This window comes from Bos taurus, chromosome 23 (assembly GCF_002263795.3).
Source record: "Bos taurus isolate L1 Dominette 01449 registration number 42190680 breed Hereford chromosome 23, ARS-UCD2.0, whole genome shotgun sequence".
NCBI classification, from domain to species: Eukaryota; Metazoa; Chordata; class Mammalia; order Artiodactyla; family Bovidae; genus Bos; species Bos taurus.
The window spans coordinates 29,375,168-29,447,256 of NC_037350.1; the positions used below are offsets into that span (position 1 = coordinate 29,375,168).

The 72,089-nt window shown below is 38.0% G+C and overlaps 6 protein-coding genes across 6 annotated transcripts; 2 read left to right on the plus strand and 4 right to left on the minus strand.

Annotated features, from left to right (window-relative positions):
- Nucleotides 1-2,257: 2,257 nt before the first annotated feature.
- Nucleotides 2,258-3,256, plus strand: OR5V1C (olfactory receptor family 5 subfamily V member 1C). Its single transcript, XM_002697389.3, has one exon. The coding sequence runs from the start codon at nucleotides 2,288-2,290 to the stop codon at nucleotides 3,254-3,256; it is 969 nt and encodes a 322-aa protein (XP_002697435.2). The 5' UTR covers nucleotides 2,258-2,287.
- A 9,300-nt stretch (nucleotides 3,257-12,556) lies between these two features.
- Nucleotides 12,557-13,668, plus strand: OR5V1 (olfactory receptor family 5 subfamily V member 1). The gene has a single exon (XM_002697390.3). The coding sequence runs from the start codon at nucleotides 12,557-12,559 to the stop codon at nucleotides 13,508-13,510; it is 954 nt and encodes a 317-aa protein (XP_002697436.1). The 3' UTR covers nucleotides 13,511-13,668.
- An 18,895-nt stretch (nucleotides 13,669-32,563) lies between these two features.
- Nucleotides 32,564-33,578, minus strand: OR14J12 (olfactory receptor family 14 subfamily J member 12). Its single transcript, XM_002697391.7, has one exon. It carries the CDS (start codon nucleotides 33,524-33,526, stop codon nucleotides 32,564-32,566), a length of 963 nt encoding a protein of 320 aa, XP_002697437.2. The 5' UTR covers nucleotides 33,527-33,578.
- A 4,549-nt stretch (nucleotides 33,579-38,127) lies between these two features.
- Nucleotides 38,128-39,093, minus strand: OR14J1 (olfactory receptor family 14 subfamily J member 1). The gene has a single exon (NM_001389861.1). It carries the CDS (start codon nucleotides 39,091-39,093, stop codon nucleotides 38,128-38,130), a length of 966 nt encoding a protein of 321 aa, NP_001376790.1.
- A 10,355-nt stretch (nucleotides 39,094-49,448) lies between these two features.
- On the minus strand, nucleotides 49,449-50,393 carry OR2B4 (olfactory receptor family 2 subfamily B member 4). Its single transcript, NM_001390254.1, has one exon. It carries the CDS (start codon nucleotides 50,391-50,393, stop codon nucleotides 49,449-49,451), a length of 945 nt encoding a protein of 314 aa, NP_001377183.1.
- A 16,992-nt stretch (nucleotides 50,394-67,385) lies between these two features.
- OR2G1 (olfactory receptor family 2 subfamily G member 1) lies at nucleotides 67,386-68,327 on the minus strand. Its single transcript, NM_001390422.1, has one exon. The coding sequence runs from the start codon at nucleotides 68,325-68,327 to the stop codon at nucleotides 67,386-67,388; it is 942 nt and encodes a 313-aa protein (NP_001377351.1).
- Nucleotides 68,328-72,089: the final 3,762 nt, after the last annotated feature.

The window sequence follows — 72,089 nt, forward strand, 5'->3', positions numbered from 1 at the left end:
GGGGGTGTCATCAAAAGCACAAGTGAGAAGGTTGGCTTGTGCTTTTGGGAGGTGGGAGTGGGGTTCAGGATGGGGAACACATGTACACTCATGGCTGATTCATGTCAATGTATGCCAAAAACCACTACAATATTTAAAAAAAAAAAACACAGGTGGGGGTGAGGGGGAGCTCAAAAGGGAGGAGATATATGTATACCTATGGCTGATTCATGTTGTTGTACAGCAGAAAGTGACACAACATTGTAAAGAAATTATCCTCCAATCAAAACTGAATTTTTAAAAAAGCACAGACAGTCACTCTCTAGTAATATAGACACAGATGGGAAAGCAGACTTGTACATAGAAGCAAACACATGTGATGCTGAGTCTGGAAGTTCTTTTCAATTGCTTCAAATTTCTCATAGACAAGAAAGCAAGATTAGCATTTGAGAATAAATATAGAGAAAAAGCATAGCTGGAGGTTTGAAATGGTTATCCAGGAGTGTGTGAGAGTGAATGGACTTGAGAGCTGTAAATAAGTCCTTGAATACAGTCTAACTTGATCAAACAGTAGTTGAATTCAGCTATAGTGCGGCTATAGATTCAAGCATTTAGCAAAAATTAACAATAGTATTCTGTGAACGTCAATTCAACAAAGAAGTCTCTCACATCATTGCTGAATTCTATTAGTGTTTGATATGTTTGTCTATGTTAATAAGTAAGATGAAAGTGAATCAAGGAAGTTATATGTCTGAATTTCTCTCATTTGTCAGTGACATTAGTTTTACTAAAAGTACAAAACTTTTTGAATGCTGGAAGAAACGTTCCTCCACTTTTTGTGTTATTTACAGTATAATGGCTACAAACATGACACAGTTTTAAGTTTAAACTGCATCACCAACAGGGCTTCCCCAGTGGCTCAGAGAGTAAAGACTCTGCCTTTAACACAGGAGACCCGGATCCGCTTCCTGGGTCAGGAAGCTCCCATAGAGAAGAGAATGGCAACCCACCCTGTATTCTTGCCTGGAGAATCCCTTGGACAGAGGAACCTGGTCAGGCTACAGTCCATGGGGTCACAAAGAGCTGGACATGACCGAGCGACTAAGCAGGCAGACATCATTAACATATTCCCACCACTTTCTTAAGCCTAGACAATCAACAAAACCATGAATCAATCTCATAGTTTGTAGAATTACCAGCTCCTTGGCATAAATACTTCCACTGTGACTAGTTGCAAGCTATCGATATGATTCACTGAACATGAGTTTGGGAATAAAAGATCAGTAGCAAGCCATTTTATGGCATCTCCATCATACACATACAATAAAAGCAATAATCTCTAAAGTAAAGATAAGAGGAACATGTAGAATGATGAGGGAGTGATGTCTTGTGTAAGTTACCTCTGTTTTTAATATAATTTACTCAATTGGAAGTTTATGTAATTTCATTTTAAATAATGCTTGTGCTTAATATCTTGCCTACAAAATTTCTGGACATTAACAACAAGCTTTTTTGAACCAGTAATAGCTAGCTCTAGTGCACCTTTGCTGTAGTGATTCCTAGTGGCATAAAGTATAGGATAAACTTTGTACAGTAAATGATAAATAAAATATTAATTCATTCTCCCTTTATAAAGAGTTTTTTTTGTTTGTTTGTTTAGAAAGGCTTTCAACAGGCAGAACTTATTTTTATTAGCTGAATGCCCAAGTCTGAGCATCTTGAACTGTAAGATCTATACGGTAAGATTAATTGTGAATTTCCTCTGTATTTTATGGAACTGCCCTCCCCCTCAAATATATTATCAACCCGTGGTACCACTATGTCTTTTTCCGCTCTCCTAATTCTCTAAGCGTGACCAACTGACTCTACATTCAATCCACAAATGTCAGCCTCCAGAAGTGTGCAAGGCAGCACAGTTTTTTGTTTAATTAATTTTTATTGGAGTATAGTTGCTTTACAATCAGGGCAGCATAGTTGACTGACCCACTGACAATTGTCTTCAATGAGCTTCCAAATTGCTGCAGCCCAGGAAGACAGAGTAGATGGGCCTTTTCTTCCTTTAGTGCACGTGTTTTACTTGAAAATTCAAAACTGTCTGTAGTGTTCATTTTAAAATATTTGACCAACAGATGAAAGGCTGATAATGTTTATGCTGGGTGCTAATGCATACAGTTGATTTGCTGTGGGATTGTGCATTTTTATAGACCCATCTAATATTTTCTTGATAAATAATATCTTTTCCTCTGTGAAACTTTTATTTTCTAGTTTCGTAGCCTGTTTTTGGAGCAATACCTGACTACAGATATCTATGCTTCCTCGTTCTCAATTTCAGAAAGAAAACCAGAGCTGTATTATGAAAGGAGAAAACCAAACGGTTCTATTTGAGTTTATCATCTTGGGATTCTCCAACTTAAATGAGTTAAAATTTTTACTTTTCACTATTTTCCTGGTAGCATATATCTGTACTTTGGGAGGAAATACCTTCGTAATTTTGGTGACCATGATTGATCCACGCCTCCACACTCCCATGTATTTTTTTCTGGAAAACTTAGCTTTTCTTGACATCTGCTACACCACCACCAATGTTCCCCAGATGATGGTACATCTACTATCAGAGAGAAAATGCATTTCTTATTTGGGTTGCATAGTGCAACTTTTTGCATTTATTTTTTTTGTTGGGTCAGAGTCCCTGCTTCTGGCAGCTATGGCATATGATCGCTACATTGCAATCTGTAAGCCCTTAAGGTATTCGGTTATTATGAACAAGGTCCTGTATAGCCAGTTAGCAACCTCCTGCTGGACTGGTGGTTTCCTCAACTCAGTGGTGCACACAGTACTGACATTCCGTCTGCCCTTCTGTGGCAACAACAAGATTAATTATTTCTTCTGTGACATCCCTCCTTTGCTGATCTTGTTTTGTGGGGACACTTCTGTCAATGAGTTGGCCCTATTATCCATTGGGGTCTTCATTGGTTGGACTCCTTTTTTGTGTATCATACTTTCCTACCTTTATATTATTTCTACCATTTTAAGGATCAGGTCTTCTGAGGGGAGGCAAAAGGCCTTTTCTACCTGTGCTTCCCACTTGATCATTGTCCTTCTCTATTATGGCAGCTCCATCTTCACATATGTACGACCCATATCAGCATATTCACTGGAGAAGGACAGACTGATCTCAGTATTGTACAGTGTTGTCACCCCCATGTTAAACCCTATTATCTACTCCTTGAGGAATAAGGATATTAAAGAGGCTGCAAAAGTTGTGGGGAGAAAGTAGCAGGCTTCAAGCTCCCTCTCTTTTGCTGTGTAAACTTTTCTAAGAAAACGACGTATTACAAAACTGTCCATCTTATTATTAGAGCTGACTTTTGCAAATTACTCTCAAGCAAAATTAAAAGTCAATGCAAATTTTCACAGCCAGTGATTAGCAAACACTCTTGTTTAAAAAGTCTGTATCAGATCAGATCAGATCAGATCAGTCGCTCAGTTGTGTCTGACTCTTTGCGACCCCATGAATCGCAGCACGCCAGACCTCCCTGTCCATCACCAGCTTCTGGAGTTCACTGAGACTCACGTCCATCGAGTCAGTGATGCCATCCAGCCATCTTATCCTCTGTCATCCCCTTCTCCTCCAGCCTCCAATCCCTCCCAGCATCAGAGTCTTTTCCAATGAGTCAACTCTTTGCATGAGGTGGCCAAAGTACTGGAGTTTCAGCTTCAGCATCATTCCCTCTAAAGAAATCCCAGGGCTGATCTCCTTCAGAATGGACTGGTTGGATCTCCTTGCAGTCCAAGGGACTCTCAAGAGTCTTCTCCAACACCACAGTTCAAAAGCATCAATTCTTCGGCACTCAGCCTTCTTCACAGTCCAACTCTCCCATCCATACATGATCACAGGAAAAACCATAGCCTTGACTAGACGGACCTTTGTTGGCAAAGTAATGTCTCTGCTTTTGAATATGCTATCTAGGTTGGTCATAACTTTCCTTCCAAGGAGTAAGCGTCTTTTAATTTCATGGCTGCAGTCACCATCTGCAGTGATTTTGGAGCCCAGAAAAATAAAGTCTGACACTGTTTCCCCATCTCTTTCCCATGAAGTGATGGGACCGGATGCCATGATCTTCGTTTTCTGAATGTTGAGCTTTAAGCCAACTTTTTCACTCTCCTCTTTCACTTTCATCAAGAGGCTTTTGAGTTCCTCTTCACTTTCTGCCATAAGGGTGGTGTCATCTGCATATCTGAGGTTAATGATATTTCTCCCGGCAATCTTGATTCCAGCTTGTGTTTCTTCCAGTCCAGCGTTTCTCATGATGTACTCTGCATATAAGTTAAATAAACAGGGTGACAATATACAGCCTTGATGTACTCCTTTTCCTATTTGGAACCAGTCTGTTGTTCCATGTCCAATTCTAACTGTTCCTTCCTGACCTGCATACAAATTTCTCAAGAGGCAGATCAAGTGGTCTGTATAAAATATTGCAATTTTTTTTTCAGGGATCAGTGAACTAAAAGGACAGGAATCACAAGGCCAACACTGAACAGAGTTGAAAATAAAAAACTGTGAAAGGGACTCCTTGTGAGGATTTCTGATGATCTTAGGAAGTGTTTGAGTTTCTGAACAGCATTTTAACATTCTTGTAAGATTGGAGGGCTAAAATTGGATCTTGAGCTACCTAATTGAAATTTAGCTGGTATCCTCATTTTATCTGGCAAATTTATCAATAACTCACGTGCCTGTGCTATGCTTAGTCACTTATAGGCCTAGTGGCTATCATAGTGGACAATGTATACATAGAACAATTCTGTCTTTGCAGTTATAAACTAAGATAGGCAACTTGTTTTAAGAGATGTTGCAACCAATTGCAAAATTAAAAAGGTAGTGTGTTAATGATTCACTTATATATTGATCATTGAAACAAACTAAAAAATGTTCTATGAATAAACATGTGTATTTGATTATATGATAGATGAGGCTAGAATAAGCTTGAAAAAAAAGTTGAGTAAGAATAATCTTTTCAATAAAAAGACAAAAGGGTTTATGATTCCAGCCTTACAGTTTATACAAAAATCAGTTCTAGAATACTGCATACCTCAATGTATAAAAGAACAGTAAAGCCTTTAGAAAATGATATAGGATGTACTACCATATCACATATGAATTTGTCAGATCCAAACCAGAGAAGAGACCTGAGACTACACAGTCTCCTTGGGAACATTGCGGCCTCTGGTAGGAAGGGCAAGAGTCCCTGCACTCAAAGGCTATGGGCTAGAGAACACCAGGCCTCTTGGGTGGAGACCCTCAGTGCTTCCTGCAGCCTGTAGCCATCCAGCCCAGCCCTTTATGGCTAGGGCTGCTGCTCTGTGGTTAACGATCATGGTGGGTGGGGTTGATCCCGGTTTCCAGGGGACTGTCACTGTTGACACCATATGAGATAAGATGAATAAGTGACAAAGCCAACATTTTACATGTCAAAAGGAAATTAAAATTAAAAATATTAATATATTCCTTTCCACCCCCACCCAAGTCTCTCTTGCTTAGGGATTGATTTTTTTCCCCCCTCTCAATTTTCTTGACTAATACTAAAGCCTCCTATTATGTCTCCCCATTCTTCACCCTATTTTACTAAATCCTATACATTTTGTCTGAATAAACTCAAAGCATATATTTGTTAGAAGTTAATGAAGCAAAGAGAGAGGGAAGGTGCTTTAGATGGTTATGAGCTGTGTATTAGGAAGAAATAAATATCTCTTGTTTCACTAGGTATCAAGTAATCTGTATTTTAGACTTGTTCACGGACTTTCCTTTTTTCTTTCTGTTGACAGTAAATGCTTAGTAAATGCTTGTGATAGTCATTCATACTGTTGCATACACTGTTGCCCATTCACTTTTCATTGCTGTATGGTATTCCCTCACATGGCTAGGCCCACAAACACTTTATTCATTCAATAAACTTAACAAACATCTAAAGGTTGTGTGAAGGTATTATTTTCACAATTTCTAGGTTAATTTTTGAAGAAAAATTTAAAAGGGAGACTTGTTCAACCTGGCATTAAGACATAAACTAAGGCCTACTAATGGAAAGTCAAGTTCCTGGTCCAAAAAGAAAAATATCATGGGATAGAGGTCTTAGATACAGATCCAAGAATTTGTATGGAAACAGTATGTACTAAGTATGGTGCTACAATAAATAATGAAAATTTAGTTATAGTTTGGAAAAATCAGATTATTAAGTGAAGAAAAATAAAATTAGTTTTCTAACTTCCACTTTGTAAAAAGATGAACTTTAAGTGGATCAAGAAGCAAAATTTGAAATTTAAAAATTGTAAAGTTAATATAAAAAAGTTTCAAAGAATATATTTATGAACTAGCAGTGGGAAATTTTAAATAAATCTTAAATTGCACAGCCCATAACCTAAGAAAATATGGATTTTATCATGACAAAATGAATGACTTCTTTTCTATGGAACAATAAAAATTAATGCACAGATGAGCCCTTTCTATAAATTATTTGAAAAAGTTAAATTTATAAATGACCAATGATGTCTTAAATAAGGAATTCCTACAAATGAGGAAAAAAAACAGGAAACTTAATTAAGAATATGTGCAAAGAATAAACTAGCAGATTAGTAGGAGAGGAAACCCAAATGACTGACACACAAAAAATCTCCTCATAGTTAGGACATGTTCAAAATTGCTAGTAGTCTGAGTTATTAAAATTAGAATAATAATGAGCCACCACCTCACTCCCATCAGATTGACAAAAACTAGAAAGCTTGATAACTCCAAGCAATGTGAGGAACACTTGTATGCTTCTGTGGATGGTACAGGTATAACTGGGCTAGATGGTAGAATTTTGAAGATCAACCTTGTATAATTTAACTCTACTCTGTGGAAAGTTGGTTTCACTTTGCTCTAACTTTAATTTGCTCTAGAGAAGTCCCCTCTGATTCTGAGGTACTTCCAGGACAGGAAAGAGCTATAAAAATCTTAGCATTATCTTTAGCTTTCCAGAGTGAAAAGCTTTCCAGTGTATCATGATAGAATGGATGATGGAATTATATTCTAAAGTCATGGTGGCTTGATGAACTTAACGACTTGAATATGGCTTAAGTGCTTAACATGGGTAGGAAGGGAGAATTTTAGAAGTGGTAACAGAAGTGGTTTCCGAACATTTTTGTTCCAAACTCAGTTTCATTAAAAAAACAAAAAACAAAACAAACCTCTTGGAACCTACATATCCATACATTACACATCTTGCAGGATGTTAAAATATGTTTCCATTTTAGCTGAGACAAATATATCCAAAAGCAAGGTGCTAGGTCACTAAAGAAGTACATAGTTAGAGAATTGATTCTGTGGCTAAAGAGGATTTCTTTGGTGAGAACTGGGGTGTTAAGTAAGCCTCCCCCAGTCCCAGAAAGGTGCTTCCCCTTAACTTCAGCTGAGAGGAAAAAAGAGAACAAGTTAAAGAGCTCGATTGTACCACTGGAATTGTAGAGTTCAAGGACCAATATACGATAATGTGGTAGAGGAACAAAAAACCAGAAAACGGCTTTTCTTCTAATAATGGGCAAAGGCTGCAAGATGATTCTCATTGGTCAGTTGTGGGCCAAAAGGTAAGAGTCTACCTGGAACAGTTTTGATTTCACATGAGACTTCCAGAAGCAGAATTGCAATGGCAACAGAGGCGCTGGAAGACAAGCAGATGCTTAGGGATTGAGGCAGGAGTTGGAAGGAGCGAGTCTCTGGACCTCAGAGGTGTGTCTCTAGGGTCCTTAGAAGAGTCCACAAAACACAGGGACCTTCTGCATCCAGGGAGCATGTCCTTGCCCACTCCAGTTCCTTGCGCTGACTTTCAGGAGTTGAGGATGCTCCTGGCATTCAGGTAGAAGACCCTGTATTCAATAGCACAGACTTTCCAGGGTCAGTTAATATCTGTCACTTCCTTGTGTTCATAAAAGTTGTTCTACACTAGGGTCTACAATTTGAATTGTGATCTCTGCACTTTTGGTGTATTTTTGATCACAGGTGAGTAAGCAGTTTTTTAATTGCTTAGCTATATAGCTCTACATCTCTTGGAGATACATTTTCTATGCCTTGTTCTTTAGATGAGAGACTACGTAAGTGGGCACGTGGAGTGTAATGAGCTGTGAGATTCCAAAGGAGGGAGAAATCGAACTCTCATCCCATGCTATGAATGGCAGGCTGAGTGTGTGTGCACCGCGGAGCTGCTGCTATTTTAGGTATTTCAGCATCACTCAGAATGGCCCTCTGCTGGCTTACTGATTCTTCATTAATAAAGGACAGAAACATAGGGTCAAAGTCTGACTTACACATCAATTTCTGTTTTATTTATCATTTTACTTCAAGTTTTAAAAATACATTTGTTGAGTAAAATAAGCAGCATGGGTTAGTCTAGTAGTTGGTCTCTTACCACCTCAAAAATAGAAGGAAAGATTGAAAAAGGTGAAGGAAGAGATAAGCAGTGATGGAAAACATGGGTTAGACAATGGGATTTTAGGGTCCCTCTCTTGACAGTGCTGTTTGCATTAGAGAATTCATTTGATTCTGGTAAAGTGAAATACTATATTATGAGAACTTAACCCTTTAGCCAACATATTTGTTCCTTCTACTGAAAATATCCACAGTAGGTCACAGAGGGAAAAGACAGAAATTAAAACAAAAATACAAATAAGCATCCTTTCAAACTTAGAATTCAAATATGTATTTGTATACAGACCAGGGCAATCAATGAAGTTTATTGTTTTGATTAATATACAATACTCTCCTTCATTTTTACTTTTGCTTTTTATTTTATTTTTAAAATATTTATTTATTTGGAAGCACCAGATCTTAGTTGCAGTATACAGGATCTAGACCCCTGACCAAGTATTGAATCCAGGACCCCTGCACTGGGAGTGCAGAGTCTTAGCCACTGAACCACCCTCACCTTCATTTTTAGAAAGTCATGTTTAATTTATCTTGTTAGCTTCTTTTTTGTATCAAACTACAAAATCAATATTTCTCTGTGAATTAGAACTTGAACATTTTAAACTAAGAGATTCTCTGTATTATTATTTTAATTTTATCACACATTTCTACTAATTGACCTAAACCAAGCTCTAGAGCAGTATCCTTTAATAATACAAGCATGAACACTTAAATTAATTTACAGCAGAGCCAGGAAATTAAAAAATTATAATAAGGATCAATTTTTCAAAAATTAATTAAATACCAGATATTTAGTAACAATTATTAATAGATTTAACTATCAGGACATGGCAGGCATAGCCCATTGCCATTAACAGTCAGGAAAAAACCGATCACAGTTGGAAACAAATTGAAATAATCCAGTTATGTGAATATAAGTGGTAGTAAAAGTATTTTTAAAGAAAATTCTATTGTCAGCAATAAAGTTTAATTTTTAGCTACTCAATCAAATGTGTATTAGTCTGGGAAAGATAAAACTTGCAATTTTTACCTGATGGACACATAACTCTGCTGCTGCTGCTGCTGCTAAGTCACTTCAGTCGTGTCCGACCCTGTGCGACCCCATAGAAGGCAGCCCACTAGGCTCCCCCGTCCCTGGAATTCTCCAGGCAAGAATACTGGAGTGGGTTGCCATTTCTTTCTCCGATGCATGGAAGTGAAAAGTGAAAGTGAAGCCACTCAGTTGTGTCTGACTCCTAGCGACCCCATGGACTGCAGCCTACCAGGCTCCTCTGTCCATGGGATTTTCCAGGCAAGAGTACTGGAGTGGGGTGCCGTTGCCTTCTCCGCACATAACTCTATCAGATATTTATTTTGCTGAGACTCAGTGTTTTCATCTGGAATTCGGAATGACAACATTATTTATCTCAGAGAATTTATCTAAAGAGAAAATTAGATTCTGGGTAGAAAGTACTTAAAGGTTTTAAGTGCTTTTCTCTACCCAGCACTTACAATAATTTGTCCAACAAACACTGAATCCTACAGTAGCCAAATGGCTCTTGAATTTTCCAGAATGATGACCAGCATCAGGGGGTCTCTAATTTATTAGGATGAATCCTTAAAAGTTTGTTAAAAGATAGGACAGTTAACTCCAAGTTCAAGGAATCTAATTTAGTATGCTTATTACTGAAATTTATCATAACAAACATAAACATAATCATCCATTAATAAGTGTGGGTGTATAAACAATTGCTGTATTCATATGAATATTTGTATATCATTCAAACATCATGTTTCAGGAGAATATTTATTGCCATGAGAAATCATTATAAAATGGTGCTTAAGGAAAAAACACAGATTAAAACATGTACTTTCTGATCTCCATTTTGAATATTTCGTGCATGGAAAATTGATTAGATGAACATATACCAAACCATTAGTAGAGGTTTTCTTGGATGGAGATACTAATTTTTAATGTTTTTATTTTGTTTTTGATATTTTCTAAACATTCTAACACAAATATGTTAACTTTAATCAGAAAAAAATAGATGGTGAAAACTTTGGAAAAAATTTATCTAAAGGTGAACATTGGGCATGCTCTCTATGATATCTTTTAAAATAACTCTAAAGCACTCTACAATGTGAAAAAAAATTCTCCTTGAATTTAGATTTGTCAAGCAATTTAGGAACTAAAGAAGTCACTGGTAAAGAATGAACTGGGAATTTAAATTCAAACTATCCACAATTATCAGTGTAGTAGAGACATTAGGTCATGTTAAGCTTATGACACTTCTCTCCATTCACTTCTCTTTGGCACCAATAACTTATTAAGAAAGTCAGGAAATATCTCTGATGGAAACATCGATAACTGTTACTGAAGTGAAGTGACTAACGGTTGTTGGACTGGGCACCAAGAGTTTGTCCTTAGTCTACACAACTGAGCAGAAAAATGTCAGGAAAACTTGGAAATCTCAGAGTTAAGGGTAAGAAGATATGTGTCCGAGGAATGTGTACTAACACCCTATTACACAAAGTGCAATGTTGCCCTATGTGAACCTGTTTCAAAAAGCTATAGGAAGAGGGGAGAGTATGGGCAGTGGAGTGGGGGTGGGGAAGGAGAGGGAGAGAAAGACGGGATGAAAGAGGGAGGGAAGGAGAGGATACTTGAAAGTTTTCCTAAAACAGGCTTCAGAAAATCTATCTCTGAAGGCAAAATAAAGCATAGTTTTAAGTCAGGTTGACAAATGGAAGGAATACATGCAATCACTACCATTTTCTTGATTAACAGTCGAAATTGCTAGGTTCAGAACACATTTTTCTCAGCTTACATAGGATACACCCAAGTTAGGTAAGCAGTCTTCAGCAAAAGAATTGGTAGGGAAGATGAGACCTGCTTGCCACTCTAGGTCTCCAAAACAGGCTGGAGATACAGACTTAGACAGAACTAAATGTGATCCCTCTTTAGTTCTCACTGGCTGTGTGATCTCGAACACACTGTTTAACCTCTCTGATCTTTAAAACTTCATCTGCAAAATGAAGATGATAACACCCATTCTGAAGAGCTGTAGTGAATAGGAAAGGTCAAAAAGTATGTGCTATATCTTACCACAATGTATAACATCTAGAAAGCTACCATGTTCCCTTTAACCTAAAAATTTCTCTGTTCTTAGAAGAGGTCACAATAAACCAGGATCCATGTCTTTTACCTGTTTCTTCTGCTCTTGCAGATATGAACCACAATTTGTGTCAGGAGACCCTAACAAAGGGTGATTGACCTAACAAAGAGGTGGAAAAGCCTTTTAGTGCCTTTTATCCTTATGTCCTCTTCTGTCTCTATTCAGTTCAGTTCAGTTCAGTTGCTCAGTCATGTCCAACTCTTTGTGACCCCATGAATTGCAGCACTCCAGGCCCCCCTGTCCATCACCAACTCCCAGAGTTTACTCAGACTCACGTCCATCGAGTCAGTGATGCCATCCAGCCATCTCATCTTCTGTTGTCCCCTTCTCCTCCTGCCCCAAATCCCTCCCAGCATCAGAGTCTTTTCCAATGAGTCAACTCTTCACATGAGGTGGCCAAAGCACTGGAGTTTCAACTTTAGCATCATTCCTTCCAAAGAAATCCCAGGGCTGATCTCCTTGAGAATGGACTGGTTGGATCTCCTTGCAATCCAAGGGACCCTCAAGAGTCTTCTCCAAGTAGAACACTAGATGTACTTATAGCTGTGTCTGATGATAAGAAAGTGAAAAAGTGAAAGTGTTAGTCGCTCAGTGGTTTCCAACTGTTTGGGACCCCATGGAGCATAACCTAACAGGATCCTCTGTCCAGGGAGTTCTCCAGGCAAGAATACTGGAGTGGGTTACCATTCCCTTCTCCAGGAGAATCTTCCCGACCCAGGGATTGAACTGGGGTCTACTGCAATGCAGGCAGATTTTTTACCATTTGAGCCACCAGGAAAGCCCTGTTCAATGATACATATGAGTATGATTTGCGAAGGGATGCTGCTTCTCAAGATTGGAATCTGGTACAGATGGTGGTGATTTTTACTCATAACACTTTTCTTGTTTTGCAGATCTTTCTACTGTGCATATGATTATTTTAATCTGTGCTTCTCTTTGCCCAATTCACCAAAGAGAACCAGGCAACATCATGGAAGGAAAGAATCAAACAGCTCTGTCTGAATTTATAATTTTGGGATTCTCTGACCTAAATGAACTGCAGTTTTTGCTATTCACCATCTTCTTTCTGACTTATGTCTGTACTTTAGGAGGAAATGTATTCATTATCTTGGTGTCTGTGCTTGATCCACACCTACATACACCCATGTATCATTTTTTAGGGAATTTGGCTTTTCTTGACATCTGCTACACCACTACCAATGTTCCCCAGATGATGGTCCATCTGCTATCAGAGAAGAAGAGCATTTCCTATGGCGGATGTGTGGCTCAACTTTTTGCCTTCATTTTCTTTGTAGGATCAGAGTGTCTCCTCCTGGCAGCTATGGCATATGATCGCTACATTGCAATCTGTAAGCCCTTAAGGTATTCGGTTATTATGAACAAGGTCCTGTATAGCCGGTTAGCAGCCTCCTGCTGGACTGGTGGTTTCCTCAACTCAGTGGTGCACACAGTACTGACATTCCGTCTGCCCTTCTGTGGCAACAACAAGATTAATTATTTCTTCTGTGACATCCCTCCTTTGCTGATCTTGTCTTGCGGGGACACTTCTGTCAATGAGTTGGCCCTACTATCTATTGGCATCTTCATTGGTTGGACTCCCTTCTTGTGTATCGTCCTTTCCTACCTTTACATAATCTCCACCATCTTGAGGATCCGTTCCTCAGAGGGGAGGCAAAAGGCCTTTTCTACCTGTGCCTCTCACCTGGTCATTGTCCTGCTCTATTATGGCAGTGCCATCTTCACGTACGTGCGGCCCATCTCAACTTACTCACTGGAGAAGGACAGACTAATCTCAGTATTGTATAGCGTTGTCACCCCCATGCTAAACCCTATAATTTACACGTTGAGGAATAAGGATATTAAAGAGGCTGTGAAAGTTGTAGGGAGAAAGTGGCAGCCACCAATACTCTCTTTTGATATATAATCTTCCCTTTGTTGTGGTTTTTCAGTCACCCAGTAATGTCTGACTTTTTGCAACCCCATGGACTGTAGCATGCCAGGCCTCCCTGTCCCTCACCATTTCCCAGAGTTTGCCCAAGTTCATGTTCATTGCATCAGTGATGCCATCCAGCCATCTCATCCTCTGATACCCTCTTCTTCTGCCCTCAATCTTTCCCAACATCAGGGACTTTTCCAATGAGTCCTCTGTTTGCATCAGATGACCAAAATACTGGAGCTTCAGCTTCAGCATCAGTCCTTCAGTGAATATTCAGGGCTGATCTCTCTTAAGATTGACTGATTTGATCTCCTAGCTGTTCAAGGGACTTGCAGGAGTCTTCTCCAGCACCACAGTTTGAAGGCATCAATTCTTTGGTGTTCTGCCTTCTTTACAGTCTAGCTCTCACAACTGTATGTGACCACTGGGAAGCCATAGCCTTGACTATATGGACCTTTGTTGGCAAAGTAATATCTCTGCTTTTCAATAAACTGTCTAGGTTTTTAATCACTTTCCTGCCAAGAAGCAATTGTCTTGTGATTTCATGACTGCAGTCACCATCTGCCGTGATTTTGGAGCCCAAGAAGAGGAAATCTCCTCCTTCTTGGAGGAGAGAATGGCAAACCACCCCAGTATACTTGCTATAAGAACCTCGTGAACTGTATAAAAAAAACCTTCTCTTATCTGCAGTCAATTAACATGTTAAAAATTAACTTTTTCACCAGCCAGCTATTCCTAATGGCACTCAATTTATAAGAAACTCAGTATAGGGACAGGTACTGAACAGTTGGCACACTTAAGCCTAAGTGTACATATTTTGAGCTTTTGTTAGTTCTGAGCAAAAGAAATTGATGTTACTCTTTTGAGATATTTTCTTCTTGTTCATAATATCCACTCCTGAATTCTTCATTCCAAAGATGGTGCCCCTTCTCATGAAAAACTGGTTATAAAGTTTAAATAAACCTCTGTGTTCACATTTGCTCATCACTTAATCAGATAATATTAATGTTTTTGTGTCAGCATGTATTTCTAATCAGATACTATAAAAGTGAGAAAGATCCTAGGCTTAATCTTGGAATATATGTTCTCCTATCTCAGTTCAGTTAAGTTCAGTTGTTCAGTCGTGTCTGACTCTTTGTGACCCCATGAACTGCAGCATGCCAGGCCTCCCTGTCCATCACCAACTCCCGAAGCCTACCCAAACTCATGTCCTTTGAGTCAGTGATGCCATACAACCATCTCATCCTCGGTCGTCCCCTTTTCCTCCTGCCCCTAATCTTTTCCAGCAACAGGGTCTTTTCAAATGAGTCAGCTTTTCGCATAAGGTGGCCAAAGTATTGGATTTTCAGCTTCAGCATCAGTCCTTCCAATGAACACCCAGGACTGATGTCCTTTTGATGGACTGGTTGGATTTCCTTGCAGTCCAAGGGACTCTCAAGAGTCTTCTCCAATACCACAGTTCAAAAGCATCAATTCTGCGCTCAGCTTCCTTTATAGTCCAAATGTCACATCCATACATGACTATTGGAAAAACCATAGCCTTGACTAGATGGACCTTTGTTGACAAAGTAATGTCTCTGCTTTTTAATATGCTGTCTAAGTTGGTCATAATTTTCCTTCCAAGGAGTAGGAATCTTTTAATTTCATGGCTGCAATTACCATCTGCAGTGATTTTGGAGCCCCCAAAAATAAAGCCTGACACTGTTTCCACTGTTTCCCCAACTATTTGCCATGAAATAATGGGACTGGATGCCATGATCTTAGTTTTCTGACTGTTGAGCTTTAAGCCAACTTTTTCACTCTCCTTTTTCACTTTCATCAAGAGGCTCTTTAGTTCTTTACTTTCTGCCATAAGGGTGGTATCATCTGCAGGTTAATCATCTGAGGTTAATGATATTTCTCCTGGCAATCTTGATTCCAGCTTGTGCTTCTTCCAGCCCAGCATTTCTCACAATGTACTCTGCATATAAATTAAATAGGCAGGGTGACAATATACAGCCTTGACGTACTCCTTTTCCTATTTGGAACCAGTCTGCTGTTGCATGGCCAGTTCTAACTGTTGCTTCCTGACCTGCATATAGGTTTCTCAAGAGGCAGGTCAAGTGATCTGGCATTCCTATCTCTTTCAGATATTTCCACAGTTTATTGTGAGCCACACAGTCAAAGGCTTTGGCATAGTCAATAAAGCAGAAATAGATATTTTTCTGGAATTCTTTTGTTTTTTCCATGATCCAGTGGATGTTGGCAATTTGATCTCTGGTTCCTCTGCCTTTTCTAAAACCATATATTTCTTGAACATTTGGAAGTTCACGGTTCATGTATTGCTGAAGCCTGGCTTGGAGAATTTTGAGCATTACTTTACTAGTGTGTGAGATGAGTGCAATTGTGCAGTAGTTTGAGCATTCTTCAGCATTGCCTTTCTTTGGGATTGGAACAAAAACTGACCTTTTCCAGCCCTGTGGCCAATGATGAGTTTCCCAAATTTGCTGACATATTGAGTGCAGCACTTTCACAGCATCATCTTTTAAGATTTGAAATAGCTCAACTGGAATTACATCACCTGCACTAGCTTTGTTTGTAGTGGTGCTTCCTAAGGCCCACTTGACTTCACATTCCAGGATGTCTGGCTCTAGGTGAGTGGTCACACCATCGAGGTCATCTGGGTCATGAAGATCTTTTTTGTACAGTTCTTCTGTTCATTCTTGCCACCTCTTCTTAATATCTTCTGCTTCTGTTAGGTCCATACCATTTCTGTCCTTTATCGAGCCCATCTTTGCATGAAATGTTCCTTTGGTATCTCTAATTTTCTTGAAGAGATCTCTAGTCTTTCCCATTCTATTGTTTTCCTCTATTTCTTTATATTGATCACGTAGGAAGTCTTTCTTATCTCTCCTTGCTATTCTTTGGAACTCTGCATTCAAATGGCTATGCCTTTCCTCTTCTCCTTTGCTTTTCACTTCTCTTCTTTTCACAGCTATTTGTAAGGCCTCCTCAGACAGCCATTTTGCTCTTTTGCATTTCTTTTTCTTGGGGATGGTCTTGATCCCTGTCTCCTGTACAGTGTCACGAATCTTTGTCCATAGTTCATCAGACACTCTGTGTATCAGATCTAGTCCCTAAATCTATTTCTCACTTCCGCTGTATAATCATAAGGGACTTGATTTAGGTCATACTTGAATGGTTTAGTGGTTTTCCCCACTTTCTTCAATTTAAATCTGAATTTGGCAATAAGGAGTTCACGATCTGAGCCACAGTCAACTCCCAGTCTTATTTTTGCTGACTGTATAGAGCTTCTCCATCTTTGGCTGCAAAGAATATAATCAATCTAATTGCAATGTTGACTTCCCATCTGGTGATGTCCATGTGTAGAGTCTTCTCTTGTGCTGTTGGAAGAGGGTATTTGCTATGACCAGTGCGTTCTCTTGGCAAAACTCTATTAGCCTTTGCCCTGCTGCATTCTGTACTCCAAGGCTGAATTTGCCTGTTACTCCAGGGGTTTCCTGACTTCCTACTTTTGCATTCCAGGCCCCTATAATGAAAAGGACATTTTTTAAAGTGAAAAGGACATCTTCTATCTCAGTGTGGTCTAACTCTTTAATCTCCCTCCCTACTTCCCTTCCTTCTTTTTCTTTCCTTCTTTCTTTCTTTTATTTATCTCAATAAGCCTTTTTTAAACTTTTAAAAATCATTATTTTAAATTTTTCATTGTGGTAAGAGCACTTAACCTGAGATCTACCCTCTTCACAAATTTTTAAACACATAGTACAATTTGATATTGTCAGTTATTTTTTACAGTAACAAAGAAAGTTGGCTCATGTAATTTTGAAGTCTAGAGCGAATAGACTTCCATTATGGTTGCATGATGGCTCTGCCCCCATTTGTGATTCTCTTGGATCTGCTCCCATCCATGGAGATTCATTCTCAGGCTGCCTTCCAGAAGCATCCATGGTTGCTGGGCATACCTTCTTTTCCATGCCTTCTTTTCCAGGGATGAAGTTAGACTCCTCCCCACACTCCAATCTCACAAACGTTGTAAAAAAGGCCCTGGGTTTTGTCTGACTTGATCTTACTCAAGCCTGTTCTGCCTCTTGGAATGTCTGGTTCTAAACGGCTGTTTAAGGAGATGGAGCTGACAAGGATTTCTAAGTGACACTTGGCCCCAGGACAGACTGGAGTTAGGAGGAGTTTCTGCAAAGGTGTTGGAGGAGGTAATGGAAATGGTGAGCTAGCAGTTGACTCAAGAGCTGGACCCCAGCAATCAGAGCCTCCTCGCCTACTCCTCTGTCCTTGGATGTCAGTTCTGCTCATTGTTCCCACAGCGGGAGCCATATTTCAGGGTTGCAACCTTGAGAGAGCAATGTACTGCTGAGACATCTGGATGGTATGCATGGCTGAGCCCAGGTAAGGCCTGTATATAAACTTTAAGATTCTTAGGGTGGGTGCCAAGATCTACTCTTCTGGAAGCCACCCAGAAGAAGTCTTGTAAGTCCCCTGGTTACTTTTTAATTAGCTGCCACCTACCAATCTGGAGTGTTCTCTGTTTATGTTCTCTCCCCCTGCCCTTTATTTATAAGTAAGTTTTTATGTCACCCCAGGAACTCCTGAGTTTATGAACCAACACAAGTGCTCTCTGCTCAACTTGCTACTATCTGATTTTATCAAAGAATACAAGTAGCCTGACAACAGGACGTGGGAGCTGGGACACCTAAGCCTGAGCCCTTCAGGATTTAGTACCCTATGAGGGGTCTCTTTGAAGACCTGTGAGTGTTCCAGTGCTGAGCTTTTGAAGGTTATACTATACATCATGGTGAACAGATTGAAACGTGGCTACATGCCACAATCAATATAAATAAAACCTGGGAGTGGTATTGATAAGAAAGCAGTAGTCACTCAAAGCACTCTTATGTACCCCTGTTAGCTTGTGTAGCTGCTTTATCTGTCTGTCCTTGTAGCGCAAATAATGGCAAGGCTGCTATTCTGCTACACTGACTTCCGTTCTTTCTCTCTTAGACAAGATTTTACTGATTTTATTCTGTGATCTATTCATCTATTTAGTGCTAACACCAAGGTCTGATGCTGTAAAGAGCAATATTGCATAGGAACCTGGAATGTCAGGTCCATGAATCAAGGCAAATTGGAAGTGGTCAAACAAGAGATGGCAAGAATGAATGTCGATATTCTAGGAATTAGCAAACTGAAATGGACTGGAATGGGTGAATTTAACTCAGATGACCATTATATCTACTATAGTGGGCAGGAATCCCTTAGGAGAAATGGAGTAGCCATCATGGTCGACAAAAAAGTCCAAAATGCAGTACTTGGATTCAATCTCAAAAATGACAGAATGATCTCTGTTCATTTCCAAGGCAAACCATTCAATATCACAGTAATCCAAGCCTATGCCCCAACCAGTAACGCTGAAGAAACTGAAGTTGAATGGTTCTATGAAGACCTACAAGACCTTTTAGAACTAACACCCCAAAAAGATGTCCTTTTCATTATAGGGGACTGGAATGCAAAAGTAGGAAGTCAAGAAACACCTGGAGTAACAGGCAAATTTGGCCTTGGAATACGGAATGAAGCAGGGCAAAGACTAATAGAGTTTTGTCAAGAAAATGCACTGGTCATAACAGACACCCTCTTCCAACAACACAAGAGAAGACTCTACACATGGACATCACCAGATGGTCAACACCGAAATCAGATTGATTATATTCTTTGCAGCCAAATATGGAGAAGCTCTATACAGTCAGCAAAAACAGGAGCTGACTGTGGCTCAGACCATGAACTCCTTATTGCCAAATTCAGACTTAAATTGAAGAAAGTAGGGAAAACCATTAGTCCATTTAGGTATGACCTAAATCAAATCCCTTATACAGTGGAAGTGAGAAATAGATTTAAGGGACTAGACCTGATACACAGAGTGCCTGATGAACTATGGAATGAGGTTCGTGACATTGTACAGGAGACAGGGATCAAGACCATCCCTGTGGAAAAGAAATGCCAAAAAGCAAAATGGTTGTCTGGGGAGGCCTTACAAATAGCTGTGAAAAGAAGAGAAGCGAAAAGCAAAGGAGAAAAGGAAAGATATAAACATCTGAATGCAGAGTTCCAAAGAATAGCAAGAAGAGATAAGAAAGTCTTCTTCAGCGATCAATGCAAAGAAATAGAGGAAAACAACAGAGTGGGAAAGACAAGGGATCTCTTCAAGAAAATCAGAGATACCAAAGGAACATTTCATGCAAAGATGGGCTCAATGAAGGACAGAAATGGTATGGACCTAACAGAAGCAGAAGATATTAAGAGGAGGTGGCAAGAATACACAGAAGAACTTACAAAAAAGATCTTCAAGACCCAGATAATCACGATAATGTGATCACTGACCTAGAGCCAGATATCCTGGAATGTGAAGTCAAGTGGGCCTTAGAAAGCATCACTATGAACAAAGCTAGTGGAGGTGATGGAATTCCAGTTGAGCTATTCCAAATCCTGAAAGATGATGCTGAGAAAGTGCTGCACTCAATATGCCAGCAAATTTGGAAAACTCAGCAGTGGCCACAGGACTGGAAAAGGTCAGTTTTCATTCCAATCCCAAAGAAAGGCAATGCCAAAGAATGCTCAAACTACCACACAATTGTACTCATCTCACACACTAGTAAAGTAATGCTTAAAATTCTCCAAGCCAGGCTTCAGCAATACGTGAACCGTGAACTTCCAGATGTTCAAGCTGGTTTTAGAAAAGGCAGAGGAACCAGAGATCAAATTACCAACATCCGCTGGATCATGGAGAAAGCAAGAGAGTTCCAGAAAAACATCTATTTCTGCTTTATTGACTATGCCAAAGCCTTTGACTGTGTGGATCACAGTAAACTGTGGAAAATACTTCAAGAGATGGAAATACCAGACCACCTGACCTGCCTTTTGAGAAATTTGTATGCAGGTCAGGAAGCAACAGTTAGAACTGGACATGGAACAACAGACTGGTTCCAAATAGGAAAAGGAGTACGTCAAGGCTGTATATTGTCACCCTGCTTATTTAACTTCTATGCAGAGTACATCATGAGAAACACTGGGCTGGAAGAAGCACAAGCTGGAATCAAGATTGCCAGGAGAAATATCAATAACCTCAGATATGCAGATGACACCACCTTTATTTATGGCAGAAAGTGAAGAGGAACTAAAAAGCCTCTTGATGAAAGTGAAAGTGGAGAGTGAAAAAGTTGGCTTAAAGCTCAACATTCAGAAAACGAAGAACATGGCATCTGGTCCCATCACTTCATGGGAAATAGATGGGCAAACAGTGGAAACAGTGTCAGACTTTATTTTTTGGGCTCCAAAATCACTGCAGATGGTAACTGCAGCCATGAAATTAAAAGACACTTACTCCTTGGAAGGAAAGTTATGACCAACCTAGATAGCATATTCAAAAGCAGAGACATTACTTTGCCAACAAAGGTCTGTCTAGTTAAGGCTATGGTTTTTCCTTGGTCATGTATGGATGTGAGAGTTGGACTGTGAAGAAGGCTGAGCGCTGAAGAACTAAGGCCTTTGAACTGTGGTGTTGGAGAAGACTCTTGAGAGTCCCTTGGACTGCAAGGAGATCCAACCAGTCCATTCTGAAGGAGATCAGCCCTGGGATTTCTTTGGAAGGAATGATGCTAAAGCTGAAACTTCAGTACTTTGGCCACCTCATGCGAAGAGTTGAGTCATTGGAAAAGACTCTGATGCTGGGAGGGATTGGGGGCTGGAGGAGAAGGGGACGATAGAGGATGAGATGGCTGGATGGCATCACTGACTTGATGGACGTGAGTCTGAGTGAACTCTGGGAGTTGGTGATGAACAGGGAGGCCTGGCATGCTGCGATTCACGGGGTCGCAAAGATTCGGACACTACTGAGCGACTGAACTGAACTGAACTGAACCACACTCTCAGGTTTACTGTAGGTCTAGGTCTATAATAAGCCTTGAGGTAAAGTTGTTTAAATATTCAAATTGGTCGTTTTTCAAAATGTGTTGGTTATTCTAAGTATCTTTGATTTACAAATAAATTTTGTAGCCAGCTTGTCAATTTCCACTGGAAAGATTTCTGGGTTTTGATAAGTAAGGCATTGAAATCTATTAAGGGAGAGTTACATAGATCAGTGTCTCCCAATCTTTTAAAATTATCATCCCTCCAAGAAGCCCATTCCTACAAAATTTTAATGCCTCAGACAGTAATGCTAGTTGGAAAGAACCCATCTGCCAGTGCAGGAGGCTTAAGAAATTTGGTTCAATCGGGAAGATCCCCTGGAGGAAGGCATTGCAATTTTTAATTTCATTGATTACTGTCCTTTATTATTTTAATGTATATACATAATTTGGGTTTTTTCCCTATTCTTTTCTCTTTTGTTAAGTTGAAATTCAAATTATTAATTTGAGAACTTTAAAAATTTTCTAGTAGGAACATTTAAGCACTCCTTTAGCTGCATTTCACAAAATTAATATGTTATATTTTGACTACATTAAAGTATATATTAATTTCCCTTGAGACTTTCTCTGATCAGTGACATCAGTGGGAGCAGAACCCATAAGAGTCAAATTTCTGATGGAGAGGAAACTGATTCTCCATTCTGTAGAGTTACAGTTTCATGAGACTAGAACCAACTCCAGCTCTCCCTGGATCCCCAGTTACACTAGCCAGCGTAACTGCAGATTTCAGATTTACCAACTCTATAATCACATAAGCCAATTTCTTAAATCTCTCTAAAGGTACACATCCTATTGCTTCTGTTCTGTAGAGAATCTAGACATATACAGATTTTGGTACTCCACATTCTGAGCATTAGGAATTCACTTTGTGCTCCTTGAGCCAGAGAGTCTCAGCAGGCTTCTCCTAGAGCTCTCTGTGACTGTGGTATGGTGTTACCCGTTCTTGCTTTTGTTTCTGATTGTGTTAAACTCAGGCTGAGATGTTGCTGATGGAAAAAATGGTAAACACTGCCAATTTGGTGGCAATTTGAATTCTAGTATTCTTCCCCAACCCACCTGCTAATATTTATTTTTCAGGATGCTCAAATAGCTTCTCTTTGCTTTCTGCTCAGGTTTTACAGCTGCCATTTCATGGAAGAGACAGAGCAAGCATGTTTATGTCATCATCAAGGGAACTAGAACCTGTATTTTGGAAATTTTATTGATACTTGGTGAAACAAAATGGTCAGGACTTCTTTCTTCCAGTTTTAGTTGTCCATACTGTTTTCAATTCTGTCAGTACGGGAAGGGATTGACTCTATCAGCACTTGCTGGTGGGTCTAGAAATAGCTGTGAGGTGGTGGAAGCAACCCAGATTAGTCAATAGTCTTGAGTTGGAATTTGGACATTACTGTTAAATACCAGTATAATTTTATTCTAGGCTGTTATTCTTTAATTTCAATTTTCTTTTCTGTTAAAATGAACATAGTCTTTAAAAAATGCAAAAGTAATTTTTTGAAATAAACAACTGTAGAAAACAACACATTGTTATTTGGGTAGCAGATTAATGAGAGCTAACATCTCTTGTGTGCTTATTGTATGTGACACGATTGTGACACTATTTAATGTGATTAGTATATATTAGAGGGCTTACCAAGTGGCTCAGTGGTAAAGAATCCATCTGCCAATATAAGAGACCAGATATGCAGGTGCAATCCATGAGTCAGGAAGATCCCCTGGAGGAGAAAATAGCAACCCACTCCAGTATTCTTGCCTGGAGAATCCCCATGGGCAGAGGAGCCTGGTGGGCTACAATTCATGGGGTTGAAAAGAGTAGGACAGGACAGAGACTGAGCACTAAGTATATTAACTTATTTGATATTCACAACAGCCACATGACAGAGGTACTAGTACTACCTTTTTCTTACAAACAATTGAACCACAAAATTGTTAATTAGCTTTCCTAAGGTCACATATGCTTTTGAACTGTGGTGTTGGAGAAGACTCTTGAGAGTCCCTTGGACTGCAAAGAGATTCAACCAGTCCATTCTGAAGGAGATCAGCCCTGGGATTTCTTTGGAAGGAATGATGCTAAAGCTGAAACTCCAGTACTTTGGCCACCTCATGCGAAGAGTTGACTCATTGGAAAAGACTCTGATGCTGGGAGGGATTTGGGGTAGGAGGAAAAGGGGTCGACAGAGGATGAGATGGCTGGATGGCATCACTGACTCGATGGACGTGAGTCTGAGTGAATTCCAGGAGTTGGTGATGGACAGGGAGGCCTGGCATGCTGTGATTCATGGGGTTGCAAAGAGTTGGACACAACTGAGCAACTGAACTGAACTGAACTGAAGGTCACATATTTAACAACTGTTGGGCCATTGTTTAAACTCAAGCAATCTGAATCTAAAAACTGTGCTGTTAACTGATGCATCCCTGATAGCTCAGTTGGTAAAAAATCCACCTGCAATGCAGGAGACCCTGGTTGGATTTCTGGGTTGGGAAGATCCCCTGAAGAAGGGAAAAGCTACCTACTCCAGTATTCTTGCCTGGAGAATCCCAGGGACAGAGGAGCCTGGTGGGCTGCAGTCTATGGGGTCGAACAGAGTCGGACAGGACTGATGCGACTTAGGAGCAACAGCAACAGTACAAAGAGTCGAACATGACTGAGCAACTTTCACTTGGACTTGGATGTATATGCTACACTGAAAATGAGCCTTATGGTTTATTGCTTTCATGAAATAGTTAAAAAGAAAGAGGGATTGAATCAGTCTGTTTGGAATATTTCACTAAATTATTTAATCACAAAGCAGAAAAGAATTTGAAAAAATGAAGTTTGAATTCCTTCTTCTAATATAAAGAAGTAACTAGAATAACTTTGAAGGCCCCTACAGTATTTATTTTCTCACCAAGACTCGAGATTATGGCGATTGCTAGCCTGTACTAAAGACATGTGCTCATCAAACCTTGTCCCAAGAAACAATCCATTCATTTCACATAGATCAAGCAGCAGCTGCTTACAGCCATCATTTTGCAGTTTCCAAGCAATTAAAACTTGTCTCCTTGGAAATTGGCTGTTGTCAAGCAAGGTCTTGTTCTACTACAGCCACTAGAGGGCTCATTAGAAAACTTCCAGATAATTGTATTATTAAAATATGAACGTTTACACCAAGTCAGTCAGTACCTAATTGTTTTAGTGCTTCAGAACTATTTTCCCTGAAGAGCAAGGTGATTTATCAGGGCACATGAGGTTGTCTCCAGAGTCCCCAGCTTTGTTAGGCAATCGCTGGCGCTTCTATCTCAATTTTGCCTCAACGTTTTAACAATCTCACAACTTAACTCCTGGAAGAGGCCTCTGGGGGCAGACTTCTTAACAAAGAACATTGAGATAAACTTTATTCAAAGTTTAAAGCTTTCCCCAAGGAAAAGGAGATAGGTAACTGAGCACAAAATACCAGTCAACGGTAGAGTCATTACTATAGAGAAAGTAAGACACTTTAGGAAACCTCCAGGGTGTTTTATTTTCTCTAAGAGCCACTAACTCCAGAATGAATGAGAACTAGACCTCTGTTAATATCAACTCTCTTTATAGTCATGCAACCATTCATTCATTTATTCACTCAGTTCATTCAATTAGTAATTCTGATATCCTGGATCATTGTTATAATAGCTTCCCATATCCAAAGTTCTAATTAAACCAAATTGAATAATAATTTAGGTAACATAATTGCAAAGAATGTGTCTCACCCTGTAGCATGGAAGCTTTTTACCACTTGATATTTCTATTTGCAGCATTTAAAATAAATTTGTCCAAGTTTATAATAAAAATCTCCTGCTTTTCTACAGTTTTACTGCTGTTTGTGTATCATGGTATAGATTTTTCCTATTTGAACACAATTTACTGTTAGGATTACAGTCTTTTTTATTTTTATTTTTTAAGATTGGCCTTTTGGCTGGGGATCTTAGGTCTGGGATGAGGGATCAAACCCACACCCTGTGCAGTGGAAGTGCAGAGTCTTAACCACTGGTCCGCCAGGGAAGTCCCATTACAATCTTTTGTTTGGTATTTATTACTAGATTGTCTATAAATTCTTTTTACCTAGCTTTGAAAGCTATATACATTTTATATCTATATATAAAATACTACATACAGATATTACAAACATATATATGTATAGATACATTTAATAAAATTGTGTATTTGGAGTATTTCATTAGGTAATTCCAACTCATGAAACATGTATTATCACAATTAAGAACCTACAAAAAGTGAGATTTTGAGCTAAGGAAGAATAACTTCAGATAAAAATAGGATAGTGATAATGGAAATTATCTCCTACTGCTATAGCATCTTTTTATTTTAATTCATCATTAAATTCCCTTGATACAGAATTTCTATGACTACATTTGAAATGGTTAAATTAACCACCGCTACTCCCTTCGCTCAAGTCCTCTGTTTTTTATGTGCATTAATAAATTAATAGCTAAGGAGATATATAGAGAGATATAAAACAAATCACTTTGCTGTACATTAGAAATTAGCACAATGTTGTAAATCAACTTTATTTCAATAAAATAATAAAACAAAATTTAAAAAGAAATTAATAACAGTGTTTATTTGAGGGAAATTGATGGATGTGGAAAAAGGATATATATCTCATTGTATATCTTTCCTTGGCCTTGGAAGAAAAGCTATGACCAACCTAGACTGCATATTAAAAAGCAGAGACATTACTTGGCTGGAAAGGTCCATCTAGTCAAAGCTATGGTTTTTCCAGTAGTCTTGTACAGATGTGAGAGTCACACCATAAAGAAAGCTGAGTGCCAAAGAATTGATGCTTTTGAACTGTGGTGTTGGGGAAGACTCTTCAGAGTTCCTTGGACTTCAAGGAGATCCAACCAGTCCATTCTAAAAGAAATCAGTCCTGAATATTCACTGGAAGGACTGATGCTGAAGCTGAAACTCCAATACTTTGGCTACCTGATGCGAAGAACTGACTCATTGGAAAAGACCTTGATGCTGGGAAAGATTGAAGGCAGGAGGAGAAGGGGATGACAGAGGATGAGATGGTTGGTTGGCATAACCGACTCAATGGACATGAGTCTGAACAAGCTCCGGGAGTTGCTGATGGACAAGGAGGCCTGGTGTGCTACGGTCCGTGGGGTCGCAAAGAGTTGGACATGAATGAGTGACTGAACTGAACTTATATCTTTCCTATATTTTATTTTCTAAAATAAATGACTAATGACTACTCAATGACTAAATGACTAAACTACAATGACTAAACTGCATCCATAATTAAATAAACGAATGCATGGCAGAGGTACATTATGCAAGGGTGTTTTCATGTTATTAATTGGCATAGGACATAAACTTTTATCCCATTCAAAGTGGCAGAGAGCACATTTTTAAATGGTGTTAATATCATCTAATTCAAATGGGAATTGTTTTTTAAATTTTAACCTGATTTAGTTTAAAAATTATAAGTCAAAGTCTTAAAATCTAACTGACCATTGTGTTTCCCCACTAGTCTGATGTGCATTTCAAGATACAAACAAATTTAGTATTAGTAGGGGCTTCCCAAGTGGGGCTAGTGGTGAAGAATCCTCCTGCCAATACAGAAGACATAAGAGACAGGTTCAATCCCTGGGATTGAGCCTCCTCATTAATCTCAGAACTCTTTGACTTCATTCATTTATTGTTTATTCAAAGTGACTGTTGATTACCAACTTAATATAAGGGATGTGATATCCGGTGGACATCAGAGAATAGAAATTTTTAAAAAGTCAAGTCTTAATTCTCCACCCTCAAATAATTAATCATGTAAAGATGAAAACAGATATTGATTTCAGATGTTTAGAATATAATGTGGTAAATGCAATAATTGACATGGAAAGATGTCACAAAGACACAGACGAGTCCTAGAAAGACATTTCAAAGGAGATGACTAAAGGATTTTAGGATCTCATCATGTTACAACCCACACATCTACCAACTATCCTACCTTCGTTTCAAGGCTTCATGCTTGATCTTGGAGTAAGCTCATATAATTACTATTCTCTCTTTCTCCCACTATTTTTCTTTTTCCAAAATTTTTATTAATGTATAATTTACATATAGTAACAATCACCCTTGACTATATATTTTTGTGATTTTAAACAAACATTTGTAGTCATGAAGTCATAGCCATATTCAAGCCACAGAATGATCCCCTGCACATGTGCTAAGTTGCTTCCGTCCTGTACAACTCTGAGACCCCATGGACTGTAGGTTTCTAGGCTCCTTTGTCCGTTGGATTCTCCAGGCAAGAATCTGAGGTGGGTTGCCATGCCTTCCTCTAGGGGATCTTCCTGACCCAGGAATCGAACCCTTGTCTCTTATGTCTCCTATATTGACAGGCAGGTTCTTTACTGCTAGCACCATCTGGGAAGCCTCTAGAAAAGTCCTATCACCCCCTAAAATTGACCCACACCCTTTTCTAGTAAACCCTCTCCCCCAAGCAGCCACTGTGACCATAGATCTGTTTCTGTGTTTATAGTTTCAGCTTTTCCAGAAAGTAATCATATAAACAATTGTAAAAGTGGAATCAAATAATGTGTAGTCTTTTACACTATTTCTTTTTCTTTTTTGGGGCTTAAAAAATAGCTTCAGTTTCAGACCATATTCTCTAGAACCAAAAGTCACATCTCTAAGAGTGAGAGTAGAAAACTTCTCCTTTTTTCTGTGACCTCTAGCTCCCCAGAGTATATATTCTCCTTCCTTATTTCCACCACACACCCCAAAGCAGCAGTCTCTTCCACTCATTTTGCTCAGAAAATCTGGAGAAAATGCCACAATAATGTACTCTGCTATCTTTGTAAAATAACGAACTCAGTCTTATTTTTCAGTGATTTGTCCTTTGTTCCCAATTTTTCCTATTTCCTTCTGGAATTGTTTCAAATTTTTCCATTTTTCATTAACTTATCTATACTCTCTTCATTATTGGTGGTGCCCTCACCTTCACCTGTTTTACAGAAGAAATGTAAGTCATTAGGCAGCATCATTTAATGGCACTTTTCATATTCTCGGTCGTCTTCTACAAATTGTCTCATGTCGGTATCACCAAATACAATTATTGTTAAGAAATATGATTCAACCATGACACTGTTGCTAATTGCAAGGAAATGATTACTGGCCATAAGCAGGAAGTTTTGGTGTAGTAATAGAAGTGAAAGCCTGATTGCAGGATGCAGCATGAATGGACACAGCCTATCATATAAAGACTTCATAAATGCAGTATGCAGTCTTTCCCATGACCTCTTTTCCATTTCTTCTCGTATAATGTTGGATGATTGACATCATCCTATCAACTTATTCTTACTTCTATATTTGGCTGTAATGTACTTGGAGAAAAAAATTGTTCAAACATATTTAGCTTGTCGTGTAGTAGCTTCCTTAAGCCACAGTGCATCTAGATCAGGATTTCTCAGTGGCAGCTGCATTGACATTTGGGGCTGGATAATTCTTTATGTCTGGAGTTTTGTACATTGTAGGATGTTTAGCAGCACCACTGGCCTCTACCCACTAAATGTTAGGAGCATCCTCCCAAGCAACTGTGACAACTAAAGATACCTCCAGACATTGCCAAAAGATACCTCCAGACATTGCCAAATGTTCTTACAGACAAAATCACCCTCTCTGCACATCACTGCCCTAGATGGTGCAAAGTTCTGTATTTCCCAGTTGTTCATGCAGTAACTGTTTTGCATTTTGGGTAAACAGTGGTAACAAAAAGGCCGTATCACCATCAAATGACTGATGAACCAACTCACTGGCTTCTTCCTCACTCTAGGCTCCTGTCTTTAGAAAATTTGAAATTGTAAACCCTTTTCCTGTCCCTTTTTAAAAAGATATGGGGCTGGTGCACTGAGATAAACCAGAGGGATGGTATGAGGAGGGAGGTGGGAGGGGGGTTCAGGATGGGGAACACATGTACACCCATGGCGGATTCATGTTGATGTATGGCAAAACCAATACAATATTGTAAAGTAATTAGCCTCCAATTAAAATAAATAAATTTAAATTAAAAAAATTTTTTTTAAGATATAAATCTTTTAAAAATTTCCTGTCATTTTTTTCCCTTTTTTCAGCTTCACTGTGAAGCTTGTAGATTCTCAGCTCTCTGACAGGGATTGAACCCAGGGCTGCAGCAGTGAACGCATGGAATCTTAACCACTAGGCCACCAGGGAACATCCTTTCTTGTCAGTTTTACAACCCAAGAATGTCTTTCTCAGGGATGAACGCCATCATTTTGAAATATAATTGTCAAGGAAGAAACATTTCTGATCTCCTAGTATCTCTGGGAGGGTAAGAGTCTAACCTTCACAGAAATCAATTACTGCTAGAGTTATTAGAAATTAATAAAGTGGCTAGGTTTAAGTTCATGATATAAGAATCAGTGTAGTATTCTTAACAGTTATAGTTCTCAAATTTCTTAGTAGCAACACACAGAACAAATCCTAACTGTATCTAGCTATACCATACAGGGTCTTGGAAGGTCTGATAATCAAGCTTGGAAGATATGAGCTCAGGACAATGACACTGTCCTAGAAGGGAGTACACTTCTGTCACTGCTGAACAGACTGCATTTCCTATTGTGGATGTGGGGAACAGGGTTACAGACTCTACTACTTCCACTCCCCAAAACTGAATGCCTGGACCACTAACTTCTTTAGAAATGGATGCCACATAGTTCCTGCTTCTCACATTTTTCTTTTCTTAGTTAAAACCTCAGGCTGAAATATCTAATCTCAGAACCAAGGTTCTATGTCTACATTCTAGCTGAAATAAATACCAAGAAAGTGAGTTTTTGTTTTCTGCCTTGGGAGATAGTGGTAGGAGTAGTGTGGGAATTCCTACAATTTATGGCATTGTTCAAAGGTGCTTGGTACCTGCAGTGAGTGTTCAACATGAATAGAAATTAAATCAGGTTTAAACCAGTCCATTCTGAAGGAGATCAGCCCTGGGATTTCTTTGGAAGGAATGATGCTAAAGCTGAAACTCCAGTACTTTGGCCACCTCATGCGAAGAGTTGACTCATTGGAAAAGACTCTGATGCTGGGAGGGATTGGGGGCAAGAGGAGAAGGGGACGACAGAGGATGAGATGGCTGGATGGCATCACTGACTTGATGGACATGAGTCTGAGTGAATTCCGGGAGTTGGTGATGGACAGGGAGGCCTGGCGTGCTGCGATTCATGGGGTCGCAAAGAGTCGGACATGACTGAACGACTGATCTGATCTGATCTGATAGTAACCACACAAATGTAAAATCATAGAAAAAGGCTATTGAGAAATGTGAGCTACTTTCATAAAGAGAATTAGCAAAATATTATTTAGTATAAAACATTTTAGTATTTTTTGGTTAAAAGAAACTATATAACAGAGTACATATCCCAAGTTAATTTGTAAATTTTGAATGACTGAATGCTCTCAAGAACAAATGCAATATTTACTGAACTGAATGAAGAGGTTCAAATTAAGAATACAAGGCAATAAAAATACTTTGTAAATCAAAGAATAGTCCTCTACCTAAATCACTACAGTAAAAAAAAATACAATATTACTTAACTAGCTTAAATACATAAACATAGATTAATAAAAATTTGAAAGCATAGAAATGGAAATAAAAATTGACATACTTTATAATTCAGTAGGCTCATTAAATAATAGGTCAATAAAAGAAATATTTCATAAATTAACATATTTAGTTGGTGTGTAGCATAAAAAATATAATTTATACATTATTACAGATGGATTGAAGAGTCTAATAACTAACAAAAAAGATTTAATTATTAGTCACTTAAGACTATCCCTGGTAACTTAGACTGATTAAGCTTTGTTGCTACAACCTTTAGAAACTCATATCAAATTATATGAGATTGCATAGTAAAGAAAATTAAAATAATAAAGTTAAAGAGGGACTGAGAAAATGGTTTTCGCTGTTATAAAACACAGACTTCTAAGATTTATAAAACTTTTTACATAATGGATAAAGAATAAAAATATTTAAAATTAAAATGAATAATATGAGAGCAAAATAAAAATTGTAATATATTTAATTTCTTCATCTATCACATTCAAAATAATTAAAGTTAAAATATTGCAGCTATAAAGATGAAAAATCTCCACACTACCCAATGTGTGTATATTTTATACACTTTTATGTTCCAGGCACCTGTTATGATTTCAGCCACCTAATAGAATCTCTCTGCATGTTTGTTGTATGAATTCATAAATCACGGGAGACGTGTAGAACTGACATGGCCACACATTCCTAATAGCCACATAAAATGATTTAACATTTTTAGAAAACAATACAGTCACATACTCAAAGCAGCTTAACATTTCACATGCTTTGTCTCAACAATCCTAGTCCATGGAATTATGAAGAGTAGAAATTCAATTTCTAGCATGAATGAATAATTGGAAAAAATATATATGTATAAAATAGGTGAATGGTTAAATGTATTATGATATGAATTCCATTGAATTCTGTGTATTCAAGAAAATTATATTAGTGAAACTACTTAAATATGCATAATAATTGTATATATTTGTATCAGCATGTAAACTTGGCATTTAAAAGACAAAAATTTAAATGGACATTTGGAATTAAACAGTTGGTCACTGTTTATTAATATTATTGCTGTAATTTTGCCTATGCTGTTTTTCCAAAAGTGCTGTTGGTATGACCTGATACGTGTTTGTGTCTGCATGTCTATATGTATTGGGAGGAAAAGGAAAGTAGTGGACCTACACTAAAATATTATATATAATTGTTTATTTTCTCTTAATTTGAAAGAATAACAAAAAGTCTTATTTCAGTGTCTAAAAAAGTGAAGATGTCAAATGAAGCATTTTCATTAGGATTGTGGTTATAGTATTTGGTTTATCAATGGGGAAAAAAGTGTTGTTTTTCCTCAACATTACTATATACATGTTACATGAATGCTCAGTTGCTCAGTCATGTCTGATTCTTTGGTAGTCTTTACCATTTATATATAATGGATTCCAGTTATTAAATATGCTCCTGTGTGTAATATTGGACAGCCATCAACCACAGGACAAAAATGTTTTTTTCCTGGTGAATTCACCACGCAACAGTAACTTTCTTAAAGCTCCCTTCATGTCTTCGTTCCTCAAGCTGTAGATCATAGGGTTCAGTATTGGGGGCACTACTGTATAAAAGATAGATATGATAATGTCAGAAGCAGTTGGAGAATCTGAAGTTGGTTTTAGGAACTCAAAAATGCCTGTGGAAAGAAAAAATGACACAACAAAGAGGTGGGGCAGGCAGGTAGAGAAGGCCTTGGAGCGGCCCTTGGCAGAGGGTATTCTTAGAACTGTGGAAAAGATGTGCGCATAGGAAAGAACAATGGAGACGAAGCAGATGAACGCCAGCATCGTCATGAAAGCAGCCACTCCAATCATGCCTAGGTAATCACTGGAGCAGGAGAGCTTCAGCAACTGGGGGATATCACAGAAGAACTGGTGGATTATTTTGGCCTTACAGAATGTGATGGAGAAGGTGGCAGCTGTATGCAAGATTCCAGAGATGCCACCACTCAGCCATACAGCTATCATAGCCCGCTTACAGGCTCTGGGATCCATAATGTCTTCGTAGTGCAGCGGGAGGCAAATGGCGGCATAGCGATCATAAGACATCACTGTGAGAATGGCCACCTCAACCCAGGCCAAAGCTGTGAAGAAGAAAACCTGAAGCATGCACTGACCGTGGGCAATATAGCCATTGCCTGTCAGTGAATTGTCAATGGACTGGGGGACCGTGACAGAAATGAAGGAGAGGTCCAGGAGCGAAAGGTGTTTCAAAAAGTAATACATCGGGGTTTGGAGATGTTGGTCTAGAGTTGTGATGGCGATAATCAGGAGGTTTTCTGCTAAGGTTAATAAGTATATTAACAAGAAAAGCAATGCATGTAAGATCTGCAGCTCACGGTTGTTGGAAAACACCATGAGGAGGAATCCGCTCATTGTGGTTACATTTGCCATAACCATTTTGAAGGTACAAATTGTATTGGCAGCTGGAAGATAAAAAGGATGGAGGAAATGCAGTAGAGAGATGTTAAAATATTCATTTATTCATCAATGCTTCTTTCAACAATTAATTTTTGAGTACCTGTCATTCATCAGCTGTGCCCTAGATGATGGGGACTCAAAGGTCTTCACAAGATACACAAGATGTATACGTATATCTTGTGTTCAGGGAGCTTACAGAAAACAAAAGTAAACCTGAGTGCAGATGTGATCAGAGTCACTGGTCCTATCACAGAAAAATGGTTGCATTTCCGCCACTAAAAACACTATTCCATTTCCACAAAGTGAAACTTGTTGTTTTGCTTTAAGTCAAGAATAGAAATTAAGTGATCAGTTCTTAATTAGGGGTTTCACAAAATTGGATAGATTATATTGCTCTATTTTAGTATTCTGAAGGGCCCTTTAGAGGAATTGTGGTTGGATGGGATGATATCTAAGGTTCTTCCCTGGCAAACCATTCTAATAAACAGAAAGTTCCTATAATTGTGAGGCCAACAACCAAATTATGCAGTGTTACTGCCTTTCTAGCTAACATTTTATTTAATAATCACATCTTGAAATCAAGAACAAAAAAACTTTTACAAAGGAATTACTTACATTTCACTATCAGATTTAGTGTTAATCTGTCTAGGGCTTCTTCTGGTACCTAACAGTTTTCTCTTTGAAATTTCATTTCATTTCATTTCTCTTCACATTGTCTTCAGCTAAATTTATTAAGTATGTATTGACTATTTACTACATGCAAAGTGAAAGTAAAGTCACTCATTCATGTCCGACTCTTGGCGACCCCATGGACCGTAGCCTACCGGGCTCCTCAGTCCACAGAATTTTCCAGGCAAGAGTACTGGAGTGGGTTGCCATTTTCTTCTCCAGGGGATCTTCCCAACCCAGGAATCGAACCTGGGTCTCCTGCACTGCAGGCAGACGCTTTACCGTCTGAGTCACCAGAGAAGCCCACTACATGCAAAAGGTATTTGCAAAGAAGAGGAAGAAAGAGTGATTGCTCTGAGGTGGCTTTTAATGTGGAAGGAAAACTTTCAAAAACCCAATATACAACTTCAGAAAGACACTCTAAAAAGGTATAAAGTGATCTACAATTCACAAAAGAAATAAATCAAGTTTTAGGCCATTGTATAGTGTTTTGGGCTTTGCAGGGTGGAGATAAACAAAAGTTCTTCATTCATTAAAATACAGCTCAGCATATGAGAACTGACCAGTCACTTAGTCATGAACCTTTCATAGTCCTTAATTTTTTTCTCTGCCTGTGAGTTCTAGGCAGCAGCTGGGGGGAAAAAAAATAAAACAAAAAACTGCTGAATGAAGCAATATCTTTGAGTTTTATTCTGAACCATGTGCAAGATTGAGGGCAGGAGGAAAAGAGGCGTCAGAGGAGACATAAGGGAGACAGAATAAATCTGAACTATGAGCAGGAAAGTTTGACATTAGAGAAGAGAAAAAGAAAGTAAATGAGAGAGGCTACTGAACTAACAAAAGCCTCTCAGACTGATGAGAAATGGGGGTGGGGTGCTGATCTAAGTAAGATTCTCTTAGATATGACTAGCGAATGAATGACAGATATGAAATCTCACCAGAAATTTCTGTGTGTGTGTGTGTGTGTGTCATTAATTCAGGTTTTGGAAATCAACCTCCTCTATGAAGAATGAACTCAACATCTGCCCCGCCCCTTCTACCAGCAGGGGTCAATAGTATTAGATTTACAATTTTATATTACATTAAATTTAAATTTTTAAACTTTTGCTTTGGCTGCCAAATTAAAAGTCTTTCTCTTTCTCTATGGGTGTGAATTGCAAAGTTACTATAGAATATCACCCTCTTACTCCATTTTTATTAAAGTCTCTCACAGCTAATAGAAAACAGAAAGAATTAAAGAGTAAAGGCTACGCTTTCAACAGTTTCTCCCTTTCTGCCTTGGAGAGGCAGTTGCTGCCTGTTTTTTTGTTTCTCTTTTCCTTGAACTGATAAAATAATAAATGACATCATTATCCATACTTAATTTTGATATTGGTACATTAAGTATTTTAGTCTGACAAATTTCCACCAGTGATTATCAACTGTCTGAAAAATTTTGAGCATTCATTTTCATGAGACAGACACCATGCTAGAGTTTGTCATAAAATATGCCTCAAGTTTTATTTTTTTATCTTCTATGGCCTAAGCGTTTTAATCTCTATTTTTAAAAGAAAAAAATAAGATTCAGAATACTTAAGTGACAGAATTGAATCTAAGCACCAAACCTTTTCCTTTGCAATTCATACCACTGTCTTACATCTAAAATCTCTGAGTATTTATGGAAGACACGCAGAAACATTGGGGAAAAAAGACAAAATTACACTGAACATTTATCTATTCAAGGCTTTTTCTTTCATGGTGATATCAGAGACTATGATATCACTATAGTACAGTTACTCTACTGTTATAGTACAATATAAGTACTATATATGTTATAGTGTAATTATTTACTGAATGTTTATATAAACATATAAAATATGAACCTTTCTTAATTTATTGACTTTTCTTAAATTGCTAATTTTGTAATATATTCATGTGAATTAAATCTATGACCTTTATTAACAGCTCATTTTCCTTGTTAGAATGAATAGTCTTGCTTTTTCAAATTCAATTTGAAGAATATAACGTTCTGTCAATTTCCATAAAACATTTTTCTCTTTCCTCATTCAAGATTGTAAAACTTACCACAGCCACTATTGGTGTGTTGGTAGTTATGAAAGCTGATCACAAAATTCTGACCTTTCTCATCTATAATGACATCTTTTAAAACAGGTTGTTTCCCTTGAGAACCCAAGGTTTCTGTTGCTTTTGGGATTTTTATCCCCCCATCTTTTGTAATGGAAGCCTGAACTGAATGATGAGACTATTTCATTTTCTCTCCTTCTCTGTCACCTGGGACTCGAAACTTTTCACACAGAGGGGGAGTGACTTGGTAAACTGTGGGGATTTTGTTCCTAGTTCAGCGGTTTGCAAACTTTAGCAGAGGTATGGATCTCCTGGAGAGCTTGATAAAACAGGTACCTAAACCTTACATTTAGTAATTCTGATTCAGAAGGTTTCATGTTACCTCCATACATTTGAATGCCTAACAAACTGCCTGATGCTGCTGCTGATGGACTGAATGCCACATTTAGAGAGCTGCTGTAATAGTTAAATTATGCATTCCAGAAAGGCAAACAAGATTTTAAACATTAAAAGAAATTTTTAATGTCACGTGTCCTGGGAAACTAGAAATCATTGTTTATAGAAATTGAGGCCTATGCATTGCATCTCAGATTTAGAACAGCTATTTTGGGCAACCATTGTGGTCTCTAATAAATATAAAACTATCTACTAAAAGATCCTAAAACAAATTTAGCAACAGTACCTGAAAATCTCATAAAAAGGCTCAGTCCATTAAATTTATTATTTATAAATAATATATAATTTATAAATAATAAATTTATTATTTAAATATATGCAACTACTTTATAAGTATACTTAAAAATGAATGTAAGTCCATGATGCTGTTTTGTAATTTCTGAATTCTCTTACCATCTTTTATATATTTTATTAATATTTTTCAGTAATAATCATATGACTATAAATTTATTCAATTTATATTACAAAGGCTTCTTCTGAAGCTGTAAGGACATAGATTTACTGTTTTAAAGGCTACAACAGCATTCTGCTGAAGGCTATCTCATTAGTGTATAATAGTAGAATATGCTTATTTTTACAGATGATACAAAAACACGTATACTCACGTAGGGTCGCAAAGAGTTGGACACAACTGAAATGACTTAGCATGCACACACATGGAGAAACAAATCATTTGCAATGAGTAGAGGCAAATAAGTGAGCTTGGAATCAGACAAATATTACTTTGAATCACATATTTGCTATTCTTTGAGAAGTCTCAAGAAATTAATCTCCTCTAAATTTAGTGTCCTAATTGACAGAATGGGGCATAGGTAGAACAGTTGCTTGATAAAATTAAAAGGAAAATGTATGTAATATACCTGACATTTATTAGAGACTGAATAAATAGGTATGGGGAAAGCTATTATAATACATAAAAGGAAGGGAAAATTAATATGGGTACTTAATGCACAAAAGAAACCTGGAGGTCTGTTGGAAATCACATAATACACCATAGATACACTATCTCATGAACGCAATCAGCTTATTTGGCAGCAGTCTGGAATCTATTTGTTAACAATGTTGTGATAGTTTCAGGTGAACAATGAAGGGACTCAGCTATACACATGTATCTCTAAAAGCCAGCTTTAAATTATGCTCACCAAGTCCCAAACGAATTGCCTTTTCTCTTTTATTTCAGAAAAAATGCTGTAAGATGCCTAAAAATAAAAATTGAACTTGTGGAAAGAAGACCAATATCCCTAGAACCATAGCATCTTAAATTCTGAAGAATTATGTTTTGAGAAGACTATAAAGAACGGAAAAGTTAGAAGGGAGTTCTGGAAAGAAATCAGATTTATTCCTCCTACAGTCTGAAACATAGTAACAGTACCTTTTATTTGTATGGTACTTTAGAGTTTAAAAATGGCTTTTAAATGCATCTTTCTCTGAGTGAATTCTTCTTTTGACAGTATCTTCCTCAGAGCCGCTTTCATGGCTTCATTCCGTAAACTATAGATAACTGGATTGAGCGTTGGAGGTATCACAGTATAGAAGATGGAGAACATGAGATCCATAGCTGACTGGGAATCAGAAGGAGGTCTTAGAAACTCAAAGCCTGCAGCTGAGAGGAAGAAGGTGACTACAAATAGGTGGGGTAGGCAGGTAGAGAAGACTTTGGTTCTTCCCTCAGCTGATGGAATTCTCAGCACTGCAGAGAAGATGCGAATGTAGGAAAGCACAATAGAGATCAAACAAATAAATGCTGTTGAGGTTGTGAATGCAGCCACTGCAATCTCATTAATGAATTCATAAGAACAGGCTAATTTCAGCATCTGAGGAACATCACAGAAGAATTGGTGAATGACTTTCTCCCCACAGAGCGGTATGGAGAAGTTAACAGCTGCGTGCATGAGCCCAGAGAGGCCCCCAGCAACCCACGCAGCTATCACTGCATGCCTACAGGCACAGGGGTCCATAATGGTCTCATATTGCAGTGGTTGACAGATGGCTACATACCGGTCATAAGACATCACTGTGAGGATGGCCACTTCTGACGAGGCCAGAGCTATGAAGAAGAAAACTTGAAGAATGCACTGATCAAGAGAAATGTAACCATTATTCATGAGTGAATTTGCGATGGCCTGGGGGACTGTGACAGAGATGAAACACAGGTCCAGAAAAGAGAGGTGCTTCAAGAAGTAATACATGGGGGAATGGAGGCGATGGTCCAAGGTAGTTATGGTGATAATGAGGAGGTTGCCTGTCAAGGCCAGCAGGTATGTCATCAAAAACAACAGTGCGTGTAAAATCTGAAGCTTACGGTCAGCAGAAAACCCCACGAGGAGGAATCCACTCACTGAGGTCAGGTTGGCCATGTCACTCTGAAGATAGCAAGGATGACTCTGTTTAGGAAGCCAAAGAACAGCAGGAAAGAATGTATGATATTGATACAGTTATTAGTCAAGTAACTAAGTGTACTCAGCAAAGAGCTACTAAAATCAAGACAAATTTATCTTCATGGGAATGTGGTAATATTTAATTCAGAAAAATCTTTAGCCTTTTTTTCAAAAATTGAACTTCTAAATGTGATCAACAGCTTCACATAGGTTGAAAAAAGTTATGAGAACTTTCTGGAGAGATAATAAGCAGATAAGATGAATGTGCAGATGAAAGATAAATTTTCCTATTTTTTGAAACAGATAACAGTGACAGGGAGATGACTGGGAGAAGAAATGAGTTCTGATGGGAGAATCCCAGTCAGAGGTGTGCCAACCATAAAGTTAGATATGAGGATTTGGAACTCAGAAGACTATGGCAGTGCTTGAAACACCCCCAATTCAGTAAGAGTGCTCTTACAAGAATACTTTTGAGTTAAAAAAAAGAATGGAAATGAGGTCTGAGGATAGATTTTTAGATGCCATCAAATTTAAATAGATGTAGAGAAGAGGACTGAGTCAGACTGAGAAAGAATATTTACAGAAGAACACCTGTAAGGAGTGACATCATAGAGCCAATGGAAGACAGATGTTTAAAAAAAAAATGTACAGTGTGTGCTAAGTTGCTTCAGTTGTGTCTGACTCTTTGTGACCCTGTGGACTGCAGTTCACCAGGTTCCTCTGTCTAAGGGATTCTGCAGGCAAGCATACTGGAGTGGGTTGCCATGTCCTTCTCCAGGGTGCCGGGGTCCTGCCCCGGCTGATCCAGGGTATTCGAAGCGGGGACGGCGTCGGCGACCTATTTATTTAAGTATTTTATCAAAGATATAAAGAGTAATAGGATGAGGATAGCTCAGTAGGAAAATTCAGTGGAGAAAAGAGGCTGAGTAGCTTGGTTTACGCGGGAGACCAATAAAACTTCAAGACAAGAAGTTTGCACCACTTACGTAGGCCGCAGGCGTCCTTCCGTTCTCCCGAAGGAGAGGAGACACTGAGGCCTCCCCGGTCGGATCTTAGAAGCCCAGGCATAATTAGTAAGCATGGTGGGTTCCGCGCTCCAGATGGAGACTCAACCAGAGTGAGAGAGAGAGCGACATGGGGAGACCAGTATTTCGAGAAACTGATCCCAATTCTTTATTTTCCATGGTCTACTTTTATACACTGAGATGTTATGCAAAAGTCACGCGGGGTCAGCAGTCCTGACTTTTATCAAAGTCAGGTGCTTCATACAAATGTATACAGAGGTCTTAGGGGTGTTACATCATCTTCTGGCCAGGGGGGCCTGCTGACAATTTACGACCCTCTCCTTGTGACAGCGGTCAATCAGGACACTTATTTCTCCAGGGCTGATTATTCTCAAAACAGACGCCACCCAAGTAAAGTTACACTCCTATAGGGTGAGGGTGTAGTGGGTTTTAGTTAAGGAAAGAATTTACTTAGCCTAAGGTCTAACGTGATTAATATCAAAGGTTAATTCTATATATTCATTAATGTGTGTAAGGGCAGGGGATATGGAGACTTAGCAACAAACATTGGCTCAACAAATGAAAAACCCTTCGCCAACACAATTTCTAATTAGCCCATTATACTTATACTAATAGTTTTCTAACTTTTCTAAGGAACCTGTTTTTAGAAGGTTTAAAGCATCTTGTGCCTCTCACGGTTGGGAGGCTGTGAGCGATCACATGTGGCCGGACAAGCCTGTCAGGCAGGCCAGAGAACCTTCAGAGGAGTTTATAGGTTAAAACACTCTTATCACGCCCAGGAATTATTATTGACTGGAGCTCTAGGTTAACTCCTTCTCCGAAAGAGGTGGTGGGGGACAGCCCCCCGTAAAGTCAGAGGTGTAGGTAAGAGCACAAAGTAGTAAAGTAGGCAGGCTCTGGTTATGGGGGTAGACGCTCGGGGATTTCCAGGGGGACTCCTGAGGCTCGATCCCGCCTTTGCGTATGTCGAGCCTCCTTCCTCATGACCTTTGCCATGGGCGGAGTACCTCACTCTGGCCCCCAACACCAGGGGATCTTCCCAAACCAGGGATCAAACCCGCATCTCCTGCACCTCCTGCATTGCAGGCAGATTTTTTTTTTTTACCACTGAGCCACCAGAGAAGCCCCCATGTACAGTAGATTCATTAATGTAAGAAAGGAAATTTAAAATAACAATAAAAGTATAAAATTTACCATTGTGAGGGTCATTTGTGGATTTGCTAGAAGCATTTGGGAGGACTAATGGGTACAAAAGCATGAAAAACATGGTTTAAAAAACAAACAAAATAGGTTGATTTAGCACAAAATGCAAAGTCTTTGGGCAGAGGAGGGGGGAGATTAAAAACTTTCATAGATAATAGTTGAAAAATGTTCCATTATTGGCCTGTCAGAAATCCTAAAGCTGCATTGTAAAACAAATGATGTAAATTAGTTTTGAAAAGTGGTAAGGGACTGTGAAAAAAACTCAGACTTAATGCTCCCTAACCACATAATTTTCTTCTTTTTTATTTAGTAATACGCTGCTACATATTTGGAGGTTCTGGTGTTTGTAGGTCACTGAACAGACATTGAAATCTGATTTATATTGTATAACTGTAACATAGAAAGAAAAGTATTTATATATTTTCCGTAAGAATATTTCATTGAGTTGTGTATAATTTAAATAAGGTTTGTCCCTAAATGGTTTTGCTCACCTTGATTTTTTTTTCGTGGTTTCCTTGTTTTTGTATAATGTGTACAGCTTATGTCAAGGGCATTAAAAGCCTCCTGAAGCATAATCTTATCAAAGGGATACATTCTTAATAAAATGTACTTAAAAATTCTTAAAAAAAAAAATGAAATGTGAAAGGAAATATAGAAATTTTGGAGCACAGCTATAAAATGTTTCATAAAATATAGAGAAGTTTCACTCACCAGAGCTGATCTTCGTCAGTAGGAACCAATCTCTTTTAATCCTAAAAGTGGACATCTTTATTCTAGAATTGAGCTGGCGGCTTGATCTTTGTAATTTTCATGTAGGGAAAGGACTGAGATGTTTTCATATAAGATTAAACAGTGAGCATAGACCCAGAGACATTTTAACTTCCCACTGAGCCCTTGATACCCATGAGCCTATGGACAGCCCATGAAATCAGTGCTGCCCTGGCACTAGGGAACAAACTTTTCAGTGTGGTTGATGTTTCAGGTAAACACTGTGAGTTCAAGCATGGGACTTCATGGACCTGTCCCTCAAGGATTGCTTCAGTGAAAAGTAGTTAATTATCATCTCGGTTGAACTGAATCTTAGATTCTGCTACAACATATACAGTTTATTTTCTACAGTATAAGTTCAGACTTAAGTTTCTCTAGTAAGAAAGATCAATTTTAACTTTATTGGTCACCCATGAAGTCACGCATGTTTGTATGGATCTCATTTAAAAAGAGAATGTTTAGTAATTGTTACATAAATGCATACAAAATTACAGAATCAAAAGTAATTAGAGTTAAAAGACAACTTCTTTGTCATTGAGTCTAGGCTTCATTCAAATACTATATCTTTTCTAAAATAACTGAACCTGATAATCCACTCACCATTTTAACAATAGGCTACCACAGATGGGTAATACATCCAAAATTGAACGTATTCTGTTTTCAAATCCTATGATAATGGGAAAAGCATTTAAAAAAAATTGTGGTACGAACATTGAACATGAGATCTACCTTTTAAACAATAAGATAAAAATTTTTAAATGTTTACTCTTGCATCTACTCCTAAATGTAAAAAAAAAAAAAGGCAAAATAATGCTATTTGCAGAAACATGATGGACCTAGAGATTTTTATACTAAGTGAAGTAACTCAGAGAAAGAAAAATATCATATGATATCACTCATATATAGAATTTCATTTTAAAAAGATAATAAATGCACATATCTATGAAACAGAAACATACTTACAGATACCGAAAGCAAATTTGTGGTTACCAAAGGGGAAATGTTGCAGGGAGGGTTAAATCAGAATTCTATACTGTTCTTTAGTATTTCCTTGTTTCTACTTTGTGTGGGTTCATTTTGTTTCTCTTTTTTAGTTTTTTATTTAAGGTAAAAGTTTAGATTATTGATTCGAGATTTTTATTCTTTTTTTAAATGAACATTTAATAATAAGTATTACGCTTTAAGCACTGCATCCCACAAATTTTGATATGTGGCGTTTTTATTTTCCCTTACTTCCAAATACTATCTAATTTCCTTTGATTTTCTCTTTGATCCATGGATTACTTAGAGGACTATTACTTAAATTTCAAAGGCTTGGATATCCTCCTGTTATCTTTCTGTTGCTGATTTCTCGTATAATTTATTATGGTCTGAGAACATGTCACAGACAAATGAGTGAGGAATTTAAGACCTGAAATCTCATTCACCTTTTACTTTCAAGGATTTGCTGACTTAAAACCTAGTGCTGTGTGATTGAGGAGAAAGACCTAACTATCCCCACTCTATTTTTCCTTCTGAATACCAAGGATTAAAATACTAGAACTCGTTTAACAGGTTTCTTTTTTCTTCTGCTACTCCTTAATCTAGAAAATTAAAGTAACTCTTAAGATTGATTCATGTAGAATTATTGCCATAAGCGAGTGGTCCTAAGGCTATGGTCCAATGTAGTTATTAACTGAAAAATTTCCCCAGAATTTACTTTATGAAAAATCAAAGTATTTGTGGTAAAAAGAGTCATAAAGTTTCAGTTGGATACCTTTGTATTAGTAGTGCCATCTTTCTGTACAAGTTCAACTAATGTAAGAAATACGACTTTAAACCTGCTTGCTGGTTTGTGTTCTCTATGTAACACTCTCACCAATCAAGCTGTAGATTTAGAAAGAAATTTAGGGATTTTAAATTTTATAATTCTAACTCAGAAAATCATGTGCTGGCTTATGTTTATAAACAGGACTATTGTTGTAAAGCGCAGCATGAACAAAAGTGGCTTATATTTCTAGTAATTTTACATGATTCATAATGGGAATACTGTTATTTTACCTAACTACAATATTTACTGCAGGTATCAGCTTTAAGTGTTTTTTTAACAATTATATTTAAATAATACAATTTCTTACATTTGGGATTTTATGTGTATGGTACTCATATTAGTCAAGGTAACATAGGTTTTGTTGCAGTAATAAATCAATTCCAAATCCCAGTGGTTTAAAACAAAATACTTGGGCTTCCCCCGTAGCTCAGTTGGTAAAGAATCTGCCTGCAATGCAGGAGACCTGGGTTCGATTCCCGGGTTGGGAAGATCCCCTGGAGAAGGAAATGGCAAGCCACTCCAGTATCCTTGCCTGGAAAATCCCATGGCAGAGGAGCCTGGCAGGGTCCACAGGGTCCCAAGAGTTGGACACGACTTAGTGACTTCCACCACCACCACTGTATTTCCTATGCACATAAAATCTGACTTGGGAAGTTGGTGCTTCTTTCCTTCTTTCCAATAATTGGGGGATCCAGATTTTATCTATCTTGGGATCCAGTCATCTCAAAATATGGCATAGAGGAAGAGTGCAAGAAGTAGGAAAAAGTGTTTTTTTAAAAACTGTGTCAATCCAGAAAAGACACGCATCACTTAGACTCACATTTTATTTTCCTGAATTATGTGGTCCCAAAGGAATTTGATTCAGTTATATGTGAATTGGATTCACTTATATGTGGATATTTTTCAATAGTAAGTACTACTGCGCTGTACCAGTACTGAAGCTGCTTAAATCTGCAGAGTCTAGGAACGGAGGATTCAAGAGGCTGTCTGTAAATTATAGGCAGATGAACACCTGTGTGGTTGAAGGGTCAGCTGTATGTTATTTAAATAGAATTGAGTAAGGCGTCCTGGAGGAGGGCCCGCATATTCATGTTTCCTGCTGAGTTTTCACCCAGTTTTCTTCCTCTGCCTGTTCCCTAGTAGTGAATAGTAGTGAAGTTGCTCAGTCGTGTCCGACTTTTTGCGACCCCATGGACTGTAGCCTACCAGGCTCCTCTGCCCATGGGATTTTCCAGACAATAGTCCTGGAGTGGATTGCCATTTCCTTCTCCAGGAGATCTTCCCAACCCAGGGATCAAACCCGGGTCTCCCGCATTGTAGACAGATGCTTTACTGTCTGAGCCACCAGGGAAGTCACCGCAGAGGAATTAGAAGGTAGATGTTAAAATGGGATCTCACACATGGTAGGAAAGAGGAATCTGTGTAGTGCCACATTATCTAAGCCTTGATTTGTTTTTGACATCGTTGGGAATTTTCTAGTGCTCCTCTAATAAATAGACACTAGACTTTGTTTTGAAATAGATAATTTTACCTTGTTGAATATGCTTCCTACTGCTCTTTCTATATCACAAAATATTTTTCAGTTTAATGACTTGCTATTTATAAAATTTACTAATATAAAATGTAATAAATTTACTGATGTTTTAGTAATATTTGTAAGAATATTTAAATTTTTTCATTAATTTTGTTTTCAGCATTGTACTATATTTATTTGCCTGCTTGATAGTACCTGTACTGTAATTCATTTAACTGTGTATTTTAATGTATAAAATTCTAAAATAGCAGATATCATTTATGTAAAAATATTAAAAATTCAGAATTTTTTTAAGTCTCAAGTTTTTGCTCTGATATGTCTGTAATATTGAAGGTAAATCAAAACATACCCTTAGGATTTGCGGGGGGCATATAGGAAGCAACTTCCAACAGCAGTGCTAATTTTTTTTGTGGTCCCATGTTTTTGCTTAAAAATGTATGCAACTTCCACAGCATAATAGATCCATACTTGTTCCAATACAAGATAGTAGTTTGAGTGTTCATTTATTTAAATTTTATCTAGACTTTCAAGCAAAACTAATAAACTCAAGAAGATGTAGCATTTTTATTTAACAACCTCAAATACCCTCTGAGAAGTACAACATACAAGCTCTGAGAAATACACTGCTTTATCAAGAATTAATACTATAAACTTTTTAAATATAAATATTAGCATATATATTATATTATTAATATAGTGACATGAAGTCCTGTGTAAAAATGGATCATGAATTGTGACAAACACTGTTATCAAAATTTTTTTTTAAGTTTAGTATACTTTTCCAGATTTTGTTAGAATTGAGGAAACAGATTTTCTTTCTCTAATCTAACTAGGAACCTTCATTTCTTTAAAATCCATTTCTTTGTCCTGGCTATTATAAACAGTGCTGTGATGAACATTGGGGTACACGTGTCTCTTTCAATTCTGGTTTCCTCAGTGTGTATGCCCAGCAGTGGGATTGCTGGGTCATATGGCAGTTCTATTTCCAGTTTTTTAAGGAATCTCCACACTGTTCTCCATAGTGGCTATACCAGTTTGCATTCCCACCAACAGTGTAAGAGGGTTCCCTTTTCTCCACATCCTCTCCAGCATTTATTGCTTGTAGATTTTTGGATCGCAGCCATTCTGACTGGCGTGAAATGGTACCTCATTGTGGTTTTGATTTGCATTTCTCTGATAATGAGTGATGCTGAGCATCTTTTCATGCAAACAACCTAGATGTCCATCACCAGATGAATGGATAAGAAAGCTGTGGTACATATACACAATGGAGTATTACTCAGCCATTAAAAAGAATACATTTGAATCAGTTCTAATGAGGTGGATGAAACTGGAGCCTATTATACAGAGTGAAGTAAGCCAGAAAGAAAAACATCAATACAGTATACTAATGTATATATATGGAATTTAGAAAGATGGTAATGACAGCCCTATATGCGAGACAGCAAGAGACACAGATGTATAGAACAGTCTTTTGGACTCTGTGGGAGAGGGAGAGGGTGGGATGATTTGGGAGAATGGCATTGAAACATGTATAATATCATGTAAGAAACGAATTGCCAGTCAAGATTCGATGCAGGATACAGGAAGTTTGGTGTTGGTACACTGGGATGACCCAGAGGGATGGTATGGGGAGGGAAGTGGGAGGAGGGTTCAGGATTGGGAACACATGTACACCCGTGGTGGATTCATGTTGATATATGGCAAAACCAATACAATATTGTAAAGTAATTAGCCTCTAATTAAAATAAATAAATTTAAATTTTAAAAAAAAGAAAAAGAAAAAAAATCCATTTCCTTATATTTTAGCTTCATCTGTCTTCCAACTGGACCACAGAAAGCAGAATTCTTCACTGTACTTAACTGACAGGAAGTAGATCTTTGCATTGTTCTCTTTAGGAGGAGATGGGAGGGTTGCAGTGGAAAAAAAAAGAAAAAGGAACAGTTCTAGATTCAATCATGTTGGGTGCATTTACTGAACATTTATCATGTCCAAAGCATGAAAGAGAAATCTGCAGTAATCTGAGAAATTACAAATATGAATGTTATATGGGCTTGGGAATGACTTATATTGAAAGGCAATGCATTGATAAAGTATTCAAATAGAACCCACCTGAAAGAAGGACATCTTATGTGATTGGGGTTAACCAGTGTTGTCAGAAAAACAAATTCTAAATGCAGTCGAATATGCTGAGTAGGAAAATGCCAAGATTCTTACTGATATGTGGGGAGAAAAGAGAAATTCATATAAAATATTCCGTTTTATGAGGTGATCTTGATTTACTGGAATATTTTATTTTGGGAGGGAGAGTTTTTGCATATTTTAATTACATCCTGTCTTCAGTATTTGCGATTCAAAAATTTACATTATTTTTGGCAGTGTTGAATGCACATAGATTGTTAATGTTCCTAGTCATATACCAATTTAATTCAGATTCCAGAATTCATACCATCCATTGTATTTATTCTCCAAAATTCAGGAATCTGATGAAACACACTGATGGGTTTCGAGAAATTCATGTTTATCAAGACCTTAGAGATTACCTTATTAAGGGACTGTGATTCATTACTTTGAAATAACTAGAGGACTAAAATAAGTAAAAATGGTTAAATGTATTTTGGAAAGGATGATTTTATAAAGAAAGTTTGGGGATATGTACTATAAAAGAGAGATTGGCAGAAATTCTACTGATCCTCAGAATAATACTCTGTAATGACCCATATGGGAAAAGAATTATGTACAGTTCTATGAATTTAGAATTAAAATTTTATTATTTAGATTTGTTTTATGGGCCACAGAACTATAGTATTACATATTAAATTTAAAGTTTGCTAAGAAAGGCAATTTCAAGCACCTTTGAATTAAGGCAAGTGTTAATGTCCCTATTTGGTGGCAAAAAACTATAGTCAAAGATAATGAATGGTTTTCACCAAAAGGCACACATATGTTTATCACTTTATCTATGGGGATAAATATACTCATTAATGAAGAAAAATATTTGATTTGCATTCCAGGCAATGATGTTGAGTTTTTACTGAACTCACTCTCTTTTCTTTAGGCATGTTTAACTAATACATATTTGCAAGGCAGTTGGCTATAAGATCTTTTTTTCAAGTAAAGCTAAGAAGTCAAGCAAGGCTTTAAACTCAACGTGATTTCCTCATAACGCCTACATTGAACTAGGCCCAACTTACCCAGTCAAGTGGTAAAGGAAGTTGTCTCTTTAAACTCATAAATTACTAGTAAGTTTTCTTGAGTTAGAATATTTTCGGCCTTCGGTTTTTCCATCATTGTTCATTGTTCAAAGCATCTTTCTGCTTTTTCTCTCTTCCTCCACAGTAAGTTCTATTTGTATTTGCCCTGACCTCATTGTTGTTTATCATACCAGTGTAAGACTGGCTCAGGTTTATGGCAAAAGTAACATTTAAAATCACTGAGTATAAAATTTTTATGTATTTCCTTTTGCATATGTCTGTCTTATATGGTTTTGACCTAAATGTTTCTTGATTTCACTTGCCTCTGGGGCCTTTGGTGGATGACATAATTGGACAGTGACTGTTAGAAGACGACTAAATGCTGTCAATACATGTTGGTTAAAGTTAACTCAGCATAGTATGGCATTTTTAAAAGCATGGGGTCATTTCCAGTTTACTTGGGATTCACTTAGGAAGAGTTTATGCCAAATATACCTTTTAAAGCTTTCTAAATATCTTTTCTTTATCTATTACACCAGGTTTTTCCTCTGAAACTAAGTTAACTAGTCATAAGGGTTAGGGAAAAAATTGATATGACTTGGTAAGATCCAATATTGCAAAAACAGATAGTCTGAAAAGTAGATAAGGGCTGTGTGGAGATCATTAAGAGTTGATGGTTTCTTTCTTTGTCCTGTTTCACCTGTGAACTTTATGACACCGTCCTCTCGTCTCCATGTCTGAAATCTTCTTTAAAAGGCAGAACCAGTCAGCCTTACTTCTTAGGTCTTCTCTTCAAAGATCATCTTGTCCTGGCCCAAAATTCCTTAGTTAGTGCCCTTCTAAGGGCAGCTTTCACATCCTTGTTCCTCAGTGTATAGATAAATGGATTGAGTGTGGGTGTGACGATTCCATAGAAGAGAGCCATGATCTTCCCTCTGTCCCGTGAATAGCTAGAGGGAGGCTGGACATACATACTGATGGCTGTAAAGTAGAAGAGAGAGACCACCAGCAAATGTGAAGCACAGGTATTAAAGGCCTTCCAGCAACTTTCAGCAGAGCGGATTCTCGTTACTGCCTGGGCAATGAACACATAAATGCCCAGGATGAGGGAGAGGGGCACCAGAAGTAGCAAAGCCCCTAGCACATTGAGCTCAGCCTCATTCACATGGGTATCTGTACAAGCTAGTTTCAGAAGAGCAGGAACTTCACAGAAGAAATGGTCTATCACCCTCTGTCCACATCTTGGGGTCAACACGGTGAGAGTGGACTGCACAAGGGAGTTAGCAAAGCCACTAATCCAGGTCCCAGTGGCCATGTGGATACAGCGTCTCTGGTTCATGATGATTGGGTAGCGAAGGGGCTTGCAAATAGCAGCATAACGGTCAAAAGCCATGATGGCTAGAAGTATGCATTCCGTAGAACCCAAGGCCAAGGAAATATAGAGCTGGGCAACACAACCGCCATAGCTAATGGTCTTTTCTGGTCCCCGAAGGTTGACTAGCATCTGTGGGACAGTACTGGTAGTAAAGCAGAAATCCAGAAAGGATAGATTAGAAACAAAAAAGTACATGGGACTGTCCAGCTGGGGATCCAGGCAGGAAACTAGGATAACAGAGATATTTCCAAACAGGGCAAAGATGTAAGCCACCAGAAGGATGACAAAGAGTGGTGTTTCCAGCCAGGATCGATCAGAAAATCCCAATAAGATAAAATCATCTAGTGAGCTCTGATTACTGACCCACATATTGGCACTGATGGGAGAAATTCCAGCTGAGACCTCTAAACACCCACTTCTCTAAGGATAGGTATCAATGATAAAAGGAAGCCACTGGAAACTAAAAGCCAGAGATGCTGAGATGAAACTCTCATTTCTGCTTTAATCTGCATCTATATTCTAATTATGATGAAATATCAAGCCAACATTATCAGTGTACTAGTGAAAGATTATTAATAAAAGAATAAAAAGAGCCAGCAAAGTAATTGGGAAATTTTCCTTATGTGATGAGTGTCTTCTGGTTAGTTATCATTCCTTTGAATTTTGTTATATTCTCTTCTAAAAAGTTTCAATAGAACTACCATCAGCCCTACTTGTTATGAATATTTAACAGAAACATCAGAGTATTGAGGAAAACAGATTGCAAGAAGGCAGACTTTCCCAAATATAGGTTGAGCAAAGGACAGCATGAAGAAGGCAGGTGGATCAGCAGTCCAGGGGGAGCCAAGGCGTTTTGGTATCTTCATCTTCCTCAAACTGATCCTAGTCAGAAACATCATGGGAACTGGAGCATGTCATAGATTTTGCACAGTGAAAATATGGAGTATCAGGACTCCTTTTACCTCTTCCAAGCATTAGTGTTGATCCTATTAAGAAAATTTGAAAGTAGGAGGAAGAAACAAAACATTCAAACAAGATAACATACACACAAAACAATCAAGCATTGGAAACTTGCTTGCTCTGAAACGCTACTCAACAGATATCTAAATAAATTTGATCAATTTCTAACCTGAGTGAAAACACCAGAAAGAGTTTCAAATACTTGGCTCCTTTAAGTAAATTTCTCTTATTTTTATATACAAATTTCTAACTCCTCAAGATAATTATGAACACATTAAACATTTCCCCCTCTCCCTTTCTTATTTTGTTTTCTAATTTATTAATTATAATATTTCTACCATTTGAGGTGCCTCTATCTCACTCTTCCCCCATCGAAATTACACGATTCCTTTATTATAAATTTCTGAAGGAAACTCTAGTGATTAATTTTTTATTCTCTAAAATCTCTTTAGGTTTGATTCTCTGGTTATGGCAAATTTTGCATTTTAAGTTACTTTATAAAAGACATTTTCCTTCTTCCTTCAAATCCCAGTGTACCAGATGAGTGACTTTAGAAATGTCATTTAATCCTTTTGTACTTCAATCTTCTTTTCTCTAAAATGAGCATAATTATATGTATCTCATAGGACTAAGTGAATTAATGTAAACTCAGTTATTTTCATATGCTAATAATTCAATAACTATGATTTCTTTCCCAAATTATGAATTCCCTAAAATATTGGACTTTCCTTATTTTTGTGCATCTATAAACAGTGTAGAATGCTATTTGTAACAGATAATTAATAAATACTGACAGATAATAAATATGATGTGACTACTAGGAAAATAGCCCTGGAACCTCTGATTACTTATTTTTCTGATTCTCCTAATTGGCCTTACATTATAATCTTGTGCCCTTAATGTGGTAGAATTATTGGATTTAGTTGGTCAGGTTTTTTTTTTTTCACATTGGTGTCATTCAACTGTGGAATTAGTGTGTGTGTGGCAGGGGAGGGGGGACGGTGAGTGACAGTGAGAAATTATAGGGAGAAGTGCTTGCTTCACAGCCCAAAGCTCAGAATTGTTAACTCTAAACAGAGCTTCTTACCCATCCATCTCACACTTCTGATTTCTTTGCTCTGGTTATAAAATCACAATTCTTTTGGGATCCTAATTGTCATCTTTGAATTACAATTGTCGATGTGTCAGCCAAGTTGTCAGACTGGACCAACTATTCTTTAACATTGTCTCTTGCATCTATCCATTAAATTTATATCTATACAGAAAAGTTAAAACAGACACAGAAAAAAAAAATAAAACAGACACAGAGAAAATAATTCAATATTCCATGGCCTCTAGTTTTCAAAGTGGTCTCCTCACTTGCAATGGCTCTCTCATCTTCAAAGCATCTTAACATGTTTGTAGAACAGTCTTTCCTTAGTTCAAATCTGATCATGCACACACATCTCAGCTCAAAATTCAGCAGTGAATCTCCACATTATAACACATTTTATTAAAATGCAGACTTAGATTCAATGCCTCCTATAATCATGGCTCAAACCATTCCATTTTATCCAAACTTTTTATTCTCTCACTGGCATTTATGCTGATATGAGACACCGTTGTTGCTTTCCATCCTGTAAGAGCCATTTCAAGTACTAAAGTGTTCTAAATTATTCCCCACTTTCCTTTTTTTCTGTCCCTGACTTGGGAAGATCTCCTGGAGAAGGAAATGGCAATCCACTACAGTATTTCTTGCCTGAAAAATCCAGTGGACAGAGGAGCCTAGTGGGCTATAGTCCATGGGATCACAAAGAGTTGGACACAACTGAGTGACTATGCACTCCTTTTCTAATTCTCTAGAGCACTTTATTTGTAATTCTCTTTTGGTACACTCCATATTTTATAAAAATTATATATATATATATATATATATATATATATATATATATATGTAATTTGTTTTGTTTCTGTACCTGTCCTATTTTCCTGACCAGATGGATTGTATACTCTTAAAGAGTAAGCCTATAATAGAGGTAAGAGTGTATGTTAAATATACTAAGCATTTACTACATTTTAATTGCCTCTTGATGAAAGTGAAAGAGGAGAGTGAAAAATTGGCTTAAAGCTAAACATTCAGAAAACTAAGATCATGGCATCTGGTCCCATCACTTCATGGCAAATAGATGGGGAAACAGTGGAAACAATGGCTGACTTTATTTTTCTGGGCTCCAAAATCACTGCAGATGGTGACTGCAGCCATGAAATTAAAAGACGCTTACTCCTTGGAAGGAAAGTTATGACCAACCTAGACAGCATATTAAAAAGCAGAGACATTACTTTGCCAACAAAGGTCCGTCTAGTCAAGGCTATGGTTTTTCCAGTGGTCATGTATGGATGTGAGAGTTGGACTATAAAGAAAGCTGAGCACCAAAGAATTGATGCTTATGAACTGTGGTGTTGGAGAAGACTCTTGAGAGTCCCTTGGACTGCAAGGAGATCCAACCAGTCCATCCTAAAGGAGACCAGTCCTGGGTGTTTATTGGAAGGACTGATGCTGAAGCTGAAACTCCAATACTTTGGCCACCTCATGTGAAGAGCTGGCTCATTTGAAAAGATTCTGATGCTGGGAAAGATTGAGGGTAGGAGGAGAAGGGGAGGGCAGGAGGAGAAGGGGATGACAGAGGATGAGATAGTTGGATGGCATCACTGACTCGATGGACATGGGTTTGGCTAGACTCTGGGAGTTGGTGATGGACAGGGAGGCCTAGTGTGCTGGGATTCATGGGGTCGCAAAGAGTCAAACACGACTGAGCGAATGAACTGAACTTAACTGAATTAACTTTAATTCAATTGAAACCAACAACTGTGAATCTCTTCCCTTTGGATTTCCTATATGTTAAATTATGTTAGTACCCTTGAATTTATTATTTTTTTCTTTTATGACCTCAATCCATTTCATTGCTATTTCATCACAACAGAACCAAGATACAGCTTTACTTTTTCATTTCATACCCCAAAACTAAAGCAGAGTTTAAATACACCCTGTTTTACCCTTAGAGCAAATATTTTAAGGCTTTTCTGCTCATTCCCAAAATGATGCAACTAATCAGTCAATAAATACATTTATTTTACTTATCAAAATCAATGGATTTTGAATACCACTTCAAACTCCATACTGCTTGCATGATAATTGGATCAAGAAAAAACTGTATAATATTGTATAATATTAAGGGAAATATAAGCAGTAGCTGAAATATTAGTAGGACTACTTACATAGTAAAATTATATAAAAATGTTTCTGGAAATTTTCAAGTACCTGTGAACTTCTATGGAAAATCAAGTTGATTATCTTCTGAGACTCCCCCTTATAAATCCTATCCTTATATATAGAATAACATTCTTCATTTAAAACTGGTCTTATCCAGTGTCTTTTCTTCTCCCATTTCTTATCATATGATAGTGGGACTTTAGAAATATAATCTTGGAAATATGATTATGCTTGGAATTATATTTTATTTGCAAAGATATGGCACAGATATCATTGCCAGTTGATTACAGAATTATAGAAATAAAACATGGGATCCTGATTCAACATTGAGAAACATTTTTATCTTTATATATAATTTCTGAACCAAATTTTGCCTCATCTATTTTGATCAAAGAAAAATCACTCATGTGTTGCAGGGTTACTTTATAGAAGGATGCCCCTCAATGAGCACATGAATATTTCCAATTAGAATCATAAAAGATACAATTGTAGAATTCACCCTCTCTGAATTGCTTTCTTGCTAAATAAAGACTCAGGATCTCATTTTGTAGTTACCTGCACTCAGACACTATTTTTAAATCTAAAGAAAGCTGAAAATTTTCTCCTACCTTTCACAGATTACTGCCATGCTATTTTCCCAATCTTTATTATTTTCTCTTATATCCCTCTAAATGGATCCAGCATGCCTTTAAGTTTCTGAGATAAGCTTGGACTGTTTTGAATAAAATTAAATCACATACTTACTCTAGGAAGAGTAAAAAATTTTAAAGGAAAATATGTAGCATGTTTTATTGGTTTTCAGAGTACATAACAGCATTCCTAAACATTGAAGGCATGTAGAAACATAGTGATAAAATAAGTGATGATAAAATGATAGCAACAGATAAGTAAAGCGGGGGTTGGGGGGGGGAATGAAGAAAGAAAATAGGGAAAGAAGGAATTTCCTGGTGGTCCAGTGGTTAAGACTCTGTGCTTCCACTGCAGGGGGTATGCGGTTGGATCCCTGGTCAGGGAGCTAAGATGTCTCATGCTATGTGGCAAGGATAGAAAGAAAGAAAGAAAAAAAAGAATCGATAGAATTATTTAGAAAAAAGAAAGAAAAATGGGAATGAGAGAGAGAAGATATACACAGCCACAAAGAGCATACTGTTTTGTCCAGCACATTGCAGATGATGAGTTAAATGTGTCTTCTGAATATGCAACAGGAGAGAGAAACAGAAAAAAATAAGATGCAAAGATTACAGGGGTGAGACCAAATCCAGCAGTTGTTAATTTGCCTGGAAAAGGCTGTGGGGAGTTTTTGCCTTTCTGGTTATGTATGAAAATTATGGGATTAGTAGAGCTTAATTTGTCTAAATAGGAAGTTAAAGGAAATGCTGATGAACCACCCAGAGGATGAGAAAATGGAGCTGGGAAGACAGAAGAATCTGTGCTTCTCCAGCAAATAGGACCTGCAAAGGAATGAAAGGGCAGCAAGAAAGAAGTATCTTAAAACATGGCTTAAGGAAATATTGGCCATTTTTATAGATGTTTGCATCCTGATATACTCTTTAACAACTTCATAAGCATGATTCGAATATAATATGTTATGACAAAATAAAAACAATATTTAAGTATTCATTTCACCTCTAATTTATTTTAGATATTATCTGAGGATCTTTGCCGTGATCTCAATGCCATGCTTTCTGCCTATCGGATTCCTTTGTTCTAAATTGTCATAGATTTAAACAGTCTTTGATTTGTTTGAATAGTAGGACCTTCAGAACTTAATTGCTATCTGCACAAAATCAATATCTTGCTGTTCACAAACTTTGTAATACAAATAGCAGTTTTAATCTAGAAAAGTGATTAAAAAAAGGCACACTTAAAAATATTTAAATGAAAATATAAAGTCCCAAAGGTACCTAACACTAATAGTAAATTTACATTTTCCCATAGCTTTCCTCATAATAAAATAATGTATACCTAGGATTTAGAAACATCAGCATATATCGAATTTTCCATAAGCATATATGTAACCATATATATATACACACAAATACACATATATATTTGCTTTGGTACTCATATAGCAATCTTCCTCACATGTATGTTTGTTTTGTTATCATAATAACCTTCTAAAGTAAAAAGGATTTTTTTTTAATGATAGAAGAGAAGAAACTCAGACAGCAAGAAGTTACAGGACTTACCCAAGTATATAAACCTACAAAATTCAGAAGCAAAACTTTGAATAAAATAAGATTTTGAATCCTAGGTCTGTACACTTTTCCTAATTTCATTGTTCTCCTCTCAAACAAAAATATATGCATCTGTGGAATCAACCTTAAATTTAAAAGAAAATCACTTAGTGTTCTACTGCTGAATCGTCCCTATACTCCATCTTATAAATCAACCAATGACAAAGCAAGGTGACTTTTGATTTTTCACTGTCCTTACCTCCCCAAATTCTTTCTGCACTTACTTGATGTTGAGTTTTAACTCATCAGTTGTTCAGGGCATGACAGAGTGGGGGAGTTATGGGAGACTGACCTGTGGCTGAAACATAATACCATAATACCCAGACCTTGGTTTTCTGTTTGCATTTCTTCTCAGTTCTGCAGAGTTTCAGCCAAGCTCTCTCTGACCTACTGAAGGGTCAACTTCAAGAAGCTAACTCCAGTTTAAGGCTATCCATAGAATTCATAGATCCACAAGAAGCTCTCCCAGGAGTCGTCATGCTATTCCTATCTTGGCTCATCGTTCCATTTAAACCTCTGAGAGTCAGCATAATTAACATTTATACCACCAGCATGTCCAGGAGAAAAAAACCAGAGGGACTAGAAGGTGAGACAACCTCAAAGACAACCAGGAAAATGTTTCTAATGATACACAAACATTGGGTATATCAGTATGGAGAATCATCTAAGAGGAAACCAAATCAATTCCAATAAGATTTAGTGGTTGTTGATATCATTTCATATTAATAATTATATTAATACATATTGATAATTACATTAATATAGATTATATGGTATGTAGATATTACATATAATTTTATATATTATAGATTAATTTACATTTTATATAGTATATTATATTAATACATTGACTTCCCTGGTGGCTCAGATGGTAAAGCGTCTGTCTACAATGCGGGAGACCTGGGTTTGATCCCTGGGTTGGGAAGATCCCCTGGAGAAGAAAATGGCAATCCACTCCAGTACTATTGCCTGGAAAATCCCATGGACAGAGGAGCCTGGTAGGCTACAGTCCGTGGGGTCGCAAAGAGTCAGACATGACTGAGTGACTTCACTTCACTTCATTAAAACATTAATGTATGTCAATATATTAATAACTAAATTAGTAATATGCAATACTAAATAGGTAAAACCACACTTTACATATGCTTACTATTCTGAGAAAAATAGGACAACTAGGTATAGTTGCAAAAGTAATCTTTCTAAATTATGATTCTTTTCATGTTTCACCACCATAGTGGCTCCTCATTCTCACTCTATATTTGTATTTATTATAAAAGCTATTTAATAAACATAATATATATATTTATTTGGTAGTCATAGTCACTGTATAAATTAGAGGTATACATTTTGATAATTTAGGTTTAGCTAATGATAATTCTAAAACTCAGAAAAATAAAATAACTTGCCCAAAATATACAGCCAAGTAGAATCAGAATCTGTTCAGTAGAATCAGAATCTGTTCAGTCGCCCATTCATGTCCAACTCTTAGTGACCCCGTGGGCTGCAGCACACCAGGCTTCCCTGTCCATCACCAATTCCTGGAGCTTGCTCAAACTCATGTCCATCAAGCCGGTAATGCCATCCAACTATCCCATCGGCTGTCGTCTCCTTCTCCTAGATCTTTCCCAACATCTGGATCATTTCCAGTGAGTCAGTTCTTTGCATCAGGTGGCCACAGTATTGGAGATTCAGCTTCAGCATCAGTCCTTTCAATGAATATTCAGGACTAATTTCCTTTAGGATTGACTGGTTTGATCTCCTTGCAGTCCAAGGGACTCAACCAAGAATAAAACTAGTGCTTCTAAATTTGATCTAGTTTTTCTTCCTCCAAGTTACTGAGGAATACTAATCCAGACTCCCCAGTTCGAATGTCAAAATTAAAATTCAACATGTTTTTATCCAGTGTCTCTGCTGTATTAGCCTTTCTTTTTTTCTTTCACAATACATATGTAGTAGGAAAAGTAATGGACATATAGCTGCTATGATTGTTTATAAATATTAAATCTGTAATTTTGGACAAAAAACTCCAAAAGCCAGACTTTGTACTTCTTTATCATAAAAATTCTGGTTATTCAACTCCTGACTTATTTGGCTTCAGATTATGATATGAAATTAATTTTTTGAAAGGAATTTATATTCACTTCAGTTCAGTTCAGTCGCTCAGTCGTGTCCGACTCTTTGCGACCCCATGAATCGCAGCACGCCAGGCCTCCCTGTCCATCACCAACTCCCGGAGTTCACTCAAACTCACATCCATCGAGTCGTGATGCCATCCAGCCATCTCATCCTCTGTCTTCCACTTCCCCTCCTGCCCCAAATCCCTCCCAGCATCAGAGTCTTTTCCAATGACTCAACTCTTCGCATGAGGTGGCCAAAGTACTGGAGCTTCAGCTTTAGCATCATTCCTTCCAAAGAAATCCCAGGGCTGATCTCCTTTAGAATGGACTGGTTGGATCTCCTTGCAGTCCAAGGGACTCTCAAGAGTCTTCTCCAACACCACAGTCCAAAAGCATCAATTCTTTAGTGCTCAGCTTTCTTCACAGTCCAACTCCCACATCCATGCATGACCACTGGAAAAACCATGGCCTTGACTAGATGGACCTTTGTTGGCAAAGTAATGTCTCTGCTTCTCAATATGCTATCTAGGTTGGTCATAACTTTTCTTCCAAGGAGTAAGTATCTTTTAATTTCATGGCTGCAGTCACCATCTGTAGTGATTTTGGAGCCCAAAAAAATAGTCTGCCACTGTTTCCACTGTTTCCCCATCTATTTGCCATGACGTGATGGGACCAGATGCCATGATCTTCGTTTTCTGAATGTTGAGCTTTATGCCAACTTTTTCACTCTCCTCTTTCACTCCCATCAAGAGGCTTTTTAGTTTCTCTTCACTTTCTGTCATAAGGGTGGTGTCACCTGCATACACGAGGTTATTGATATTTCTCCCAGCAATCTTGATTCCAGCTTGTGTTTCTTCCAGTCCAGCGTAGGCTTCAGAAATAAACCCAAATGTGCATGAAGGTTTATTTTACAATAAAGGTAGAACTTTATATTATTATAATTTCATGTCATCAAGAGAATTTTTCAATAGAATGTGATTGTACCAACTGATTAAAATTTTTAAAAAAAGATCATATTTGGCAAAACTAATACAATTATGTAAAGTTTAAAAATAAAATAAAATCAGAGAGAAAAAAAAACAAAAAAAAAACAAAAAAAAATAAAATAAAAAAATAAAAAAAGATCATAAATTCCTACCTTCAAATTAACTCCAAAACAATAAAAACTTTAAGTGTAGAAGCATGATAATAGCATACAAAAGATCTACAATCACTCAAAAAATCACTAAAACTCAGGGCTTAAAATGATTGAAGCATTTGTTACATAAAAATTTCTGTAAAGACAAATAAGATACACAAAATGAAACAAAAAAATGTGATAAACTTCCAAAAATATTTGTGAAGCATCTTCTCTGTCCATGGAATTCTCCAGGCAAGAATATTGGAGTGCGTAGCCATTGCTTTCTCCAGGGAATCTTCCCAACCCAGGGATGAATCCAGGTCCCCCACACTGCAGGCAGATTCTTTACTGTCTGAGCCACCAGGGAAGTCCCATGTGAAAGACTAAAAAGGCTAAACTCAACATATACATGTCAATTATAAAAAAAAAAAAAAATCAGTATGGAAAAAAGCAATCCAACTGAAACAACAGCAAAGGTATAGGACATAGGCTTTTGCTTGACTTTCAAATATATGATAAAATGGTTTATTCTTATACATACAAAAATGCAAATTATATTAAATGGGTAATAATTTTTGCTTATCAAATTGCATACAGCAAAATATATCATGTTGAAAACCATTTTGCTTTAGCTTTTTTTTTTTTAGAGTATTTAAGACTATGTACTATGTGCAAAAATGTACATCTACTGACACAACATTTCCATTTCCAGAATTCACCCAGACAGATATTCTCACATAGGCGTGCAGAGACAGATGTGCAAAGACCTTTACTGCAGCATTGTTTGCATTAACAAAAGGCTACAAACATCATAAGTGACTACCAGCCCTGGAGTTGTTAAATATGTCTTTACAAAGTAATATTATGTATTTATTAAAATTAATGAGACAAGTCTATGGCTACAGAATTAGAATGGTCTCTAAGGTATATATATTTGAGAAAAAAAGTTATAGGAGGGTACTGATAACACAAGATGCTATTTATTTATCTATCATCATAAATGTATAAATAAATGTATGTATAAAAACACATTTGCACATATCCTAAGTGTGCTAGTTTGTGTACAGAAGATACCAGGAAGCGCAGAGTGCAATCATGGAGTCAGGAGTGAAGGAGAAATTTATTTGCCCCATGAATAGTCTTACTATGTGTATTTCTTGTCAGGTTTTTCACATTTTTTAAACTTTTAACAATAATAAGGACAAAACAACTCTATACAACTATGGTGTCCTTCATGGGAGGTTTCCTGAGGGATGTAAAGAGAATATGTTGACAGCTGTGAAAAAAATGTGCTTAAAGCCTGCAATGCAGGAGACCTGGATTCGATCCCTGGGTCGGGAAGATGTCCTGGAGAAGGGAATGGCAATCCACTCCAGTATTCTTGCCTGGAGAATCCCGTGGACAGAGGAGCCTGGTGGGCTCCATAACGTTGCAAAGAGTTGGACACAACTGAGTGACTAACACTTTCACTCACTTTCAAAGCTTGAAATTAAATAAACCAACATTTTACCTTAACCAAATTCCCTTTATATGCATCTCTTTATTTTTCATAAGACTTGACTTTTTATTCAATGCTTTCTCAAAGATATATGTAAATAATATGAAGTCAAATATTTCTACATAGTTAAAAGAAAACAAACAGCAGTAGCTAGTATTCCATATCCTCTCTACCTCCATTTTCTGTTATGACAAGAAAGTACATTCAGCTCTTCTAGATTTTTTATCTGACAGTTTCTTGAATATTTCTAAATTATTTCAACATTTTCAAACATAGTCACTCATTGCTTAAGAGTGTTAGGTACTACTCTATGCACTTAGAATGCTTCGGCAAATAACAAAGATTGTTGTCTCTTTGAAGTTAAAATTTAAGGGGAAGGAGGAACATAATAACAAATAAGCCTAATAAATTATGCTGTAGAGTATTTCAGAAGAGGGAAAGTGCTCTGGGTGAAAGAAACCATAGAGTAGGAAGAGAAGCATCCAGTGAATGAGATGGACAGATGGTAGAATTAAATGGAGCCCTCAGGAGAGCTCTCCTTGAGAAGGTGAGATTTAAACACTTGAATGAGCGGAAGAAGTGAGCCAAGCAGGTATAAAGTTTCCCAGCCAGAGAATGGCAAAGGCCTTACCTGGTGTATTTTAATAACAACATGGAGGCCAACAGGCTGAGCTGAGTGAGTCAGGAGGGAGTTGGGAGATGAGGTCAGGAGATGCCACTGTAAGAATTTGGGCTTTTCCTGTGCTTAGACATTTGGGGCTTTAAAAAGAGAAATAAGAAAATGAATGATTGACCTTGAGTTTCAGAATATCTGTTGTGCCTAGAATTCCCCGCAAGTGTGGAAGTGATTACAAAAACAGACACTAAGACAGTAATCTAGCTGAGAGATGGTGGAGACTTAGAGCAGGGTCTTAGCAAGAGAAGTGGCGAACTTCTCGATATCTTTGAAGTTGGAGAAAATAGCATTTCCTGAGGCATTGAATGTTGGCTGCTGTGTTTTATTTCTGCCTCTCAATCTTTCAAAAGCAGTCAGATGTCATACTTTTCTCTATAAATCACTTACTGTCTTCCACCGCTAGTGGTAAAGAACCCACCCGCCAATGCAGAAGATTAAAAAAGAGACTCATGTTCGATCTCTGGGTCAGGATGAATCCTGGAGGAGAATCAGGCATCCCACTCCAGTATTCTTATCTGGAGAATTCCCATAGACAGAGGAGGCTGGTGGGCTACAGTCCATGTTGTCTCAAAGAGTTGGGTATAACTGAAGTGTCTGAGCACACAAGCACCTACTTCCTATCTCTCTAATGTTTATAGATCTCTTCTCTGCTCATAGTTGGGCTCCAGTTTGATTTGTTCTTACAGATTCATACAATTTTGTATTTAATACAATTTTTATGGTTTTTAAAAAGGAATGGGAATAAATATTTTTGCTAAATTTACTATGTTTAATCAGAATCATTTTTCAAAAAATCTACTTAGATAGCTGGTTATGAGGATAAAATAATAGAAAATATATGTTAAGCTTGGAAAAATGCACCTTAACTTTTTATTCAGCAAAGATTTATACAATTATAAAATGTAAGGTGCCATATTATTTTTATTCTTGATATATATCATTGGAAGTCAATGATGTGATTTCCATCCTTCAAAGATGATGCCCTCTAAACCTTACCAGATTCAGGATATTCTTTCCTGGAAGGCAACTTTCTTGATTCCATGTATATTTTCAGTTTTATCTCTTCCTTCAAAGTACTACATAGTAAACAGTGAAAGTGATAGTTGCTCAGTCATGTCTGACTCTTTGTGATACCATGGACTGTAGCCCATCAGGCTCCCCTGTCCATGGTATTTCCAGGCAAGAATACTGGAGTGGGTTGCCATTTCCTTCTCCAGGGGATCTTTCCAACCCAGGGATTGAACCCAGGTCTTTTGCATTGTGGGCAGATTCTTTACATCTGAGTTACCAAGGAATCTCAGGAATCCCCTATAAAATAAATTTCATGATTTATGAAGCAATTATAATAGATCTATCCTTTAGTATGAATTTCTTAAACACATAGATATTCGATATACTTGCCCTTTTATTTTGCATCTATCATGATCTTCAATTAATTTATATTTTATAGGAATATTATATATTATTCTTCAATAATGCTAGGATATTCTAATTCTTCACAGTGATAAACATACAATGGTGCATAAATTATTACTGATTGAGTAAATTAGAGATAAACTTATATGTTGATTTATGACTTGGTTTGTCACTTCTTAGTGCACATGATTTCATCTTAAGGAGAGTTCTTAAATAGTAGAGATCATAGGTTCATTTTCTTTAGCATAAATTTCTTATTGATTTAGGTTTAATGTGAGAAATTAAGTAACTGTGAAAATTAAAAAGGTTAACTGTGAGGATAATAGGGAGAAAGAGAGCTTATAGTTATAAAAACTAAAAGAAAAAATATGGATGATTATACAGGTGATTAATGGATCCTGCTGGTACAGATTTTCAGGAGAACCTTGCCAATAAAGACTTCATCTGTTACTATTACAGTAGATGAATTCAGTCTGGAGGTTGGGAGGTGAACTATAAGCAAGTGTGAAGTGGACTAGGAATAGGGATATCTTTGTTCAGAGTTTACATGAGGAATACATTTCCCCCTCGGCTCTGGCAATGGAAAACCACCAAAATCAAAGCAAGATTTAGATACTATAATTGAGTCACAATTATTAGATCATAGTAGACTAATTGCTATTGGCTTGTCTATGAAAAAAAAAAAAAAGTATGTTTGAATGAAACAACTTACCAACATATTTGGTGAGATGTCAAAAGCAGAACTCATTTGATTTTCATAAGTGAAACTAGTAGAATGTGAGTAGAATGAGAATTGTGAGTTGTGACAACCCACAAAATTTATGCTGGGAAAACATATATTTACTATCAAGGCCACTCAATCTGACACCATGCTTATCACCAAGACCAACAAAGTTTATTAATGACAACTAACATTGACCAAATTCTTACTATATTCTTTCTAAGGCTGTCCTCACTTTAGAAATGGAGAAAATGAGGGTTAGAAATGCTTAGTGATTTACCTGGAGTTATGCAGCTGGGAAATAAATGATGGAGACAGGACATAGAGTCTGATATCTGAGTTCAAATATTCTTTACTACCACATTACTATACTTGTCCTTTTGGAAATAACAGCTTAGGCTCTGTTGTCACCATTGAAAGCAAATGTGTCACACTTTTTGAGTGGAGAAAATAAACATGTTTTTTCCATATTATGAAGTCAAAAAAAAAAATGGACTAACTTATTTTTGCCACATTTTCAGGTGATTATTTTTCATTTTCTTTCCTTCTCTCTCTCTCTCTCTTTCTTTAGAATTCTGTTTTATTTGGCAGACTTTCTGAGGACTTCAGGTCTGGGAAGCAGTCTCTCAGAATAGCTCTCCTCAGGTGATTATTTTTCCATCCAGATATAAATGAGTAACTGTATGGCAGAGAGTGAAGAGGAACTAAAAAGCCTCTTGATGAAAGTGAAAGAGGAGAGTGAAAACGTTGGCTTAAAGCTCAACATTCACAAAACGAAGATCATGGCATCTGGTCCCATCACGTCATGGGAAATAGATGGGGAAACAGTGGAAACAGTGGCAGACATTATTTTTTGGGGCTCCCAAATCACTGCAGATGATGACTGCAGCCATGAAATTAAAAGACGCTTACTCCTTGGAAGAAAAGTTATGACCAACCTAGATAGCATATTCAAAAGCAGAGACATTACTTTGCCAACAAAGGTCCATCTAGTCAAGGCTATGGGTTTTCCAGTGGTCATGTATGGATGTGAGAGTTGGACTGTGAAGAAAACCGAGCGCCAAAGTATTGATACTTTTGAACTGTGGTGTTGGAGAAGACTCTTGAGGGTCTCTTGGACTGCAAGGTGATCCAACCAGTCCATTCTGAAGGAGATCAGTCCTGGATGTTCTTTGGAAGGAATGATGCCAAAGCTGAAACTCCAGTACTTTGGCCACCTCATGCGAAGAGTTGAGTCATTGGAAAAGACTCTGATGCTGGGAGGGATTGGGGGCAGGAGGAGAAGGGGAAGACAGAGGATGAGATGGCTGGATGGCATCACCGACTTGATGGATGTGAGTTTGAGTGAACTCCAGGAGATGGTGATGGACAGGGAGGACTGGCATGCTGTGATTCATGGGGTCTAAAAGAGTTGTACACGACTGAGCGACTGAACTGAACTGACTGAGAATAGGGAAAAGGAGTCCAAAATGGCAGTGGCTAAAAGACAAGGAAGGGAAAAGCCCGCGAAAATAGAACAATGGAAGGTCAAAGGAAGGTCCGAGGATGGGAGTGAGGACTTCCGGTAAAACAGCACTCCTGGCTAAGCCCAATTTGCATAGGGCAGGCCCAGGGGGTAGGAAAAAACACATTAAAAAGAGGAGCCAAAAGCCTCTCTCTGTTTCTCTCTCCGCCGTGCTGGGGCGTTCTTCTTGTCAAGTCTTTGGATCAATGTGCCCTCACGCCTCGAAGATGGATTTTCCTGCTATCTTCTAAATAAAATAGAGCTGTAACACTGAGCTATAACACTGATTTGTCTAAGAGCTGTAACACAGTCCATTCGAGACCTGAGAGCTATAACACGGTCTGTCCAAGACCTGAGAGCTGTGACACGCCAAGGGGGCTTTAATGTCCATCACTCCAAATCTTTGTTGTGATGAGACAAAAACCGAGGAGAATACACTCGCCTGACAGAAACTAGTTATTGACTATGTAAATTGAACATAACCATAAACAGTACCCATATATAGACTAAAACAGAGGGAATATTATGATCAGAAAATTAGAAGATTGAAAAGATGTTAATTGCTATTTATTGATCATTTTTTGCACATGCTTTACTTATTGTTTTGTGCTGATCTCAGCGTATGGTTAAACAGTGTTGTGGTTGGATTAGCCCTTTGTGGTTCTTATGATTGCAAGATGCCCTCAACAATAACCACTGAGAAACCTGAAAAAAGAACAAGGTTCATTACTAACAAGTTCAAGAGTATACATGGCAAGTCTGGTCTTGGATAGAGAGAGAGCAGGTCTAGGGTTCTGCTTTCAATGAGGCTGAAGGTGGTGGCCTTGGGTTTCTGGGTTTCCTCTTCATTGGTGAAAACATAAGAGAGGGAATTAAAAGAGCAGGAAGTGAAAAACAAGTGGCCCAAGTTGTCAGTCACCCAAAATCAACCAAGACCTCTGAAACAAAAGAGTCTAAGAGTATGGGATTGGGGGAAGCCTGGCTCTTTAATCTATTCATGTGCTTAGCAATGATTCTTTTTAAGAACATTTGGAGTGGATGCCTCCATAATCATAGCTTAAGTCAAGCACTTACATTACAAAATGAACAAAGAAAAGCCTCTTAAACTTACACTACATTGCCTTTTGGATCTTTTAATAAACATAATAATGATGTTTCATTCGTTTAATGAAATATGTAAATATGATAAGTAAGTAAGAGATGTACATTCCCTAAGTAAATATGATACAAAAAAGCTTTAATAAAACTTGCACAAGCTCAGAAAGGAAGTTGTGGAGTTAAAATCCACACATTTAGAGTCTATTCTCTGCACTGGACACCACACAGCAAATGAAAACTCTTTATTGTGATAAACGGGAAATTACTTTTAGACAGAGTTGTTTCCAGGAATTGTTAGAATACTGTTGGGAAGGGATATAGTGTAGAAGCAGCCAGGAAAATGGTTGTTAAGCACCTCATAAAAATGGAAAGAAATGAAAGACTAAAAAGGGGGAAAGGAAGGAAGCAACAAAAAGGAGGGAAGGGGAGGCAAGGGGTAATACAGGAGAGAACAATTGGAAAAATAGAATGAACAGTAGAAAAAGGGAAGGAAGATTGAAAAAAAGCAGGAAGGGAGGGCAAGAAACAGAAATTATGTGAATAATGGACAATTAAAGGGTGTGCGGAAATAGTGGCTTCAAAGGGTTCAAAAGAAGCCTGGGAAAGAGGTTGAGAGGACGGATGATTCTGAGGCTGAGTAGCAGACTGTGATGATTGTGTGTGCTCCTTATAGGTTAGTGTTTCTTTAGACAAAGAATGTACAAGATGACCTTCAGCTTCATTTTGCCATCAAAAATCGACTTCTATGCGCTCAGCTTCATTTTTTATAAGCCTAGGTCTCTGGCTCTGTGAAAAAGTCTTCCCAGTGCTCCTTTCACATCTTTATTCCTCAGTGTGTAGATGAGAGGATTGAGGGCTGGAGTCACTACTGTGTAGAAGAGGGAGATGAATTTCCCATAAGTATGGGCATAAGAACTGTTGGGCTGGATGTAAACAGCTGTAATGGTCCCATAGAAGAGGGACACTACCATCAAGTGGGATCCACATGTCCCCAGGGCTTTGCGCCAGGCCTGGACTGACTTGATCCTAATAATTGCCTTGACTATATGTCCATAGGACATCAATATCAGTGCTAAGGGCAAAAGGAGCAAGACCAATGAAGCAATGAATAGCTGGACCTCATTGGCGTGGATGTCCACACATGCAAGTTTAATCATTGAGGGTACCTCACAGAAGAAATGATGGAGCCACTGGTGTCCACAGCGAGGCAGCCAGAGGGTGACAGTGCTCTGGGTGAGAGTGTTTCCTACTCCACTCAGCCACGCAACCCCTGCCAGAGCCTGGCACAGCCGTGGGTTCATTACGGCTGCATAGTGGAGAGGTTTGCACACCGCAGCATAGCGATCAAAAGCCATTACAGCCAGGAGAATGCACTCAGTGGAGCCCAGAGCCAGAGAGACGTAGAGCTGGACAGCACAGCCCAGGGCTGTTATGGTCTTGGCTGGTCCTCTTAGGTTCCACAGAAGCTGGGGAACAATACTGGTAGTAAAGCAAATATCAACTAGGGAGAGGTGAGTAAGGAAAAAGTACATGGGTGTTCTGAGTTTAGAGTCTGTAGAGGAGATCAGAATAATGACTGTATTTCCCATCAGAGTCAGGAGATAGGTTACCAAAACAACCACAAAGAGTATCTTTTCTAGGTTGGGCTGATCAGAGAAGCCCACCAGGACAAAGTCTTCTTTGACACTGCTACTGTTCATGCCCATCACCCTGTTCACAAAAAGGAGGAAAACATTGTAAGAATTTAGAGAAAGGATAATGTATTGAACGCTGGTCACAATGTGGTGGTGGTGGTGGTTTAGTTGCTAAGTTGTGTCTGCCTCTTGCGACTGCATGGACTGTAAGCACATCAGGCTCCTCTGTCCATGGGATTCTCCAGGCAAGAATACTGGAGTGGGTTGCCATTTCCTCCTTCCTGACCCACGGATCTAGCCTGCACCTCCTACATTGCAGGCAGATTCTTTACCAGTGGAGCCACCAGGGAAACCAAGATCAACCTTTTAAAATTTCTCTTTGAAACACTGACTCTGAGAGAAATTACTGTGCCCCATAGAATAAATTTTGGCAATGTCCTTCAGAAGCTGCAGCAAATGACAATAAAGCCCAGACTACAAAGAGATGTACATGATGGCTAATTTAAGAATTTCCTTGTGTGATAACTATTAGAAGTTGAGATAAAATTTATCACAAAAAAATAAAGAATAGCAGAAGAATAACACTAGGACCACAGCCTTGTCTAACTCAGTGAAACTAAGCCATGCCCATGGGGCAAACCAAGATGGGTGGGTCATAGTGGAGAGATCTGACAGGATGTGGTCCACTGGAGAAGGGAATGGTAAACCACTTCAGAATTCTTGCCTTGAAAACCCCATGAACAGTATGAAAAGGCAAAATGATAGGGTACTGAAAGAGAAACTCCCCAGGTCAGTAGGTGCCCAATATGGTACTAGAGATCAGTGGAGAAATAACTCCAGAAAGAATGAAGGGATGGAGCCAAAGCAAAGCAATACCCAGCTGTGGATGTGACTGGTGATAGAAGCAAGGTCCGATGTTGTAAAGAGCAATATTGCATAGGAACCTGGAATGTCAGGTCCATGAATCAAGGCAAATTGGAAGTGGTCAAACAAGAGATGGCAAGAGTGAATGTTGACATTCTAGGAATCAGCGAACTAAAATGGACTGGAATGGATGAATTTAACTCAGATGACCATTATATCTACTACTGCGGGCAGGAATCCCTCAGAAGAAATGGAGTGGCCATCATGGTCAACATAAGAGTCCGAAATGCAGTACTTGGATGCAATCTCAAAAACGACAGAATGATCTCTGTTCGCTTCCAAGGCAATCCATTCAATATCACAATAATCCAAGTCTATGCCCCAACCAGTAATGCTGAAGAAGCTGAAGTTGAATGGTTCTATGAAGACCTACAAGACCTTTTAGAACTAACACCCCCAAAAGATGTCCTTTTCATTATAGGAGACTGGAATGCAAAAGTAGGAAGTCAAGAAACACCTGGAGTAACAGGCAAATTTAGCCTTGGAATACGGAATGAAGCAGGGCAAAGACTGATAGAGTTTTGCCAAGAAAATGCACTGGTCATAACAGACACCCTCTTTCAACAACACAAGAGAAGACTCTATTCATGGACATCACCAGATGGTCAACACCGAAAAGAGATTGATTATATTCTTTGCAGCCAAAGATGGAGAAGCTCTATACAGTCAGCAAAAACAAGACCAGGAGCTGACTGTGGCTCAGACCATGAACTCCTTATTGCCAAATTCAGACTTAAATTGAAGAAAGTAGGGGAAACCACTAGACCATTCAGGTATGACCTAAATCAAATCCCTTATGATTATACAGTGGAAGTGAGAAATAGATTTAAGGGTCTAGATCTGATAGAGTGCCTGATGAACTATGGAATGAGGTTCGTGACATTGTACAGGAGACAGGGATCAAGACCATTCCCATGGAAAAGAAATGCAAAAAAAGCAAAATGGCTGGCTATGCAGGCCTTACAAATAGCTGTGAAAAGAAGAGAAGCGAAAAGCAAAGGAGAAAAGGAAAGATATAAGCATCTGAATGCAGAGTTCCAAAGAATAGAAAGAAGAGATAAGAAAGCCTTCTTCAGTGATCAATGCAAAGAAATAGAGGAAAACAACAGAATGGGAAAGACTAGGGATCTCTTCAAGAAAATCAGAGATACCAAGGGAACATTTCATGCAAAGATGGGCTCGATCAAGGACAGAAATGGTATGGACCTAACAGAAGCAGAAGATATTAAGAAAAGATGGCAAGAATGCACAGAAGAACTGTACAAAAAAGATCTTCAAGACCCAGATAATCATGATGGTGTGATCACTCACCTAGAGCCAGATATCCTGGAATGTGAAGTCAAGTGGGCCTTAGAAAGCATCACTATGAACAAAGCTAGTGGAGACGATGGAATTCCAGTTGAGCTATTTCAAATCCTGAAAGATGATGCTGTGAAAGTGCTGCACTCCATATGCCAGCAAATTTGGAAAACTCAGCAGTGGCCACAGGACTGGAAGAGGTCAGTTTTCATTCCAATCCCAAAGAAAGGTAATGCCAAAGAATGCTCAAACTACCGCACAATTGCACTCATCTCACATGCTAGTAAAGTAATGCTCAAAATTCTCCAAGCCAGGCTTCAGCAATATGTGAACCATGAACTTCCTGATGTTCAAGCTGGTTTTAGAAAAGGCAGAGGAACAAGAGATCAAATTGCCAACATCCACTGGATCATGGAAAAAGCAAGAGAGTTCCAGAAGAACATCTTTTTCTGCTTTATTGAGTATGCCAAAGCCTTTGACTGTGTGGATCACAATAAACTGTGGAAAATTCTGAAAAAGATGGGAATACCAGACCACCTGATCTGCCTCTTGAGAAATTTGTATGCAGGTCACAAAGAAACAGTTAGAACTGGACATGGAGCAACAGACTGGTTCCAAAGAGGAAAAGGAGTATGTCAAGGCTGTATATTGTCACCCTGCTTATTTAACTTCTATGCAGAGTACATCATGAGAAACACTGGACTGGAAGAAACACAAGTTGGAATCAAGATTGCCGGGAGAAATATCAATAGTCTCAGATATGCAGATGACACCACCCTTATGGCAGAAAGTGAAGAGGAACTCAAAAGCCTCTTGATGAAAGTGAAAGTGGAGAGTGAAAAAGTTGGCTTAAAGCTCAACATTCACAAAACGAAGATCATGGCATCTGGTCCCATCACTTCATGAGAAATAGATGGGGAAACAGTGGAAATAGTGTCAGACTTTATTTTTCTGGGCTCCAAAATCACTACAGATGGTGACTGCAGCCATGAAATTAAAAGATGCTTACTCCTTTGAAGGAAAGTTATGACCAACCTAGATAGTATATTGAAAAGCAGAGACATTACTTTGCCAACAAAGGTTCGTCTAGTCAAGGCTATGGTTTTTCCTGTGGTCATGTATGGATGTGAGAGTTGGACTGTGAAGAAGGCTGAGCGCTGAAGAATTGATGCTTTTGAACTGTGGTATTGGAGAATACTCTTGAGAGTCCCTTGGACTGCAAGGAGATCCAACCAGTCCATTCTAAAGGAGATCAGCCCTGGGATTTCTTTGGAAGGAATGATGCTAAAGCTGAAACTCCAGGTCTTTGGCCACCTCATGCGAAGAGTTGACTCATTGGAGAAGACTCTGATGCTGGGAAGGATTGAGGGCAGGAGGAGAAGCGGACGACAGAGGATGAGATGGCTGGATGGCATCACTGACTCGATGGACGTGAGTCTGAGTGAACTTCGGGAGTTGGTGATGGACAGGGAGGCCTGGCGTGCTGCGATTCATGGGGTCCCAAAGAGTCTGACACGACTGAGCGACTGATCTGATCTGATTATTAATATTATTAAGATTGTTATCAATTCAATATTAATTGTAATTAATTTTGAATAATAATATTAATAT

Excerpts from the sequence above, each read along its gene's own strand:
- OR14J12 (XM_002697391.7), bottom strand. The coding sequence starts at position 33,526 with ATGGTTATGGCAAATGTAACCACAATGAGCGGATTCCTCCTCATGGTG.
- OR5V1C (XM_002697389.3), top strand. The coding sequence starts at position 2,288 with ATGCTTCCTCGTTCTCAATTTCAGAAAGAAAACCAGAGCTGTATTATG.
- OR14J1 (NM_001389861.1), bottom strand. The coding sequence starts at position 39,093 with ATGGCCAACCTGACCTCAGTGAGTGGATTCCTCCTCGTGGGGTTTTCT.
- OR5V1 (XM_002697390.3), top strand. The coding sequence starts at position 12,557 with ATGGAAGGAAAGAATCAAACAGCTCTGTCTGAATTTATAATTTTGGGA.
- OR2B4 (NM_001390254.1), bottom strand. The coding sequence starts at position 50,393 with ATGTGGGTCAGTAATCAGAGCTCACTAGATGATTTTATCTTATTGGGA.
- OR2G1 (NM_001390422.1), bottom strand. The coding sequence starts at position 68,327 with ATGGGCATGAACAGTAGCAGTGTCAAAGAAGACTTTGTCCTGGTGGGC.